This window comes from Marmota monax, unplaced genomic scaffold, assembly GCF_021218885.2.
Source record: "Marmota monax isolate L192 unplaced genomic scaffold, Marmota_monax_Labrador192_F-V1.1 WCK01_AAM20220418_F8-fsc00084, whole genome shotgun sequence".
Lineage (NCBI taxonomy): Eukaryota > Metazoa > Chordata > Mammalia > Rodentia > Sciuridae > Marmota > Marmota monax.
In genome coordinates this window covers 7,100,274-7,161,221 of record NW_026694575.1, presented here as the reverse complement: position 1 = coordinate 7,161,221, position 60,948 = coordinate 7,100,274, and the positions used below count along the sequence as shown (strand labels likewise).

General features: G+C 55.7%; 1 protein-coding gene and 1 long non-coding RNA gene across 2 annotated transcripts; one reads left to right on the top strand and one right to left on the bottom strand.

Moving 5' to 3' along the window:
* Nucleotides 1–15,635: 15,635 nt before the first annotated feature.
* On the bottom strand, nt 15,636–29,228 carry LOC124077121 (uncharacterized). The gene is made up of 3 exons (XR_006846530.2): nt 28,648–29,228; nt 24,848–28,186; nt 15,636–16,532 (listed from the first exon to the last, which is right to left on the bottom strand). It is a non-coding gene; the product is annotated as an uncharacterized LOC124077121 (long non-coding RNA).
* Nucleotides 29,229–31,190: 1,962 nt separating this feature from the next.
* Dusp1 (dual specificity phosphatase 1) lies at nt 31,191–34,212 on the top strand. Its single transcript, XM_046421363.2, has 4 exons — nt 31,191–31,804; nt 32,067–32,212; nt 32,572–32,791; nt 33,192–34,212. Exons 1-4 carry the CDS (start codon nt 31,438–31,440, stop codon nt 33,560–33,562), a joined length of 1,104 nt encoding a protein of 367 aa, XP_046277319.1. The 5' UTR covers nt 31,191–31,437; the 3' UTR covers nt 33,563–34,212.
* The last annotated feature ends 26,736 nt before the right edge of the window (nt 34,213–60,948 follow it).

Genomic DNA, 60,948 nt, shown 5'->3' with positions numbered 1-60,948 from the left:
TGTGTGTGTGTAAAATACCCCAAAATGCTGTCAGGTTTTTGCCCTTGATCAAATTGGAAGGTATGGTTCACAACCTGGCCTTTCACTCATTCTGTGAAACCCACTCCACTATATTGTAGTATACTACATATGAATGTACCAAAGACCACCTGATTCATGCTCCTGATGACATACACATGGGTGATTTCCAGGATTTTTTCCTCTTCCAAATATTCTAGCATATTTCTTAGTGTGAAAAGAAGTGTAACAGTTTTTTCCTTTTTCATCATTCCGGGGTGTACAGTTTTGGTGACATTAGGTGCATTCACATTGCAGTGTAACTGGTACCACCATCTGCCTCCAGAACATTTTCCATACTCCCAAATTAAGGCTCTGTACCAGTTAAACCATGACTCCCCCCAGCTCCACACCACCGTTCTACTTTCTCTCTCTCTATGGATTTGGCCACTCTTGGGACCTTATGTAAATGGAAAAAATCCACTCTGTTTTTTTGTGACTGGCTTATTACATTTAGCGCCATTTCTCAAGGTTCATCTATGATGTGGAATGTGTAAAAATGTCCTTCCTTTTGAGACTGAGTGCTAATCCATTGTATGTGTTTTGTCAAGTTTACTTTTATGTACTTCAAATTCTTCATTGCTAAGTTAGAGACAAACAAAGGACATTCTTATGCTAGACTTATGTCTTGAAACTCTGCTGAATTCATTTATTCTGGTAGATTTGTGTTGGCACTCAGGATTTTCGATGTAGAAATACCACGAATGAAGATCTTTTTACTTCTTTTCCCCAAAAAATAAGTATATATACTTACATATTTATAACATATATTCCATTAGATATAAAGATACTACACTGGAGTTGCAGCCTGATAAACCCCCTCATAACTTGGAAATATCACAAGTCAAATGTGCTGAATCCGTCTGAGCTAGAAAACGCCCAGGTCAGTCACAGCACACTGGAGGACCCTGTGTGCCCTGTGGGGCTGACTGGGAGTTGGGGCTGCGTGTCACTGCCCAGCATCAGGAGAGAACATCATCTGGCAGATAGCTAGCCTAGGAAAAGGTCAATATTCAAAATTCAAAGTGCAGGTTCTAACTGTGCATTGCTTCTGTGCCATCAGAAGGTTGAAAAGTGCTAGGTCCAGCCAGGGCACGTGAGGGACACCTGCACCGGGCACACTCTGTGTATTCACTCACCTGTGGTGGGTGCTTAGGCCACTTCTACCCTTGGCCTCCTGTGGATAATGCTGCTAGGAATGCAGGTGAGCAAACATCTATTCAAATCTCTGCCTCTGCTTTTAATTCTTCTAGATATACCCCAGAAGTGAATTTCGGGACATGCTGTAATTCCATTTTTTGAGAAACCTCCACACTGTTTTCCAAAGCAGCTGCGCACCTCCTGTTCCCACCAGCAGTGCGAAGGAGCCGACTTCTCCCTGGGCTCGCCAGCACTTGTTACGTCCTGGTATATGTGAGGTGGTTCTGGATTTTTAATCAGCAGCTACAGCCGTTCTTGTCCAGATATCCTGATGCATGTGTGGAAGATGTTTCTAGAAGATTAGGAATGAGATTTCTGGGAGCTAAGAGCTGTGTGTCATTGTCCAGTGTGGCAGTGCACCGAATGCTGTCACCAGGAGGAGACAGTCTTTCTAGCTGCTCCTTGTCCCAGTGCTAACTGTTGGGCACGAAGTGACACCTCATCATGATCTTATTTTGCATTCACATGAGTAAGAATGAAACTGAGCTTCTTGTTACACACACTTTGGTCACATTGCTTCCTCTTAGGTAAAACCTCTGCCCTTTGTCCCTTTTTATCTGTTGGGTTGATTGTCTTAGTCTTATGAATCTGTAAGATGTTTTTCATCTATTCTAGACTCAAATTCTTTATTAATTATATTCTACAGATATCTTCAAACTTGTGACTTCTCATTTCAACTCTTATGATGTCTTTTGTGAACAGAAATTACTTTTATTTAGTTAAACGCATCAGTCTTTTTCTGTTGGTTGTACTTTCTGTATTCTGATTAAGATGTGTCATAACGATCCCCATAAGTATAGTCTAGATTTTCTTCTAAGACTTCTAAGGTTTTTCTTTCGTATTTAAGGGCTTGATCCACCTGGAACTGATGGCATGTTGTGCTAAGGGGTGCTGGTCACCTTAACTTTATTTATGGGGTCATCAGTTCTCTCCTTACTTGAGGTCTCCTTTATTGGAAGCCAGATTTTCTAATATGTGTGCATCCACTTTGAGACCCTTTTTTCGTCCCATTCACCTATTTGTCAATTCCTATACCAGCTTCATACTATCTCAGTCATGATTATTTATCATAAATATTGATATTTGATAAATCAGTTTTCTGCCCAGAATTCTTCTTTCTTGGTTCTTTGTTCTTCCATGTGAATTGAAGATTCAGTGAATTGAATTATGGGAAAGCTGTGTTGGACTTTTGGCTGAAATAGTGTGAGGACACTTAGAGGAGATGCATCTTCTTGTCCATGGACGTGGTATGCATCTGCAGGTATTCAGGTTTTCTTTAACAGCACAGAATACAATTTTCTAATTTTCTTAGAAAAGGCTGTGACATGTTATCTCAGGTTCCTTATGTTTGTGGCTCCTTTCGTGAATAGTGTCTTATGTCTATGTATATACGTCTGCTAAAAATGTATCTGTAGTCACAATGTACATAATGGGCTTCTCCTTCTTGGATCACACCACACCGGCTTTTACTAAGGATCCTTGGAGGTTTGTAGGCAGGAGGGAACGTCCTCCTGTTACTAAACATTCTAGATTTTGCTCTAATCCCATTGGTTGTTTACTTTTCCCCTAAGAACTTGAGGTTTGAGGTCTGACAACCTTGAATGGCCATCCTTGCTCTCCTCACCATGGACCACATCCTTAACCTCTCTGTGCTGTGTAGATATTTCTAACGTGGAGGTGAGGTTGATAACTCCCCCAGGAGGTGATCGTGATCGCAGAGATAATGGACTGAAATGCCTAGTGTGGAGCCCTGTCCTTCTATTTTGCTACGTATTTGTTGTTCTAACGGAAATCAGTGTTTGAAAAATTGGAATGAAGATTTCTGTTTCCTGTTCCACTTTCTCTCTTCCATTCCTGAGGATGCTACCTCCAGGCTGCCTCCTCCTCCCCAGTCCTTCCTGAGTTCAGATCTCATGGCAGCATCCTGTGCCCTGCCTCTCTTCACTTTGCCACTTGAGCAAGACTCCCTCCACCTAGGTCCCACCATTGGATAGTGGTGCCCCTGCTTGAAGCCTTCCCTGGCTCCCTAGTTCCCTTGGATGGGGTCTAAGCTCATTTAATATGCTTTTCTAAGTCCCTCCGTCTAATTGCCACACTGACCAAACTGCTGCTCTGTGTTAGGCGTGCTCTTGGTGATTTGCATTACAAGGTTGCTTAGCAGGAATCATCTTCCACTTGACAGAGGAGAACCCTGAGGCTCAGAGAGGTGAAGTCACTCATCAGAGACAACCCCCCCAAGTTCAGAAACACAGACCCAAGTGTCCCCTCCCAGGTTGGTTTGTGTTGGCCCTCCACCTGGCCTCTGATCTAGGGATTAAAAACCTCAGTTTGATCCAGTTTTGACACACTGGTGAACCCCGGGGAAGGTTCCCATGCTGATCTAGCTCTCACACTGCTGCAGAGGTGAGCAAGAGGGTCTGAAAGGGCAGGGGACGGGTAAAGGTCAAGAGAGTTGCTGGGGAAGAAAGAGAAAGTGGGGCTGGCTGGAGCTTCCCACCCCAGGCTGAGCTGGGGCTGAGCTGGGCAGACCGAGAGGGGCCTGGTGACGCGCTGATAGGAGGGGCAGGGTGGGGACAGTGCTGAGGTAAGAGGAGGGGGAGGGATGACGCAGCCTCCCTGGTGGAGGAAGTGATTGTGACCAGGAAGTAAGCAAGCTGAAACCACCTCGGAGGACCGTCAGAACCTTCCTGGCATCAGCGCAGGTTAAAAAATAGTGACAATCACATTGAAAAATCACACTGAAAAATTGGAATGAAGATTTCGGTTTCCTGTTCCACTTCCTGTCACTCATTTGCCCAGCCACTCGATGATTCCAAAAACCTGAACCGTGGGTCTCCCTCCCGCTATTTTGCAGAGTGGAGGCTGAGGCTCAGAGAGACACAGGGATTTGCCCCAGAGCCCCTGGCCCCCAAAATGGAACCACCCAAAAAAAGACCTTGCTCAGGGCGGCCCATGCCCAGCCTCCCCTCCCTCCTGCTCCTCGCCCTGGGGCCCCTCGGCAGACACCTTGGGCCCTCCAGAATCGGCTGGATGATTGGGGGGGGCATAAACATAATGAATGTTCTGCTTGATATAAAATATCCCAATAAAATGGGAGGACATGAAGCAGAAAGCACTGGTGACCTGCCACAGGTGGACCCAGTATTGACCACAGTGCTGGCCGCCCATGCGCTGCTTCCTCAGACCTGAATGCCTGTCCTCCTCCAGGCCCCCATCAGCGTCTCCCTGTGTGACCTTACAAGACAGACCTGGGGCGGGAGGACCAGGGGCCACCGGGGCAGGAGGGAGCAGGCAGAGCACACTTGCGCAGGGTCCCCCGCTCAACCGCCCAGAAGCTGGGTCAGGGCCACAGTAGTCAGGAGCCCCCTTTGCTGTCTTTCTCTGGACCCTGCAATGTCAGGGACAGGACTGTGCCAGGGGATAATTCTATATTTTTAAAATTAATGTACAAAGATCCAAGGAAGAAACCGCTCAAAAGGGAGGAGAACAGTTAGCTGAGTCCCCCTGGCCTTCCCTGGGGGGCCGCTTCTGCTATCAGTTCTCCATGACTCCAACAGGCACTCAGAGAATCAGCGTATAGAGGGAAGGGGTTTATTTAGGCTCCCAGTTAGGGAGGTTCCAGACTATTTCTGGTTGGGCCTGTCCCTTTGGGGTCAGTGGTGGGGCAGTGCGTCCTGACTGCAACACGTGGAAAAGCAAAAGTGCTCGCTTTGTGGTGGCAAGGAAACAGAAAAGAGGAAGGGGCTGGGGTCCCAGTGTCCCCTCCAGGCTCAGGTCCCAGTGACTGGGAGACCTCCCACCAGGCCCCACTTCTTACAGTATCAGGGTGTGTGAGCAGCTTACTGCAGACCTGTGGAGCCCGGCAGCCACCAGCCTCCTCCACTCCACCCGAGGCTCCTGTGGAATCTGTCAGGGACTCTGGGCCGATCCTGCAGCCTCTTTGTTCTTTTACCTTTTAAAAATTCTGTCCTTTTAGGGCTGGGGATGTGGCTCAGTGGTAGAGCACTTGCCTAGCACGTGCGAGTCCCTGGGTTCAATCCTCAGTACCACATAAAAATAAGTGAATAAAATAAAGGTATTGTGTCAACTACAACTAAAAAAGTATTTTTTAAAAAATTCTGTCCTTTTAGATACACAGGACAGTAGAATGGGTTTACACACACACACACACACACACACACACAGGAGCTCCCGTTCTTGTGGTTGTGCGTGATGTGCTTTCACTGGTTGTGTATTCATATGTGAATAGGAAAGTGAAGTCCAGAGCGTCCCACTGTCACCCCCTTCCTGTCCCCCTTCCCTTCATTCCTCTTTGTCTAATCATATTTTTTTTTCTCCCTCAGGACTGGAGATTGAGTCCAGGCACACTCTCCCACTGAGCTAAATCCCAGCCCTTTTTATTTCTTATTTCTAAATGGTCTCACTAAGTTGCTCAGGCTGGCCTTGAACCTGTGATCCTCCTGCCTCAGCCTCCAGTGTAGCTGGGATGACAGGCGTGCACCACCATGCCTGGCTGCATGCATACTCTTTATATTGCATAATAAAGACACTTAAAATTAAGATCCACATATTTGGCAAGATTTTAGAGATTTGTGGTTTGGGGGAGATAGTCAGGCCAGGCTAAGACTGACCCCGGTTCAGAAGGAGCCAGAGAGTACCTGTTGGGTCCAGTGACCGCCACCTCCCTCCTCCTTTCTCTGCCCTTCTTTCCTCTCTCCCCCTTCCTCCCTTCCTCCCTCCCTCCTTCCCTCCCTCCTCTCTTCCCTCCTTCCCCTCCCTCCCTCTCCCCTTCTCCCATCCCTCTCTTCTCCCTTCCCTCCCTCCTCCTTCCCTCCCTCCCTTCCCCCCTCCCTCCTCTCTTCCCTTTCTCCATCCCCACCCCCTTCGTCTCCTCCCTTCCTCCTCCTTCCCTCCCTCCCTCCTCCTTCCCCCTCTCTCCCTTCTCTCCCCCTTCCCTTTCCCCTCCCTCCCTCCCTCCCTCCAGGGCTACAGGGTCCAGGACACTCCAGGGATTTTTGCCTGCGACTATTAAACCTCTGTTTCCCCTAGAAGCTGGATCCAGGAGGCACTTGAGGGTGGCTCACTAAGTACCTGCCCCGAGCTGGGCCTGGACAGCACATCTCTGCAGTGGCTGTGGAGGGCAGCTGGACCCTGAGCCCTCCACCTTGGGCTTCTCTTGTCCGAGTGGAACCTCTCTCCCCCAGCACCACTCCCCAGGCTTCCCTTGCATTTGGTAACATTTTCAGTGGAATGTCCACCACGCCACCAGAGTCCCAAACAGCTCGCTGAAAACCACGTTGACTGCGGAGCGGCACATCATCGCTCCCTGCTTCGATCCCTGCTGCGGCCTCCCCACTCAGAACCCACATAGGTGCCATCAGGGTCCTGCTGTCTCAGCTGCCAGGGGGGTGTGCCTGCCCCTCCCTGGCGCCCCTCCTCCGGCCCCTCCCCTCCGCTGCAGGGTCTCAGGGCCTCAGACCTAGGTCTGCGGAGGTCCTATCAGTGGACACACAGACATGGAGACCCGGACAATGGAAACGTGGAACGTGGTTCTAGAGGCTGCAGGTCCAGGGTGGAGGCACAGCTTTCTGGTCTCCTGGGGCCTCTACCCTCAACATGCATCCCCCCATGGTGTCCCTGTGGGCTGCTTTGGGCTTGTGCCTCATGGGTCTCCTGTGTGTCCTGATCTTTCCTTTAATTTATTTACTATTTATTATTAATTAATTGGTGCATGACCCCCTCTTCTTGTCAGGGAGCCAGTCACCTGGGATCAGGGCCTGCTAACATGCATGCATCCTCCTGCCCTGTCTTAAAGGCCTGGCGCCTCCGGCCCTCCACGAGTGTAGCAGACGCTGCCCCTCCCCCAGGCTCCTCCCTCTCCAGGCCTCTCAGGCTCCGTCCTCCCCGGCTCCTGAGGCCCTCCCTACATCCCTCCTGCAGGATGCGACACTATCCAGCCCACCCACCCGGGGACGACCAGCCTCCACAGCCCTCAGGCTCAGATTCCCTGCTCCCGCCCACAGGTGGACGCCCTCCACCGCAGGCCCTTGCCCACCCAAGAACATCCGAGGATGGAAGAGTGGCCAGCAATGACTTCTTGGGTGGATCACACTTTAGTCAACTGTGGGGACCTTTCCAAGTTGTCCTTTCAGGACCCTCATCTCTCTCCTGGCCTTTTTGCTGCCTGGTCCCCTCTCTGCCTCAAACTGGTGGTGTGCTTCAGCTGAGGTCCAGGTCCTGGAAGGCCATACCCCCTCAGGTCTCTGCCTGGGCAGCCCTGACCCAGTGACTTCCTGTGGCCACCGGAGCTCAGCTGAAAGCGCTGACCTCTGTGGGCAGCATCCCCCCACTGCCCACCAGAGGTCACCCGGCCCTGGGCTCCCCACCTTCCCCTCTGCCCCTGCCCCGTGTCTGGCTGCCTCTTCCTCTGCCTCCCAGGGGCTCCCTAGGCAGAGCCCCAGCGTCAGGCCAAGGGAGGGACCCTTACCTACAGTCCCGTTCCTTCAAAGGCTGTTCTTGCCCAGAAAGAAGGAGAGAAACTCTGTCTGTGACAGAAGGAGAGACCGGTGAGTAACGAGGCCAGGTAATAAGGAGGCCAGGTAATAATGATGAGGGAAGGGCGGGAGGGACAGGGCCCCAGGGTCTGCAGCCTGGCACAGGCGGGGCTGAGACAGTGCTTGGTGGGCAGGCGCTGTTATCTGACACTTGAGGTCACCATGCTGAGGGACAGGCCGGGTACCACCCTGCAGCCCCCTTGACTCACTGCCCCCTGAGAGGCCCTGACCTGAAGGTGAGTGGGGGTCAAGAGGGCAGTGTTGTCTTCACAGGAGGTCTTTATGGGATGGCATAAAATGTGTGCCTCACAGTGACCAGGGATCAGGAGGACAAACTGGGGTGAAGGCCAGCTCCATGTCTGGCATGGGACTCGGCATACAGTAAGCACTCATCCATGCATGAGGACACTCTGGGTGTCCTCACCTGCACCAGAGTGTCTGCTCCTAGAGGAAGGAGGGATGGATCTGTGCCCCCTGGACCCCCAGAGCCAGTAGACAGTAGCTGGCACACAGTCGGCACTCAATGCTTGCTTGCTGAAGTCCTGAGTGAATCAGTTACATAATCAGCTTCTGTAACAGCCCCGGGAAGATGGCGCTGAAGCCTGAGTGCCTGGTTCCCTGCTTGTTGCCGCAATCTGCCCTTTCCCCACTCACCCTGCGCAGCCCTGGCAGGCGGTGACCACACAGCCTGTGACGGACGCTGGGTTCCTGCTTCTCAAACAGTCCCTGGCTGGCGGAATCCCCGGGGCTGGCTCATCAGGGTGAGCTGATGACCTGGGGTGCTGCGTGGTTGACTTTCCCGTTAGCAGAGCCCTGGTCAGCAGGCTGGCTGGACCCCGAGGCTCCTTTGGGGAAGGGAACAGAACGTGCTGCCCAGGGAAGAGGGACACAGCTCAGCCCCTGTGAAACAGGAAGTGGGCCCTGGCCTGTCCCCCACGCAGTCTCTTGTTTGAAGCTCACATCTCTCCTTCCTCAGCTACCCTCATCCTGGGAGGTCCCAGGGCTCTGCCGGGAGGCTAGAAGGTCAGTGAACAGCTGGCGCCAAGTTCACGGACAATCTAACAGTAACGGGCCACAGAGTTGCCTAATGACCACCCAGGCCTCGCTCAAGAGCCCAGGCTGTGCTAGATGAATTGATTGCATGTCACGTTCTTCAAGGGACGTCACCAATGACCAATGGCCTGTAGAATCATGGGCACCCCAGCAAGAAATCATCAGTGCATGAGAGGACGAGGCCAGAAGGGAGAGAAGGAACCAATGTGTTCTGAGCCCCTCTGTGTGCCAGGCATGGCTCACGTGTTCCTCACATAAATGAAGTGGGCACTGTGATCCCTTTTATAGATGAAATGTAAAGGCTCAGAGAGGTGGAGTGACTTGCCCCGGTCCACACAGCAAGCATGTGGCAGAGCTGGGATTAGAGCTTGGGCAGGGAAGGTGGCGTGTCCCTGTATGCGAGAGGCAGAGGAGTGTGACTGCAGGACACCAGGCAGGAGAAGGGGACGAGGGCCTGGGAGCACGGTGTCCGCCTTCCAGGCATCCTGTGGCAGGGGTTCCTGGGACCCATGTCTGCTGGCCTGTGAATCTGCCCCCGGAGCCGCCAGCACGCTTGACCACTTGCCCCTGGCTTGCTCGGCTGCCTTGGGAGCTTTGCTCTTTCTAACGTGGGTCCTGCCCCCAACACTTGCCTTTCACTCTGGGCCCAGGGTTTGAATGACTGAGCCTCAGGGTTTCGCACCAGCCGGGGGCGGCTCCAGGAACCCCAGCTTCCCAGTGCCGCTGAAGCAGGGAGCTCTCCCAGTAGCCGCCTCTGCCCCCTGACTAAGGCTCTCGCTCGACAAGGCGACGTCCTATTTTTAAGGCGACCTCTTACTTTTAAGGAGCCCAGTCATTTGGTTTAGATCCTGTATTTGTTTTAACGACCTGAATCGTTCATTTTTCTACTCTGAACCGACTCACTCGTTGCCACCTCCTGGTGTGGGATCCAGCCCTCCTCTCGGGGGCCCAGCTCCAGCCACCACCTTGTCACCGTTGCCACCTTGCTCAGGGGAGAAGTGACCCCCTCCCCCTCTCCCTGCCGCCCATCGAGTGTCTACCATGTCATCATCCACACGGTCATCATGGTGATGTCCCACCAGCCAACTCATGCCACTTCCTGCAATCCCCACTGGATCTCTGAGGAACTAATTGTCATTCCCATTTCCCAGACCGTGGAACGGAGCCCCGGAGAGTTCAGTCCGTACTCGGGGTACAGGAGGTGATCAAGGTGGCCGAGGTGCTGAGCCCGCTGGCCAGCCTCCAGGGCCACTCCCTGAGGGGAGTGTGGGGTCCCTGAAGTGCCTTTGGCCCTCCTGGGGACTGAGGTTAGATATCTGTGGCTCCAGGGACCTGCGGCCCCAGGGAACGTCCTGTTCCCTGTTTGCCTAGCGCTTATCTGGAGACAAAGCGGGTGTCCTGTGGGAGGACACTGAGCGATGGCTGAGGACTCCCCGTTCCTTCCGTAGTGGGGACCTTCACACAGTTTGGTGTCTCTGCAGCGTCCAGTGCTTGGTAGTGACTGATGCTCAAGGAATGACGCAGGGCAAGGCGCGGCCTGAGGAGCCCAGGTGCTTAGTCTCTCGCTGAATCTTCTCTTCCGAAGGTTTTTTCTGGAGCTCAGGACAAACGCCCACAGACACGGGCTCCTCATTGCTTTTTTTGAGGTTGAACTGACCGAATCCTCAAGGGAAGGGCTGCATGATTCACTGGACACATATTTAAAGACCTGTGTCGCGGGCCAGGCCCGCCTCAGGGGCCAGGGCTCCGCCAGCACAGTCCTCTGGGGTCCACTCTCCCTCCCAGGCCTGCTGGGGGCGAGCTCCCTGGTGCCCCGAGGGCGGGCAAAGCTGGAGACTGGGGAAGCAGGCCAGAGACGGGTGACGGCCCCGTCTGGTCAAAGGGGACCAGGAGGGAAGACATCCACGTGTCAGCGCTCGGACAAGGGCATGGGAGCCGAGGGGAGGCCAGGACAGGGCTGGCTCGTCCCTCAGGAACAGCAGCAGACGGGCCTGTGGACCTTGAGTGACCAGAAGAGCAGCTGAGGTGGGAAAGGCCTGGGATGATGAGCACACAGTGGGGTCGGTGCGGGTGACAGTGACGTCCCTGCCGCTCTCTCTGGAGCATCTTCCCTCACTTCTGGAAAGGCCAACCCTTCATTGTTTCCTTTTTCCTGATAATCCTGAGCCCGGGACGCGTGGTCTCAGAGGGTCCTTTGTCACCAGCATCTGATTGGTTTGGGGGTTTGGTGCTGCAACGCAAGTGTTAGAAAGACCCCTGGCCGGGGAGGCAGTGAGTTCAGTGGTCAGGCCCGGCTCCCAGACCAGGCTGCCTGGGCTGCAGGGTCGACCTGGGTCAACTGGAGTTTATGGGCCCAGTCCACACCCAGCACTGCCCTTCTGGTGCCTTCCCTGAGCATGAGCAAGAGCACCCCCACTTTTGCAGGTGGGGAAATGGAGGCCCAGGATGCTGAGTCAGGTGCTCACGCCCACAGGGTACGTTGAACCGCAGAGACCCACAGGTCTGGGGCTTGGGAGCTTCTTGACTGCTGGATTGGTCCAGAGGGCAGGGAGCCCTGTCCTGCCTCTTGTCACGGGCGAGGATGAGACTCGGTCATGGTGGTGCTGGACCAATGGCAGCAGAGTCCTCTAGGCCAGAACCAGGCCCTCCCCCTCACCCTCTTTGTCCTCCTCCTTCTCAGCTTAATGATTAAGAGCATGGACCCAAAGTCAGACCGCCGAGGTGAGCCTCTCAGCTCTGCCATTTATGGGCTGTGTGGCCTTGGCAAGTTACTTTACCTCTCCGGGCCTCGGTTTCCTTACCTATCAAATAATTCTGTTAATAGCAAATGATAATTGAACCCCAGCACAGAAGAAATAGCATATGGATGCTCCTTGACTTACAAAGGGTTCGTGTTTCAATAAAGCCATCGTGAGTTGAAGACACCATTAAGCCGCAATGCACTAGTGACACTGCCCCTCCAGGTATCACGGAGTGGCCCAGCCTGTCCTGCACGGGCTCATCCACATGGCCTGCCGATCATTTGAACACGAAGCCTGCTGCCCAACAGACGCTGCACGTCTCGTGAGAGTGATGGGACTCCACACACCACACTCCCAGTGAGCAACCCAACAGCGGCCTGGGCACCTTCTGCGCCTGTTGTGAGTAGGACCCTGGTGAGTCGGGCATAGTCTGTATGGATCTCAGAAAGCCTGATGTCAACTTCCTCTTTCCTTGGATTATGAAGGGGGGGGTATACAGAGAGAAACCCCCGGGAGGGAGCATGCCGTTTCCAGAGCTGCAGGCAAGAAGGGGCTTTTCCAAGAGAGACGTCAGAGTCTGTGGTCTTTACAAACGGAGCTCAGAAAGGGCGAGTTAGTTGCCTGAAATCTCACAGCCAACAAGCAGCAGAGGGAGGATTTGAACCCGGGCCTGCCATCCCAGCTCGTGTCCTCGATCCTGATGCCATATGGCCGGTCCTGGTGGTCATGGAAAGATCTAGTGCCTGACCCTGCGTTGAAAATGGAAATATGAGTCAGCAGCTGTCCCCGGGGAGCCAGAGGGGCAGAATGTTCCGCCAGATGCCGAGGAGCAGCCGCCAGCTCCAGAGTTTCTTTCATGCCGAGGAAAGGGAGGAGGAGAAGGCCAGGAGGACGGTCCACCAGCAGAGCACAGCCTGGACCGGCTGCGGCTGGCAGGCGACGTCCCGGCTCACACATCTGGCCTCTGGAATGCCCCAGAGGACGGCTGCGTTTGTGCAGCTCCTTGCAACAGGCGGCTCCTCCAACGCAGGCCTGCCTGGCGCTTGGCTGTTTGGGACCCGCCTGGCGGGAGCCCACCCACCAGGCCTCTGGAGATAAAGCAGCAAGGGACACCAGGCGCCAGCACAGACGGCTGGGCGGCCCAGGCACTGGTGGTTTCCTCATCTTGGAGTGAGGACCTGGTCACCCCGGCAGGGCCCAAGAAGAGAGAGCGTGGCCAGTGCAGGCCGGGGGGGGGGGGGGGGGGCAGGGGGTCTGGTCGATGCTTGCTGATCCACAAAGGAACCAGTGGGCGTGAACCAGTGGGCGTGCGTTACGGTGTCCCCAGCAGCTCTGACCTGCAAGGGTGGGGGTCCATCTCCAGCCTCCACTGCACTCCAAGGGGACACGGTCCTTTCTGGCCCCTTCCCAGGGCCACGCGGAGCCTGCAGAGCAAGGGCAGCTCGGCCCCTCTGCCTCTCCTCCTATGACGGGTCCCCACCTCACTTGGGGCTCGTGGCTCTACCGGGAAAGTTGGGGGCTGGCCAGTGTGACTAAATGAGATGGGTGATTCACACCCATCCCCAGAGGAGTGAGGCCCAGGTCTCCCCGCGGCGCCCTCTGCACACGGCCCCGTCCCGGGTCAGTGTGAGTCAACGCCTTCCAGAAACCGACTCTCACTCTGCCCGGCCCTTTCCTCTGCTCCTGGAGGAACAGGTGAGCGTCAGAGGGAGGGTCAGGACGAGGTGGCATCTCCAGGTGGCCACCGGGAGGAGAGGGCCCGCCAGGCAGCCCCAGGCCTCCTCACCAGTTCTTTTTCGGCCTGGCTGAGGGCAGGGCCTGCGGCCTGCAGTCCAAATTCCTTACCCCAAAGTGGAAAAACAGCCCACAATTCCACAATCGGCGGAATTTTACAAAGTCTCCTTGATGATGTAACTTGCCTGCGACCCACACCACGCTCTCCACACGACCTCGTTTCTTTATCCGCAAAATGAAAATCTTCCTCTGGAGCTGGTGAAATTATCTCTGCAGCAGCGGAGGGCGAGGCCAGGGAGTGGACTGCCACTGGGACAAGTCCCTACACGGTCCCCACTGTCTCCATGAGGGACCCACATCAGATGGCTCAGGGACCTCTGGGACTTTGTTCCTGTAGGAGCCTCTGTTTATTTGGAAGTCAGGCCTCAGAATTCAGAAGTCCAGAGTGACCACACAGGAATTCTGAGTGGTGGCTGAGTGTCACAACCCCGAGCTCATGTCCCTGAGGCCTGGCGGAGACACAGGTAGAGAGCAGAAGCAGGATGTCCCCAGGGCTCTCATCTCCAACTGGGTGACTGACGCTGAGTCACTTCCCCTCTGTTTATCAGTAAGACAGAGACTATAATTCCTGTCTCCTGGGGCTATAGGGCCTGGGCAATGCTTAGCGGTTAGGGGCCTGGCTCCGGGTCCCTCCCCATCAGCTGCTGTCCAGCAGAATGTGGTCGCCTCACAGTGGCACCTGGTCATCCTGTGGCAAGGCAATCGCAGTCCGACCCAGAAGGTAGCTGAGGAGATCACACTGGCTCGTGGCTGGGGCATGGTGGCATTCAAGGACCCATAGGAACTGTGACAGAGTTCCCTGAGGTTGGTCTCTGGCATGCAGCAGATGCTCAATAAGCGCGAGCTGGCTGTGTGAGGACCCTGACACCATTAATGCAAAAATAGACCCACAGAGCGCTAGCCACCAAAGGGACAGTGGAGATCAGAGGCTTCTTTTAGGTCATTTTCTTATATTACCAAGGCGGGGGGGCCCAGAGGCAGAGAGGCCCAGCCTCAGGGAGGCCATGGCCAGGGGCAGGCAGGGCCAAGACTGAAGCCTCTGTTTCTCCAGTCACAGAGCTTGGCACCTGCCCTCCAGCAGATGGGTCCCTTTAGAGCGAGGATGCTCACATGTCACAAAATATGAGGGGCTTCAGACTGGTTCAAGTCATCTGAAAAGATCCGGAGGGAGTTCACAGCAGCAGGGAAATGCCAGTGCCTTCCAGAAAGCTCCTCTGTGAGTCGAGGTGACAGGTCTGCCCCGGGAAGCCTCCCCGTGTTCCGCTGGGGCCGCCTCCCCGCGCTCCGCAGCCCTGCGCGGCCCTGCGTGGCCGCTGCCCTGCGACCGCAGCACACGGAGGCATAAGAGGGGCTGAGGAACCTTCACCAGGCCCCACAGCAAAATCCCTGGTGGGGCTGGGACTTGAACCTGGACCAGGTGGCCCGGAGCCTGTGACCATGCACAGCGGCCTGCTGTCCCTTTTCCTCCTGAGAGTCACCTCCTGCTGAATCACATGGTCTTACTTCCGGGATCTCCTGGTCTGGTGCACAGCCCCGTGAGGCTCAAGGGGTCTTGCCCTGAGGCCAGCACTTAGTAGGACATCGTTTTCTCACCACATTCTGAAGCCCTCTCTGTCAGGGTCTGAGCCCACTGGACACTGCAGAGGGAGGTGGCCTAGTCCAGGCAGGAGTCACCCTGCCCTCAATCTCTCAAGTACCGGAGGTGGGCAGGGTGGCCACGTGAGGGACATGGCTGGGATAGTCAGGGATCCTGGTCCCTCTGTGCCCCCAGGGTGCCTTGGCCAGCACTGCCCCTCACTGGGCCTCAGTTTTCCTCACCAGAAGGTGGGGGTCGGGGGAGGGGGTCAGTAGTCTCCAAACAACTGCCATGTGACCTCCACTTGACAGCTGTGACTGGAGCCTTCCAGGGACCAGCGGCTCGTCTCAGGGGTAAGGAAGAGGCAAAGCGAAAATGGAGACCAGACCCAGCGTTGGACCCTGGGACCCTTGGGTCCTGCATTTCTGTGACCCTGCCCCTCTGGGTCCTGAGGAGTGGGACACACGGGGTTAACGGGTGCTGGCACCCTGGCAGAAGCCTCAGGAAGTACTGAGGGGACTTCTAAGAAAGGGGAGGCAGGAAGGGACACATTTGTCCTGGCTTCAGGGACTGGGGGCCGGAGGTCAGCCTGGCTCCCAGCCCAGCTGGCTCAGATCACATATGAAGCCTTTCAGGGCTGCGTGGCTCTCCTTCCAGATCCTTCTCTGGCCTGCCTCTCTTGGCCCACCCAGGGCAATGCCCGAGCTGAGGCCTACGGTGGGGCAGCTGTGCTGGGAGGAAGGCCCTGGGCTTCCTGGGGGACTGTCCTGTGCTCTGAGGATACCGTCGGCCTCCATGTCAGGGTCAGGGGATATGGTGCTGCCCCTTTCTTGGGAACCCTGGTCATTTGACCTAATGGCCTTGAGCCCTGGTATTCTTACCTGTGAACCAGGAAACACCGTCTGCTGCCTGGGGCAGGTGAGGCTTACCTTTCCTTGCGCCTGGCCTGGTGCAGGAACCCGCTACCCAGCTCCATGCTGCATGGGGAGCATGGCGGGGCCTGCTTGGTGCTGCTGGGGATGGCATGGGGTCACTGGAGCCTTCCTGGGCGTCACCTTCACTTCCCAGAGTCACCTTCAGACCACAGGCATTGCCTGGCCTTGCTGTGTCCACTGTGGTGGGTGGAGCCCCTGCACGCTGTGGGCTCCTGAAATTCAGGGGTCTCTGCACCTGGGACCAGAACCTGGGCCTCTGAGCCTGGCCTCCGTGTTGCCACTGGCAGTGTGAGATCCCCACACAATGCTCACGAGCACCTGTGGCCCCGCGTGGGGTCTGTCCTCGCAAAGCAGCAGTCCTCGGGAGGGCTCTCAAACAACCAGAGGAGGGCCTGGTGGCCGGGCCTCAGTTAGGTCACCAGGATGACCTGTAAGGATGACCTGTGACCCGGAGCACCAGCCAGCCACCCCCTTCTGCTGGCCCTGACCCATCCCAAGGCCTCTACAGTAACTCCCAGCTTCTTGGTCACTGTGGTCACTTTGGGGTCCAGGGACGCCTGAGGGGCTTCAGCTTCCCAGGGCTCCACCTTGGCTTTTCATTGTTGAGGCACTCAAGTGTTTCCTGCACAGGTAGAGAAGGGAGGGTCGGTGTCAGCGCAGGGGTCTTCAACAGCTGGAGACCGTTTCCGTTATTTCTGACTTGAAATGATCTGCTCCCGGGTAGCGCCAGCTCCTCCCCAGGCACCTCTGGAAGCCCCGTGTGAGGTTGCTGGGACCTTGCCAGGTCCACACATGTCCCACCCGCTCAGTGACACGCACTGAAAGCCCACTATGTGCCCAGCCCTCTGCAGATGCCCGGACTGGCCACCTCCCCTCGAGCGCAGGCTGACACTCGGATCAGGACTCCATCCCTCACTGTGCAGGGAGGACTGGGTTGTCCCCCAACCCAGGCCTCCACAGGGCGAGTTGCAGCAGAAGCTCTGGGGGGGATGCAGGCGCAGGGGTGCGCGTGTCCCAGGGCGCAGCCGCGGCTGAGCCCCTCTCTGGCTTCTCCTGGCGCTGGGAACAGGAGCGGGGCCCTACATGCAGCCTGCTGCAGGGTCCACCTCACCCGGTGGAGGTGAGGGAAAGTCAGGGACAGGTCAGGGACAGTTGAATCATCATGTCACAGCCTGGCTCTTCCTCCTGGGGTGGGTACTATGCCAGCTAGGAGAGGGCTTGAGGTCTCCCTCTGTTAGTGAAAGACACCTGTCAATCAGGGAGGTGTACACCAGGGACTCTGCAGTGTCCTGCCTGTGAAGAGCCACCTGGGGCTTCCTTGAGCAAGCCAGCCAGGGGCAGCTCTGGTGTCCACTTCCACCCAAGGAGCTCGGTGAGCTTGCACCAGATCTGGGTCCTAGGGGCAGCGGAGTGTCTACGAGTAATGCTGCCCACATGCGTGCTTGTGTGTGTCTTTGTGTCTGTGTGAGTGAGGGTGTGTCTGGCTCGTGTTGGTTGGTGCGTGTGTCCCTGTGTGTCCCTGTGTCTGGTCTGTGTTGGTGCATGTGTCCCGTGTGTCCCCATGTCTGGCCCGTGTTGGTGCGTGTGTCCCCGTGTGTCTCTGTGTCTGGCCTGTGTTGGTGTGTGTGTGTCCCTGCATGTCTCTGTGTCTGGCCTGTGTTGGTGTGTGTCCCTGTGTGTCTCTGTGGGGGGTCTGGGGAGCACTGTCTTTTTCTCCTCGTGTCCCTATTATCAGGATGATATGGCCCGTGTCAACAAGTACCTGCTCAGCAAAGGACCTGTTGGGGAGGTGGCCTCTGCAGGTCCTGTCCCTGTGTGACTGGGTGAGTCCATCCTCCAGGAGGAAGGACTCAGAGCCCAGGATGGGGCCCTCACCTGCACCATCTGCCCTCTGCCCTCAGCCCACCTGTCTGTGGGAGCCCACCCAGGGCCTGGGCTTGCTGGCCTGGGTCCCCACGGGCTGTGACCTTGGGCTGGCTGTTCCCCTCTGGACGCGCAGGTGCTCAGGGATCAAAGAGCAACCATGACACTGATCAGTGGGCTCAGGGCTGACTGTGTGTCACTGCAGAGGACTGTGCTCCGGGAGGTCATCTTCTCACACCCAGATGAAGTCAGCACAAGCCACGGCCCTGGCCAGGCCTCCCAAGCTGCCCTGCTGCCCTCAGGGAAGCCCAGTCCTACCTGAGCACTCCCTTGGCCACTCTGCCCTCTGCCTGGCCATACTGGCTCCTCCTCCTCCCCCCTCCTCCCTCCTCTCTCCTCCTCTCTCCTCCTCCCTCCTCCTCCCTCCTCCTTCCTCCTCCCTCCTCTCTCCTCCTCCCTCCTCCCTCCTCCTCCTCCCTCCTCCCTCCTCATTCCTTCCCTCTTCCTCCTCCTCCCTCCTCATTCCTCCCCACCCCCCTCCCCTCCCCTCCCTCCCCCTTCCCCCTCCCTCCCCCCTCCCCCTTTCCCCCAGAGCATGTTTTTGTCATCATCAGCTTCATCAGATTCTCCAGTGAAGGTTCCGGTTCCTACATCCTGGCCTCCTATTTCCCACCCTGCGGGGCTTTTTCAGGAGGAGCTCATCAGCTCCCTTCATTCCTTTATGCACAGGATGCCACCTCATTATATTAAACGTCCTGTGCTGTGGCGATGATATTTCTGGTTTACTCTCACGTGATCTTAGGACCCCATGGAGGCGAGAAGATGCAGTGCCCTGTGTCCTGGGGGCCCCTGGCTTTCCTTAGCTGGGCCAGCCTTGGCCAAGCCTCCCGGGCTGGACTTTGCTCTGGGATTCTGAAGGTGACGCGAGGCAGCGGGGAGCCCCTAGTCACCTGGCTGGCCTGCGTGCTGTGCCATGGTGTCAGGGCCATTCAGGCTCCATGCAGAGGGCTCCCAACTCCAGTCACAGCCTCCTGGCTCAGGTGTCACCTGAATCCCAAACAGAACCTTGAATTGTGCCCCACCCCATGACCCCCTGGGGAAAGGGAAGGACAATCTCAGGAGCCTTTGCCAGAAAGAGCCTGGTGGCTTTGTTTTTGATTGAGCTCTGGTTTGCTCTTCCACCCACATCACCTCCCAGCTATGGGTCCTCATCCCTGAATCCAGCTACCTCCTTAGGAAGAACCTGTCAGCCTCAAAAACATTAGATGGGTGCTTGGCCTGAGTCCTGGGCCCCCGTCTAGAATTGACAGAAGCAACTGTCCAATCAGCTCCCCGTACACGATCACAGGAAACTATACCAAGACCAACAACAAAGGGAGGCCCCAGAAGATGCCACTCCAGCAGGAGGAGATCCTAAACAGGGGCTTACAGCCCCAAGTCTGCACACTGAATCTTGCATGAACACGCTGACACCAAGCAAATAATTTTGACCATAATTATTTGACTCTCTTTTAAAATGAATAGCCATGATTGAGATATAAAAAATAAATAAATCAGTCTCCTAGATTGAGTGCCATTAATACCATGAATGTTCTCAGATATTCATCATTCATGGACAGGATAGAGACTCTGTGCCATAAAAAATTGAATCTTGAACTGAATCTTTCTTTCAAAACTGGCTTTAGGGCTGGGGATGTGGCTCAAGCGGTAGTGCGCTCGCCTGGCATGCGTGCGGCCCGGGTTCGATCCTCAGCACCACATACAAACAAAGATGTTGTGTCTGCCGAAAACTAAACAATAAATATTAAAAAATTAAAAAAAAAAACCCTGGCTTTATTGAGGTCCACTTCTGATATTGTCAGATTCACAGTAACCAGTATAAGTCGGGCTTTCCCACCCCAGCTCAGGGCAACCACCGGTCTCTTACCGTCCAAGTCGGCCTTTTCTGGGGCTCTCCTGCAGGCGGGAGCGTGTGACGGTGAGCCCTTGGGTCTGGCCTCTGTCTCTCATGAAGACTCTGAGGTTCCTCTGAATGGTGGCGAGTGCCAGGGGCTCGCTCATTTTCCCTGCTGGATGGTGTTCTGGTATCTGATGGGCCACACTTTGCCTGGCATGGCTGACGGACAGTTAGGTCCTTACCAGTTCCTGGCTGTCACACACAGAGCTGTTGTCCAGGCTCTGGTGGAGTGAGTTCTGGTGCCCCGACGGTTCTGTGGACTCAAGCAAGTCAATTGCTTTGCCTTCCAGAGAGCCCTGGAAGGACAGTGCATTCCGTTTCCCTGTGGAGATGAGCAGGCTCTGTGAGGCTCCTGAGGTCGTCCTTCAAGGTCACTGGCGGAGTTAGGATTTGAACTGGGCTCAGGGGCAGGGCCACACTAGTTCCCTTTAAGCTGTGAACCATTTTGCATTTTAACTTTTTAATATAACTTAAATAACACTCTACACTGTTAAATTCGCCTTGGGAGTGGTTGAATTTCACCTTCAGTTGTTATGTCCTGTTCTATTTTATTAAAATGCCTCAACTTACAGAAAGCCGCAGGTGACATTACGATGATATTTGTGTTTTAGGTTTTGTCCACAGTTCCTGGCTCTCATCTTCCTCCTCCAGGCAGCCCACAGAAACTCCGGCTTCTCTTCCCTAGGTAGGCCATGGAAACTCATCTTTCCACACCTTGCTGTCTTGGAGCTGGCTATTCAAGGCATGATCTTGTTTGATGGCATCGCTAAGACCCCCATTTTGGAAGGGGTCCTGCCCCATGCTCAGGGGGAAGGAATGCTGCCCAGGGAGGTCAGGAACACTGCACAGACAGCCCTGCTGGGCCCCCAGCCGATGACTGGCACTGGATCAAGCCTTTTTCCACAATCACATTTGGACTTGGCCATGGGTCAATCGTGCCAACGCACAATAGCATTTGAGAGCTGGAGATTTCTGGAGGGTGGAGCTCCTGGAGAGGGCTCAGAGGCCCTGTGACCCTCCCACGCCCAGCCCTGTGCGTCCCTTCTCCTGAATCCTTTGCAACATCCTTCACATCAACTGGCAGCTGTACAGGGTTCCCAGGGTTCTGGGAGCCCAAAGAAGACCATGAGAAGCCCGATGTGTACAGGTCAGTCAAAAGCACACCTGGGCTTGCAACTGGTGTCTGAAGTGTGTGGATGGGGCTGGTGGGGGCAGGCTGGGGACCTGACACTGCCTCCAGGCAGGTGTCCACTGCAGAACTGCTTGCTTGGTGTGTGGGGAGCCTGCCCCCCATATGGCATCCAAGCCGACTGTGCCACGAGGGTGGGGCAGAGACACAGCAGAGGCTGAGCTGGGCTTTCTCTGCATGCCTAGGGCCTGCCTTGCCTTTGGGTGTGGGCTGGTGCTGTAGCCTTCCCTCCAGGACATGCTTGCTTTACACTCTGAAGTCACAGAGTCCACGTCACAGGAACCAAGCATTCAGGCTCGTAATGGCTGGTGCTAACAAGACGCATCAGGAAGACCTCCATCACCCCTCTGAGTGGTTTATCAAGAAAACTTAGTGTAGTTCATTACTTTCTGGGGGTCGGAGGAGGAGCTGGGGATTGAACGCTGGGCCTTGCATTGCTAAGTGGGTCTGCTTCACCACTGGGCACGCCTGCTCCGCTTGCTCCATTACTTTCTTAACCAAAAGATAGGACAGCAGATTCCCAGGTCTAGACTCTGTTAGTGACGTCCAGGGCTGTTTTCACACTTCAGATTAAAACAGCCCAGGAGAGCAGGACGGCTCTCCAGAGCATTGGGCTTGGTACATTAGTTACTGGATTGCTGGGACCTCGGTTTCCTCATCTGTAAATGGGGACCATGGGTCAATCAATCGTGGGGGCCGTCTGAAGACTAAAGACTTGGCAGTGGAAAGAGAGCCGGCACCTACAGTAAGCACTGGGTCACGTTGACCATGACCACTGTCTCCCCAACAGCTTCCACGTCACCCTGGGACCCCGTGAGGCCATGCAGCTGGACTCCCCATTTCAGTATGAAAAACTTCAGACATAGGAAAGACTGAAAGAATCCCTCCCATGCACACCCTGCTCCACCGCAGCTTTACTGAGATATACTGAATAGAAATGGTACCTATCCACGTTGTGCAACGGGGTGTTCTGACCCAGGAGAAGCGGTCTCCACAGTCGAGCTGGCAGATCCATGGCCTCACAAGGTCATCTTTTTGTGTGTGTGTGTGATGAGAACACTGAAGACCGACTTTCTTAGGAAACTTGAAGTGTGTGTGGTCACTATGGTGTCATTAGACCCCCTCATCCTGCACACCAGGAACTTGGTGCCCTTTGACCCAGGTCTCCCTGTTCTCCCCCCTCCTGGCTCTGACCACCCCATTCCACTTCCTGGTCCTACGAGATTCCACACACGAGTGTGTGATTCCCTTTCTGAGCCTGGCTTACTTCACGTGGCTCCGTCCTCCGACTCCACCCACATGGCCACACGTGATATCTTGCTGTATTTCATTTATTTCCTGATGGCTGTATTTTCCCCCCAAACCATCCAACAGCAAATAGCCGTCAACATGCCCTCATTGCTGGACACCCCAGCGTGCAGCTCTTGAGAGCAAGGTACTGTCCCCAGCAGCCACCAGGGTCGGTGACGCTAAAAGACCACCTGTCCCCACTCAGGCTGTCTGATCCCACAGAGGACACTGTCTGGCTTCAGATGTTTTGCCAATCTGATGAGGGCAAGCTGTCTCTGCTGTGGTTGTGTAAGTCTCTCTTAGTACCACTGAGATGGAATAGCTTTTTACATGGTCAAAGAGATCGTGCTCATTTTCCCGTGAGTATCTGCTCATGGCTTTGGTCCATTTTGAAATCATATTTTTGGCTTCTTCACCTCTGCTTTTAAGAACGCCTTAATTCCTGATGAGATTAAGGAGTTAGTTACAAATTGTGAATATTTCTGTACAAATCACAAGTTACAAACGTCTTCTCCCATTTGTCTTACGGAGCTTGTAGGCATGAAAAGCTGGCTTAAAAAATGGGCTTTATTATTATGCAGCTGAACTTACAAAGCTTTTACTGGATCGGTTCTGGACTTGGAGTCCTAGACAGACTCAAAACTTTCTTGCTCCTGGTTTATAGAGGAATCCCCTCACGTTTTCTTGTAGAAGTTGTAAGATTCCATTTGAAAACCCCATCTCTGGAGCGCTTGGGGTCTCTCTGGGTTTTTGGTGGGAGGTCTGGATGCACTTTTACTGCTTTCCCAAATGGTCATCCACTGGTCCCCTCGTGGCTTAGCGACGACCCTGCTCCGGCCACTCCAGACGTGGACATTCCCCCTGTGTCCTTGGGTGCTCCTCTGGACCTCCCCTGTGCCCCCTGTTCTGCCTTCCACGTCCACTTTCCCAACAGGCTCGAGGTGTGCGTTCCTGCCTGGTGGCCGACAGGAGGCCGTGACAGCCCTTCTTTAATATTCCTGGCTATTTTTGATTGTCTGTTATTTAATATCAACTCCATAATCAACTTGTTAAATTCCAGGGAAAGAAACCAAACCAAACCAAACAGCCCACCTTCATTCTTTTCTCAAGGACTGTGCTAGACAGTCTACAGACCTGGGCCAAAGGGACATCTGAGGGCAGGCCTCAGGGCACGGAGTCTTCCAGGACAGGGGAGGCACACAGCTCCACTGTGCGTATATACGGGGTCTCTGAGGAATGGGTCCTACAATGGGTTGGATTGTGTCCCCCAAAAGATACACTCAAGTCCTAACCCAAGCTATACCTCAGTCCTACCTCAGAACCTGATCTCATTTAGAAATATGGTCTTTACAGAGGTAATCAAATCACAATGAGCGCATTAGGGTGGTCCTAATCCCAATAACTGGTGTCCTTTGGGGGAGAGGTAGTTCAGACAGACAGATATGCGTGAAGAAATAGCAATCCTAGGGTTGCTGTTTCCGGGTGTGGTGGTGCATGCCTGTCATCCCAGTGAGTCAAGAGGCTGAAGCAGGAGGATTGAAAAGTGAAGGCTGTCCTCAGCAACTAAGCAAGACCCTGTCTCAAAATAAATCCCAGAGCTCAGGAGGCTGAGGCAGGAGGATTGCGAGTTCAAATCCAGCCTCAGCAAAACCGAGGCGTTAAGCAACTCAGTGAGACCCTGTCTCTAAATAAAATACAAAATAGGGCTGGGGATGTGGCTCAGTGGGTAAACATCTCTTGGTTCAACCCCTGGTATCCCCCCAAAATAAAAAAAAAAAGATGAAGGCAGAGGTGGGGTGGCATGCCTGCAAGCTGCCAAGGAAGGCTAGAGACGGCCAGCAAGCCACCAGAAGCCTTGTGACAAGCAGGCATCAGATTGTCCCTGGAACCCGAGGAAGGAGCCAAGCCCGCCGTCCTCCTGATCTCAGGCTTCAGCCCCCAGGTCCCCGAGTCTCCGTAGCTGGACCACCCTGAACGCGGTGCTCTGCTACGGCAGCCCTGGCCGACTAACGCAGGCCCCTGGAGGCCTCTTAGGCCAGAAGTGAGCCTCGCCTCAGCTCGAGGACACCCCAGCACACTGCGCTCTCCTGTCCCTGACCTCAGGTCACCAGGCCTGTTGCCCGCCTGCTTTGCAGTTGGAAGAAGGAGGCTGTGAACACATCAGGGCACTGGAGGTGTGACCTCACTCTCCATGGGTGGCCAAACCCACTGAGGCCAAGGCCAGCGCATGAGTCACTTGTCCACTGTGGCTCAGTGGGTCAGGGGGGCCAGGCAGAAGGCCCGAGTTCGGGGGATATTTCCTTCCCCCTTTCCCTTAGAACCTAGAAACAGCCTCCTACAAGTTATCACCACAAGAAATAGTGAGATGGCAGACGCCCCTCCCTCGTGTCACGCCTGCCTGTGCCATGGTGAGATAAGGACAAGGACTTAGCGGGCAGGGACAGAGCACTCGCTGTGTGCCTTTGGACAAGCTACTGAACCTCTCTGGGCCTCGGTGCCCCCTTGTCTTCTCAAGGGGGTGAGGAGGGCCCCTACCTCACAGAGCGTGTGTCACCGTCACAGGAGGAACATTTGGTCAAGAGCCAGGTCCATAGCAACAGTCATCACTATTCCCAGGAACGGCCCCCAAATAACTTACCCAAAAAGGCAAGGTTGGCCTTCCCAGTTTGGAGTCCTCACCCATGATCCCGAGCACACTGCCCAGAGCACCGCCTCCTGCTTCCCCAGGGAAGAGGTGGAATAAAGTATGACCTCATCTGCCCCCGCCAGCGTTAATTACTGAGCGCTTTCTAATTATGAAAAGGAAATTATATCTCAATTCATACTCTGTTAAAAAAAAAAAAAAAAAAGGAAAAGAAAGAGCCCTCAGAGGCTGTCACTTCTGGGCCAGGCGTCGGCCCCCAGCCAGCAGCAGGGGTGTGGCCGGCCATGGTGGGCAGGCGCGTCCTCCGTCCAGGGCAGCAGCCTGAGTCATCAGGCCCTGCTGCAGGTCGGGCCTCCGGCTCCTGTGCTGTCCCCCTGTGTGTGTCCAGCCAACCTTGCTCTGAGTTCTGTGCTGGGGACCAAGAGGCAGAACACATGTCCCTGCTCCCTGGCCAGGGGGAGGGACACAGTCATCACGGGGCCTGGTCCCCGCGGGGAACCCTAGGGTGGCTATTTCCACACACATGGACCCTCAGCAGGGACTTCAGGGCTGTCACTGCTCCCAGTTTAGGGGAGGGAGGGGGACTGAGGCCCCACGAGACAGGAGGGAGGCGGGAGGTGACAGAGGCCCGGTGCCCAGAGCCCCTGTTCTGTGTCAGCCTGTCCCAGGCCCTTCCCTGGTCCCCCATGTTCTACCTGGGTGCTAGGTGCAAAGGGGCCTGATCCCCACGGGAGCGTCATTGGCCAGGTGACTTTCCCACCCTGGGCCTGGCTACCTTGCTGGGTTCGTGGGGCCCGGGGTGTCATTGGCTCTAGGGCTCTTTACCAGCCCACACACCACCAAGAAAGAAAAGTGCCACGGCCTGCCGTGTCACTGAGGGGTGACGTGTCCCCACTCCTAAGTCACATTCCCGCCTGGGAACAGCGTGCCTTCCATACAAGGAAACACAGCAGAAGCAGTGACTGCCTTAAACAGGGCCTCACAAGCCCCGAGTGGCTACAGGCACAAGGCTGGCCCTTCCTGATGCCACCAAACCCCTTTCCAGCCAGCTGTGGGTCTCAGCGCAGGTCAGGGGTGAGCAAACTCTGCCTTAAAGCGGCAGAGTGAGTACCTAATGCTTTTGTGAACCACAGTCTCTGTCACAATGCGTGGGCCTACGTGCCGATAAAACTTTATTTATAAGCACCCACAGTTGAATTTCCTGTGACTTTCACTTGTCACAAAATACGAGGCTTCTTTCTATTGTTTTTGCCCCCGTCATTTAAAATGTGAAAACTACCCTTGTGAGCTGTGCAGAGGCAGGGGATGCCTTGGCACAATGGGCTGGGGGCTGCTGATCCTGTCTCCGGGCTCTTCATATCGGCCCTGCAAGAGACACGCGTTTCTTATTCTCATTTTATCAACCAGGCAGTGTCATAGAAGCCACATGCCCAGCCACACACAGCTGGGAAGTGGGCGAGCTGTGTCCAACAAGCTTGGTTTGAAGAACACTGCTGCCCTAAATATGTTTGCCTTTTAACATTTTTTCCTTTTCCTCTTGGTTACCAAAATTACACATTTGAGATTTACAAGGAAGAAAAGGAAAGTAACTCCACCCTCCAGAGATAAACAGTGTTGAAGGTTTTGAAAACACGACGCACCCACACTGACTAGTTCCAATGTTCTGAACACTGTGTGACTTGGGAAGAGTTGCTTAACCTCTCTGAGTCCTTGTCTTTTACATAAGGGAGCTGGATGAGCTTTGTCAGCTCGGCAGGCTCCCAGCCCTGACTGTGGAGATGGTTTGCAAGGATTGCACAATAGCAGCTGGCTCTGTCCTAATGCTTGGGTGTGGAGGGTGAGGTCAGCCTTTGCCAGCCACTCAGGGTAGGCCTGGGTGGAGCTCAGTCAGCCTGCCTGGGGCTACACACTGAATGGCTGTGGAAAGGTGCAGGGACCCTAAGGCTCCAGCTGGGGTCCTAGGAGGCCCCAGGCTGGTTCCAGGCACTGCCCTCCCTACTCAGGGAGGAGAGTGCAGAGCCAGCTGGGAGGCTAAGGCTCTGGCCAGTGGGTGCCTGGCCTCAGCTGGAAGGACTGAGGCCTCAACAGAGCAGGGGGACATGGCTGGATGCCTGGGCCCATCTCTTGAGCCAGAGTTTGGATCTGTGTCTAATGGTGACCAGCTGTGTGACCTTGGGCAGGTCACCCCTCGGGCCTATTTCCTTCCTAAAATTTGAGGTCCATCAGCCCCCCTCAGGGTCTCCCACAAGCTCATGAAAGGCCACCTTCTAGGGCCCGGCATGAGGAAAGGCTCAATAGGCATGAGTTCCAGCCCTTTTTTTTTCTGCTATTTTTCAACATTTAAAAAATCCGACCCTCTCCCTGAACAGAGCGGGTTGCTCCATTGTGGTCCATCGAGATAAAGGAAGCTCAACCCAGTAAAGTCGCGCCACCCTTGGCCATGTGCATGGTGCCTGCCCTGTGCACGCCTTGTCCAGTTACCTGCCATTTTATACTGGACCCCTGGACTGCTCTGATGCTGAATGCCCTTCCCTGTCCATGCCCCACAAGGACTTTGGGTCACTTCCCCCAACTTTGCTCCCTTTCGGCAGGAAGCAGCTTGGAGATGTTGTCACCCGTTTTTCCACAGACATGGAAGGTAGACTGGACCGTGGGGCAATGCAGCAGTGTCCACTTTATGCTTGAGATGTAGCCCTTGCTGCTCGGCCACTGCAATTGATTTTTAAAATGGACATGTTTCTTCCCTTCCTAATCTCAGGGGAAATAGGATTACCTCTCTCCCCATCCCAGGCAGAGTTATCCGTCCTGAGGACACACCCACCATAGGAAGGAAGGAGTCCAGACTGGGGGATGGTACCAGAGGGCCTCAGAAATGACCATCTCCCCAATTAACAAGTGAATTCAACTCCAGACAGAGAACAAGGGAAATGCAGCCTTTGAATCACCTCTTTAAAAGCGCCCTGTTGCTGCTGATGTGCAGAATCATAGCCTCTGGGACAGGAGTCCCCTGTGTTTCTCTTTTGCTAGCAAAGTAATAAACCTTCCTTTTCCTTTTTCTCAAAAAATTCTACCTTTTCACATATTGTGGAACTACTGTGTGCCACCAAAGGCAACAGGTGGGGGACTTGGAGGGGAGAAGACAGTCCCGCTGTCAAGTGAGTGACTTTCACCCTTTCATCCAATCAGACATCAGGAGGAGGTCCTCCAGGCCCAGGAGGAAGATGTGGAAGACACAGGGGAGTCTCCCTGACAGCAGTTCTGGCCTCACGTCTTGTGTGGTGGAAGACCCGATGGCATACTGGCTGGACGAGGTGGGCAGAGCGAGCAAGGGCCCTGGTGGGAAAGAAGGAGAACATTCGAGGAAACCAACCCACCAGCGTCAGCCAGGAGTGGGAGCTGAGGGGGACAGCCAGCCAAGGGAGGACCCCGTGGGGCTGTGGATGGGGTGGGACACAGGGAGCCCCAAGAGGTCCCTGAGCTTGATGACCACCACATGGTGAAGGGGCTGCGGACTCTTGAGAGAGCGCGCGTGGCTGGGGCATTGTCCCCTCTCCTGTGAGCAGACCCAGATGTGGTCCACCCTGGCCCTGTCCTCCCAGTTTGTCTTTGTCCTGCGTGGGCATCATTCCCAGTTTACAGAGGGGGAAGCTGAGGCTCAGAACTGACGAGCTGCCTGCCCACAGGCACCAGGCAGACGGTGGCCAGGTCCGCTTTCTAATCGCCATTCATGGGAGTGCCCCCCCCCCCAGGAGCATGTTGCTCCCTCCCTCCTTCACAGGAAGGGGCTCACTCACCAGGTGTAGCTTCAAGGCCACACACTGAAGGTGGGGAGTCCAGGCTCCTCCTCCTCACCCCTGCAGCCACCAGGCTTATCCCCAAGCCCACTAAGAACAGGGAACCAGGTGAGAAAGGCCCAGCTCTTCCCTGGGTCTACGTCCTCCGATTCATCCTGCTTCTTCCCACGACAGCCAGGCCCACAGCTGTCTTTCTGCCCTGCCCTCGTGGACTCTGGTCTCTCGTCACCTGACTGTGCCAGCCTCTCTCTGGCTCTGTCACATTCAGGGGCAGCGTCCCCTGCTCCTGAGTCATATGGGACCTGGGTAGCTACACTTTTACCATGTCTCTGCGCAGGTGGCCCAATGACCTGTATTGTAGGGGTCAAGGACGAAACTTCCCTGAGCTGAGCTGTCCCACCCACATCTCTGAGAGTCTCCCATGAGCTGGGCCTGGCAGTGACCTGCGGATGCCAGTGCTGGGGAAACCCAACAGATTGGGCGAATCCTAAGGAGAAGGCAGCTGGACCCTGCTTGCCTATACCCACCTCCGGGGCCTCACGCCAGCCACAAGGTGGGCTGCTGTAGGCCCACCCTAAGGACGTGGCCCTGGAGGCTCAAGAGGAGCAGTGAACCAGCAGCAGGGGCTCCAGCAGCAGGGGCTCCAGCCTCCCCTCTCTGCCCTTTCCGACAAGGGGTAAAAGGCAAGCCCAGAGGGCACAGACGCCAGACTCCAGGGCAGGACCATGCTACCACCATGATATTTGTATAAAAAGCTGTCTTTCTGAAAAATTTGGGGAGGGGAAGGCATAATGAATGTTGTTGGTTAAAAAAAAAATGGGGACAAATCAAGTCGGTATGCTGTGAAAAAACCAGCAGCTGACACGGAATGAGTCAACGCAAAAAGTATGTTGAGGTCCTCAGCTGAATAAGTAGGATAAACAAATAAAGAATGTCTTCGCCTTCTTTCTCTCTTTTGAGATACCGGGAGGGCGCAGCTCTTATCTGAAGACTGCTTGGGTGTTTTCCTCGACCTATGGTCAGAGGAAGGTAGAAAATGCCCTTTAACAAAAAGTTCAGTGTCCTGAACTTCTAGAAGAACCCAGGCGGAAAGTTTGCGCCTGCGAGGGCACTTAAGTTAACGGAGGCAAATGCAGAAGTTGTTCTGATCCCCAGAGCAACGACACAGAGTGGCCAGCAAAGCCCCTCCCCCAGGGCAGGGGAGGAAACCGCAGAATGTTCCTGACTCGGCAACCCCAGCGCGGGTGGCGCAATGTTTATGTTTGTGTATCTACTACGTCCATGTCACCGCCGCGGGCTCGGCTGCCCAGGGGCCTGGGGTTGGGGGGAAGGTCCCGCAGGGGGTCTTGCCTGGCGTTTCGGTGCAGGTCCTGGCGACCCGCCCAGAGCGCCGCGGGATGGGGTTCCGAGTTCGGCCTGTGCAGATGGCAGGGGTCAGGGAGTGGCAGGCGGGCCGGCCGGCTCGTGTGGGGGTTGTTCCCAGAGCCAAACAAAGCCAGTGGCATGACCCCAGAGACAGGAACCCGACGCACAGTAGGCGCTCTATCAGCGCATATTTGTGGAGTGAGGAAAGAGATGGAGAAGCGTGTCTGGCTGCCCCTCGGGGGCGCTGTCGAGCTGCGCGGTGGGTCGCCCGGGTTCCCCCACATGTTGAACCCCCGGAATCCGCAGTCAGCCTCGAGGGCCGTCCGATTCCCGGCCCCCGATTCGCCCTTGGCTCACCTCTTCCGGGGACCACCTGAGCAGGCAGGATAGTTTTTCACTAGGGGCATTTTCCTTGCCCGTAGTTAGAAAAGAAAAGAAAAAGAAGGAAGGAAGGAAGAAAGAAAGAAAGAAAAGAAAGAAAGAAATTAAAGCTACAGTATAAACTGGGAAACAGGAAGACGTTTCCCGAACCTCTCCGGCCCGGGGCACTCTGGCCGTCCTAAGTTCACATGTAAGTGGGGACAAAGTCATCAGTCTTCTCTAACCCTCATCTCGGGGTCCTTTCTGCTACCCCCACCCCACCCACCCGGAAGCGTGATGCTGGGCAAGTTGGTCACTTCTCCTTGGGAACCCCAGTTTCCCCACCCCTCGGCGGGAAGACAATGAGAGCAAGGGGCCCGTATTATGCAAAATCGCAGGCAGCCCCTTTCCGCGGGGGTCGAGAAGGAGGTCTCCGAGGCCGGGGAGGGCAGCGGGCACCCGCAGGTGGCACGGGACGCGCCCTCCTAGCCGCTGGCGACCCGATCAGCCCTAGCCTGGCAGCGCGCCGCCTTCTCCCGCGGGCTCGGGAGAGCGCGGCTGGCCGGGCCTGGGGGACGCGGGCGGCTGGGAGGGCGCAGCCGGACAGCAGGGCGGGGGCCGGGGCGCGAGCCAGCGCGCCGCAGCGGACCGGTTTAGAGGCCGATGACGTCTTTGCCTCTGGCTGTGCGGCGCCCGGCCCGAGCGGGGGGGTGACGTCACCGCTCACCACGTGATCACCATTCAAACAAACAAACCCTCCCCCCCGCCGGCCCGTCCGCCCCGCCCCGCCACAGGCCGCTTATAAACGCGCCGCCCCCGGCCGAGCGCAGTGCGAAGGACAAGACGACAGCCGGGCGCCGTGGGCCGATCGCAGGGCAGACGGGATAGCAGAGAGCAAGCGAGGCCCGGAGTCCCGCTAGCACCCCTTGCTAGGTCCGAGAGCAGGTTCTGTTTCGGCGCAGAGACCCAGGGTCGGGCTTTTCTTCGAAAGCCGCCGCCCTGCCCTTGACTTCCGAGGACAAAGAGCAGAGAGGACCGGGCACGCTGGGGGCGCTGGGGCCGGCCATGGTCATGGAGGTGGGCACGCTGGACGCCGGAGGCCTGCGGGCGCTGCTGCGGGAGCGCGCGGCGCAGTGCCTGCTGCTGGACTGCCGCTCCTTCTTCGCGTTCAATGCCGGCCACATCGCCGGCTCCGTCAACGTGCGCTTTAGCACCATCGTGCGGCGCCGTGCCAAGGGCGCCATGGGCCTGGAACACATCGTGCCCAACGCCGAGCTTCGCGGCCGCCTGCTGGCTGGCTCCTACCACGCCGTGGTTCTGCTGGACGAACGCAGTGTCGCCCTGGACGGCGCCAAGCGCGACAGCACCTTGGCCCTGGCCGCTGGAGCGCTCTGTCGCGAGGCGCGGGCCGCGCAAGTCTTCTTCCTCAAAGGTACGCCCTTGGGGAGCGCCTCGCCGACCTCGTACACGGACCCCTGGCCCTCGGCTCCTGGCGGGGGGCGGCCCCACCTGCGGCGCTGGGCGCCCACGTCCTGTCTCTGGGGTCATGCCACTGGCTTTGTTTGGCTCTAGGAACAAAGACTTGCCTGAGCCTCTTGGATGTAAACTCCCAGCCCCTGGTGGGTGGGGGAGTTGTCTCAAGGTGCTCCCTTCCCGTGGTTCTAATGGAAAAAAAAATGTCTTTGTCTTCCCAGGAGGGTATGAAGCTTTTTCAGCTTCCTGTCCGGAGCTCTGTAGCAAACAGTCGACCCCCATGGGGCTCAGCCTTCCCCTGAGTACTAGTGTCCCTGACAGCACAGAATCTGGATGCAGTTCCTGCAGCACCCCACTTTACGACCAGGTTAGTAGGGGCCCAAGCCAGAAGGAAGAAGTAAGAGCTGGCCAAGGCCTGGGACATGGGTGCCAGTGAGAATGTAGAAAGTGACTGCGGCTTTATAACAGGAACAACGTGAGGTCTTATTGTTCCCCTGTTGAGGGGTCTGATGAAGCCGAGTCCCTTATTGCTGGCATTGCAGAAGTTGACGCGCTGGCCCTGTCCAGGCACATGGGCTTCTGCTCTCTTTATTTATACTCCATCAGTAGAGCCTGGAAGGGCCCCCGGAATCTGGAACTCACTTTCTGGCAGGGAGTTTTGTAGGTGTGGGCACTGGTGCTTACTTGGAACAGGCTTGATGAGTGCTGGATTTTTCTGGATTTCAGGGTGGCCCAGTGGAGATCCTGCCCTTCTTGTACCTGGGCAGTGCCTACCATGCTTCCCGAAAGGACATGCTGGATGCCTTGGGCATCACTGCCCTGATCAATGTTTCAGCCAATTGCCCCAACCACTTTGAGGGCCACTACCAGTACAAGAGCATTCCTGTGGAGGACAACCACAAGGCGGACATCAGCTCCTGGTTCAACGAGGCCATAGACTTCATAGGTGAGCAAGGCCACCTGGGCCATTTCTGCCCCTCCCCATTTGGGTGACAGCACAGCCCCTTTGGCAAGGATTAAGTTGAATGATCCCTATCTGAGCCTTTCAGACATTAGATACTAATCTGGTGTCACAGCGTCCCTGCAAAATATGGAAGTTGATGTCCCACTTCACAGAGGCTCAGAAAGGTGGATCAATTTGTTGAAGATCCATCTGCTAAGTGGGCACCTATCTGGGTTTAAATCCCTTGCTGTCCTTTGCCTAACGCCCATGTTCCCTCCATGAATAGTGCCCAGTGGCTGCGTGAGGTGATGCTGACCCCCTGGCTAGGACAAGCATGACATTTTGCACATCCCACCCTTGGCTCGGGTTCTCCTCCTGAGCTCCGGCTTCCTTTGTCTTCCAGATTCCATCAAGAATGCAGGGGGAAGGGTGTTTGTCCACTGCCAGGCGGGCATTTCCCGGTCAGCCACCATCTGCCTCGCTTACCTCATGAGGACTAACCGGGTGAAGCTGGATGAGGCCTTTGAGTTCGTGAAGCAGAGGCGAAGCATCATCTCCCCCAATTTCAGCTTCATGGGCCAGCTGCTGCAGTTCGAGTCCCAGGTGCTGGCCCCGCACTGCTCGGCTGAGGCCGGGAGCCCTGCCATGGCTGTGCTGGACCGAGGCACCTCCACCACCACTGTCTTCAACTTCCCCGTCTCCATCCCTGTCCACTCCACGAACAGTGCCCTCAGCTACCTTCAGAGCCCCATCACCACCTCCCCCAGCTGCTGAAAGGCCCTGGAGGAGCTTCCGTTCCTCCAGGACCGCAGGCTCTTTCTCCAGAGGAGAGGCAGTAACTCCAGAGATGGGCTTGTGGGTGCTGGTCCTTATTTATTTAATTTCACCCAAGTTCCCTGGGTTCTGAGCAGTTGCCATGGTGACAGCGTCAAGACGTTTGCTGAACTCAGCACGTTGCGGACCAATATACAGTGGGTACATCAAGTCCCTCTGACAAAACGGGGCAGAAGAGAAAGGACTCTGTGTGTGAGCTGCTTTCTCTTCACTTGCCTCCGTTTTTTTCTAGAAACTTGATGCTTGACATACCTACCAGTATTACCATTCCCGATGACATATATGTATGAGAATATACCTTATTTATTTTCCCGTAGGCGGTCTGCCTTCACAAATGTGTCTACTCCTAGAAGAACCAAATACCTCAATTTTTGTGTTCAGTACTGTACTATCTTGTAAATAGATCTGAGCAGGTCTGTTCTCACCACTGGTGGAAAACACCAGTGTTGGTTTATTTAGTTGCCAACAGTTGTGTGTTTGCTGGTTATTTATGACCTGAAATAATATATTCCTTCTTCTAAGAAGACATTTTGTTATATAAGGATGAATTTTTTTATACAACAGAATAAATTATGTGATTTCTATGAAAATCTCAATGCTTGTTTCTTTGGCAACCCTGCCTGATCCCTGGTCTGCTCGTGAGAGAAGCATTTGGACCAGTGCCTGAAGAATCTGATCCTGCACTCCTTGGTGGCCCCTGGGTCCCATGAGATGACTGGGTCGCCAGGGAATGTGCTAGGGTAAGACACCAGTGCTAAGGCAGAATGCTTGTACAGGGTCAAAGTGTCCCCTCATCCCCTGCCATGTCCTTGTCAGCAGCCTGGTAACCTATTATGTCACCCAGGGAGTCCAAGTGTCCAGAGCAAGGAAGAAAAGGCTATCTGCCTGGGTTCCCTTTGGCTTCATGCCTTCCACCTTCCTCTGGTTAATATCATGTCCCCACCCCCAGCTATGCTGGAGTTATGGAAATTGTGTTTTTCCAGAACATGACATAAATGTGCTCCTCTGTGCAAGGCTGTGGGTGCTGTGGCGTCAGGAAACCCTAACCAGGTCTTCTGCATCTTTATCTGCAAAAGAAGATGTTGGGACCCCCGCACAGCTGCGAGGCAGGGGTGGGCAGTTGGAACCTGTTTTTTTTTTTTTGTTTTAATTTCTATGTGCTTTGCATTTTATCACCTGCCAGTCTCTTTTTGCTTTTGAAAAAAGGCTTTACTTCTGCAAAACAAATATATCCAATGGCATATGAGCAGGCCCAATCCAGAGAAAGCTCTGTAAGACCTCACCCCCACCCCCCACCAACCAGTGTGACATTGGGGACCTCCACGCCAACCTCTGCAGACAGAAACAACATTGTGTCTGCTGCCTCCTTTGGGTCTCTTGCTACTCTGATTTGGTAATTTCAATGAAGATAGGCAATTAAGTCTGACTTGCTACAGGGCAGTATTCTGAATTTTTACCCTCCTGCCAAGCACGCTAAGAAGGAGGTGGCATAATTGACTACCAACCCACAACCCAGTGCACAATGGTGAATTAAAGAACTGCAGAGCTCTTGGGCGGCCGGGCCCTGGGTGCCTGCTGCCCCGTGCTTGTTTCTGGACGCAGAAAAGAAAACATTCCACGGACCTAGGAGCACCCTGAGCCACGGTCCTCATTCAGCCCCGACTTTCAAGGGCTTTCACAATTGGTGTCCTTGACTTCTCCCTGTTGGTCCACCTCTGGCACTTGACCTGCAGGCCCTGAAAGATCCCTGTGTTCTAAGATGTGAGAGCTTCCTGGGGCCTGGCAAGCTCATTTCCTTGGCTGGGTTTCCGGCTCATGGCAAGTGTGTTCCTGCTTTTCAAAACAAACTGTACCCACTGTTTTTATCCAACCCTAGAAATTACTATTGCAAACATCTCCCTTCGTGGAAATGTACCAGCGACGTCGTCGGTGGTAGATGTCATGGCTGACTTCCCCGTGGGCCTGGGCCTTCACTTTTGACTTGGCAGGAGTGAGCCAAAATTAATCTCCAGTGGGATCCACTCAGTGGAAAAATACAGCAGCTGCCTTAGGGAGCCGCCAGTGAAAACAGCCGGCGCTTTCCACAGCTCAACCCCTGCAACTCAGGACAGGTCCATATGCTGGATCGCAACATCCAGGCCTCCAGGAAACATCCCATTGGACCTGACACTGGTTTTTTTGGGGGGGGGGAAATCAGTACCTCCCGATGAAAAGAAGTACTTTCACTCTATTAAACTGTTTGACAGAGACAGCCTGAAATAGAGACAACTTCATCACCTGATACTGAGAATGAGAGAGTGACAGCTGTCACTTTTAGAGTTAGCACCATGAGTCAGGCACAGCCTAAGGGCTGTGCACATTCACATGCAACCGCAACACCCATTTTCCAGAAGAAGAAACTGAGGCTCAGAGAGGTGAAGTAACATGTCCACGGTCATCCAACAACTACACAGTTTTGCAGAGATGGGTGGCCAGGCCTAAAAGAAGATGGGACTAAGAGTCCAGCTCAGTGCAAAGAACAGCTGGAAGAAAGAGTGGGGAAAGCCAAGGTCGGCTGCCAACCAAACTGCACCATGGTTTCACTGTGGAATTTGGGGTGGATAATCTATTCCTTCCTTAGGGCCTCACTTTTCTTGTCTGAAATGAGGAAAATAGAATCTGCTTCATTTGTGGGAAGAAATGGGCCCATGAAGCCAGGTGTGGTGGCACAAGCCTGTAATTTCAGCAGCTCAGGAGGCTGAGGCAGGAGGATTGCAAGTTCAAAGCCAGCCTTGGCAACTTAGAGAGGCACTAAGCAACTTAGCAAGACTCTGACTCAAAATGAAAAATAAAAAGGGCTGGGGATGTGGCTCAGTGAACCCCTGGGTTCAATCCCTGGTATAAAAAAAAACAACAACAACGAAAGAAAGAAAGAAATGGACCCCTGAATGTAAAGTACCTGGCATTTCCATCCCCTTGCCCTGGTCCCAATAACCCTGGCAATCCACCACTAAGATGACCAGAGCACTGGCTCTGAGGGGCAGGGTCCTCCCCACTCTCTATTTCTAGATGTGGTGAAGGCATCGGCACAATCCTCATGATTTCCTGTGGTCTCCAGGCATCCATTATTGGACTAGGATTCTTCCAGCCTCCACGCCTCCACCCCCACCGCATCCTCTCCTTTCCTTGGAATCTTGTCGTCCTGCTCATTTGCTTTGGTTCGAAGCCTCTGGCATCCGCCCCCTCCCTCCTGGCCATCGGGGATGACATCATGTGCCTACACCTTTAAGATTATATAAATCTGTGATCCTAGAGTGGCCTCCGTCCCCATGGTAACGCGGAGGAGTTTCCCTTTTGTGAGGAAAGCTGTCATGTCACTTCCTGCTGCTGACAAATCAGTTTAGGAGATTAAACTAAGGGGGGCAGGGTGCCACTGCTGCGAGGTGCTGCCTGGTGGTTTCGCTGCCTCCACAGGCAACAGCCCCCCCCCCCCTGCTGGCAGCCCATCCTGCACCTCACCTCCTCCCTCACCGGCTGCTTTCCTGTGCAGGTTGCTGCCTCCTGACAGCAGGACGAGGGCTCTGCCACCTCTGGGCCCAGACAGGCCTCTCTCCTGTGCCAGCCCAGGACAGCTGTTTCGTCCTGTGGAAAACCAAGGGTCCCCTGGCCCTGACACAACTGTGCTCTGCTACGGAGGACACCTTGCGACCGCTCCCTCCGTGGTGGCCTGCCCCCTACTCACCAAGGACAGTCAGCAGACAGGCATCCTTCTCTAGACCCAGGGGACCCTGGTGCCAGGCAAGCCGCCTATAGCCAAGTAGCCCTGTGGCAGAGGGTCCAGAGATGAGCTGAGCGAGGGGGGGGGGGGTGCTGGGAAGGGGGAGAGGGGGAAGGTGTTACTTAGACTTGGGGGTGGCTGGCGACACTGGGGCCACAGTAATGTCGCTTTAGGGTTTAGCTGGGAGAAGGCTCCAGGTCAGGAGGGCAGCGGAACTCTGTGGCCTGATGACCAGAGCACTCGACTTGGAGGCAGCTGGACGGGTGTTCCTGACCCAGTTCTGCTGCCCAGCCGTTCTGTGTGAGTGACCAGAGCCCTGGACCTCAGTCTCCCTAAGCAATCCGGTCCAGAAAGGTCCTTTATGGATTAAATGAAAGGTAGTCACTTCAGGCTCATCAGACAGGCTTGGGAAAGGCTCTTTTGTCCTCTTGTGACTCAGCAGGTCCCCATTCTGTCACTGAGCAGCACTGCCCGTCCCCAGCGCCCTGGCAAAGGGAAACAGAGAAGTGACTGTCCTGCCAGTGTCATGAGTTGGCTTGCATGCGGATGATGCTGTCTGGAGCAGCCGCCGTGCTATGAGGTCACCAGCCCTGTCCCACTGACCTGGGCAAGGCACCCTCCTTTCTGAGCCTCAGTTTCCTCTTCTGTAAGTAGCAAATGACGTGCACTCCACCCAGCCCCCTTCCTGCCCATCCTGGGCTCAGCCCCCCATGCTCCAGCTGGGAAGGCTCTGGAATCCCTGGGGTTACTTGGAAGGGCTCTGGAAGACTTAAAAGGAGCAGAAAACAGACACCTTCTGGGGAGGGGCAGCCAGAGGTCCTTGACCTCTGGCAGGTGAGCTGGTATTATGGAGACCTGACTGGTCCTTGTGGGAATGAGGGCCCCTTGCAGGGTCTGTGGGAGCATCATGTGCTCTTGGACCCCTTGGCTCACATTCCTCTTCCAAGCCGGGCAGCACAGTGAAGACTGGTCTGAAGATTTCCACCATGATTGACACCAGTCATTCATTCATTCGGTAAACAGGTACTAAGTACCAAGTACTGATTTAACAATCAGTAGATGTTAGAGTAAGACCAGCAGAGGAAATGCTGAGCCTTGGCCCCAAATGGCTGTTGACAGAACTGATGGGTCACCCAGTGTCTGGGTTATTTGCCCCCCCAAAGCCTCAGTTTGCACATCTGTAAAAAGGCGTGATGAGCGTTCGCTCACACAGTACATGTCGAGATTAAATGAAATAGCACATGTGACATCGCTCACAGTGCTCAACATGCCAGAGTGAAGTCTGAGCTATTTTAACCACCACAGTCATCACCAGCCTTGTTCTGAGGGAAAGATGGAAAAAGGAAACGAATACGTATTGACAGCGCTCCGATTTTACCCTCTGGTCTAGACTTTCACCAATTGCGATCTTGAATATCAGTCGGTTCCTGGGCACATGCCTTTGTTTGTCAAACAGACTCCCACGCTTGGCAATTCCCAAAGCCGACCTTGGACTTGCCCACACCAGCTCCTGCTGGGTGCCGCCTTCCTGAAAGACAAGTTGACTTCTGCAGGAGCTCAGGCCCAAAACTGGAGACGCCCTGACTGCTCGCGTTTCTCATAACCCAAATTTTAATTCAGCAGCAAAATGAGATAGTGTCATTTTCAAAACATATCCATTTCCAAAATATACCTACTTCTCATCCCTTTATTTATTTATTTATTTGGTACTGGGGATTGAACTCAAGGGCACTTAACCACTGAACCACATATCCCCAACCCTTTTTTGTATTTTATTTAGAGACAGGGTCTCACTGAGTTGCTCAGGGCTTTGTTAAATTGCTGAGGCTGGCTTTGAACTCATGCTCCTCCCGTCTCAGCCTCCCAAGCTGCTGGGTTTACAGGTGGGCAACTTCTCATCACATTTGAGACCACCTCTCTGGCCTGGACACCATCACATCCTGCCTATGCTCTTGCAGTGACCTCTCGACTGGTCTCCTGGCCTCTGAACTATCCCTCCCTGTTCTTGACCGCAGCAAGAGCAATCCCTTCAGTAATGCATTTAGTACATATCTTCTGACGACAAATCCAGTTTCTGCTTTCCTACAAATGTTTTTCTTTATCTTCATTATGGAAGAATGTTTCCACTGGGCAAAGAATTCTATTTTTTGACTTTTTTTTTTTTTTAATGGTACTGGGGACTGAAGCCAGGGGCACTTTACCACTGTGTTACATCCCTAATCCTTTCTATTTTGAGATAGGGTCTCTCTAAATTGCTTTGGGCCTCACTAAACTCTGGAGGCTGACCTGGAATTTGCAATCCTCCTGCCTCAGATTCCTTAATTGCTGGGATTAGAGATGTACGTCACTGTGCGCTTGACCTTACTTCTTTAATCACATTAAAGATCCATCCCATTGTCTTCAGAGTTTTGTCATGTTTGTTGCAAGTCTTATAATTACTTATTGTTGTCCCCTGAGGATAGTTTGTGTTTTTCCTCTGGCTGCTTCAGGAATTTCTCTTTGTGTTTATCATAATGTAGCTCTGTGGTTTTCCTCCTATGTATACTGCTTGTGATTTGTGGTGCTTTTGGATCTGTGGCTTGATGCCTTTCATTAGCCTTGGAAACTTTTCAGTTATTATTTTTCTATTTGCATTTTTAGCATACTAACATGTTATATAATCTGTGATCCATTACTTTCTGAATCATATTGTGTTTCTTTCTTTTTTCTTCTTCTTCCTCTTCTTCCTCTTCTCCTCCTTCTCCTCCTCCTCCTCCTCCTTCTTCTTCTACTGAGGATTTAACTCAGGGACAATTTACCACTGAATTACATCCCCCGATGTTTTTAGTTTTCATTTAAGTTGTTCAGGGCCTTGCTAAATTGCTGAGGCTGGCCTTGAACTTGCAGTCCTCCTGTCTCAGCCTCCCTGAGATTACAAACATGTGCCACACTTCCAGCTCTTGTATTTATTTCTATCATCAACTATTTTCTTTTGATATTGATCATTTTCCTTGCCTTAAATTCTGGGTTATTTTTGACTGAATGTCAGGCACTGTATGTGAGAATTCTTGGAAGTTGTTTGAGGCTTAAGGCGATGTTATCTCCCTCTAATGAGGGTTTACTTTATCTCAGGTCTTAGAGAGCTCAGGAATCCAAGATAGCTTTAATCCGATCAGAGGCTGCTGATGACTTGGGGTGGCTGGAAGCTGGGTTTTAGACCCTGTGATGATGGCTCATTCCTAGTTGGAGGGTATTTCAGCTGACAGCCTGGGAGATTCACCGGGTCTCTGGTTGGCACTCTGAACTCCGATTAGACTTTCCTATTAGACTCAGGAGTCTTTGAAAAGCTCTGGCTCAGCTCTTAGCCTTTCATTGTTTAAATATCAAAATTGGCAATTCCTGTTTTGGGGAGAAGGGGTCCCTGGTACTCCATCATCCTCTGGGTTTAATTCTTCCAGATCCTGATCTCATGATCCCTCTCTGCCCGTTTAGTGTTCTAATATCTTCACACGGAAGTATTCTAGGATATTTTGATGTGTTTCTTGTTCTCAGTGGTGGGTTTTCCTGAACTATGTCGCCTCCAGGCCTGGGAGGGAGTCAGACTTAAACATTCCGCGAGGGGACGGGTTGGTGAGTACTAAGAGGTGGTACGAGGGGAGTAAGCAGGAAGTCCTGGGGCGCAACAGCACTGAATGACGATGAGAGAAAACCCCCATGTTCTGTGCACCCTGAGAGCTCCAGGAAGGGGTCTGGAACACCCTCTCCATGACTGGCAACTGGGGATACAGACGTTTGACCTTAATTCAATATCATATGCTGTATACAATGTATCAAAACACTGCCCCTGACCATAAGTACATACACTTTTAATGTTTTATCAGTTAAAATACACCCACTTTACGTTTAAATAAAAATTCAGAGTGAAACTTTGAACACATCAGATCATTTTTCTCCACTAGAAACCCTCCGGCGGCTTCCATCTCACTTAACGTCACAGGCCTAGAGTCACAAAGGCCAGCTCTGGCTCCCGCCTCCTCTTCTGCCCCTGCAGCCTCACCCAGGCTGCAGACACCAGCCCCAACCCTCTTCTCGCAAAGGCCAAGTTCCCTGTGGCCGGAGGTAGCTGCTCCACCTGGGCTGACCTTCCTCCTACCTGCCAGGCCACCCCTACCTTTCTTCAGCTCTGTTCAATAGCCAACCACCAGATGGGCCATTCCCTGGCCATCGCCCACTGAAACCATTGGTCACTTTTCGGAAGCCCAGGAAGCCCCTTCTGGGCTCTTCCTCTCCCAGGGCTTGTTGCCGCCCAGGGCTGCTCACTGGCTTCTGGGCCTCTTCTGCTTGCTCACCGCCAGGCTCCCTGGCCCTGGAGCAACGTGGCCTCGGGTGCCCCAGGCTGGTGATGATTGAGCGCAGGACGTCAAGGCTGGGGCTGATTCCCTTCCTCCCGCTGCTCCTGGGCCCCAGAGGGGGAGGCCATTGTTTTCTGCTCAAGCAGTTTCCCTTGCACTTGAGGCAACTTCCCCTGGAGGCTTTCCCGACTCACCCGGTGAGTGGAGCCTCGAAGAGCAGGAAACCTGGAGGCTTCTGCCCCCAGGCCGGCCAGCCCCAGCTCAGCTGCTACCCTCCGGCTGTGGTTCTGGAAAGGACCCGGTGGGAAATCTGCCCCAGCCTCTGCTCGGAGGCCCTTCCTCCCACCACTTCCCCCACGGCCTCCTCTGGTCGGAGGAGAATTCCCCAGGCCTGCGCCTGGACCAGGGGCACAGGGCTGGGGTGATTCACGGGGAAGTCTGCGGGGCCGTTCGCAGTGACTCAGCTGCTCATCTGTAGGAAGACTGCCTTCCACGACCGCACTGCATCTCCTGGCAATGTGCCTTGTCCCCTGGCCACTGGGGATCCTCCTCGGGACCCCCACAGACTCTCAACCGCCAGCTTCCTGGCACTCTGTCCAGCTCTGTCTGTCGCCCAATCAAGAAGGGCAGAGATAGGGAGAGGACCTCTGCTGCTGCCTCCAGACCTGCCCCTGGGGTCAGGGTCATGGCCTTCGTGCTTCTGTGTCCCCAAAGGCTCTTCAAGGCTTGGAGCAATGATGGAGCGGTGAATGGTTGAATTCAGGAAGAAGCATTCTGGGGCTCCAGACCCGACTCTAGGGCATTTCCAGCCTGGTAGAGGCTCAGGCCTGGGAATCTTAAGGTGATGGGGTCCTGAGCAGGCAGAGGCGGAGCCTCAGGCTCTAGCCACGCCCACCCCAGTCCTAAACCAACCGCTGAGCTCCTCGCGACATTGGGCGTGGGGGTGACGTGGGGAGGGCACTGCGCCAGACACAGCACCCAGAGATGGGGAGGACACACCCCCTGGCCTCAGGCTTTCTGTGCCAACGGTCAGGCAGCTGCTGACACGCTGACCCATGGTTTTAGCAGAGAAGCTGGGACCTGTGGAGGAGGTGTGGCTGGGAAGGGGGGTGGGGACACGCAGGGAGGAGCATGCACAGGGGAGGACTGGCAGCAAGGCCTCATGCAGGAGGTGGCCCACAAGCCCCGGAAGGTGGGGACGAGCCCCACGGGACTCCTGATTCTAGAGTGTTGAGGATGGACCCTCGGTGTCCTGGGAAGGCGGTTGTGTGTTCCTGTGTCCCCAGCATTCAGTGACTCAGACGATTGCTAAACTGACCAGGCAGAGCAGAGAGGCTGGTGGGCCACTATTTTTCCTTAATAATAGTTTTAACTAACTATATACCCTTCATTTCCCAGCTTCCCTTGCAACCAAGCAGAGCCATTTGAAGCCCAAGTCATAGGCAACTTGCAAAGAGTGTCCTTCAGGAGAGAGGGAATGCTTTTCTTACCCCTTTGGTCCTTGCTGTTGTCTGGGACACAGAGTGAGAGCCGGAGGGGAGGCAGACTTTTTGAATGGCCTTCAAAATGCTGGGAATGCTGACAGGGCACCAGGCTGCAGCCTGGGCTCCTGAGGACTGCATCTTGTGATATCTCTTGCCTGGAACCATCTTTTCAAGGACGTTTTCATGGCAAGTAGCCTGATAGAACTGAGATATTATTTCTCTCTCTGGAGCAAAAGACATATTTGTTTCCTGAACAGGAGAATGCAGATGATGCCTTTTTCCAGGGCAATTGTTGGCTGGTTTTGCTAGTGGCCTCTTATAAGACCTGGAGGTTCCTAAGCTCAGTACATTATTGCCTTTTTATATGGAAGGACTTACATTCTAAGACTCTCTCCAGTGGATGCCTGATTGCCAAACTCTGTATGTACTATTTATCCTTTACATACGTACCTATGATAAATGTTCACCTTTCACTTGCAGGAAATACTTTACAGCTTCTCTTTGATATATCTGAATTGCCAGCATAACTACTCTTGGGCTTTGGGGTCATTATCAAATAAGATAAGGGTTACTTGGGCACAAGCACTGTAATATCATGATAGTTGATCTGGTAACTCAGACAGCTACTGAGTAACTAACGGTTGGGTAGCATATATAATGTGGATACACTTGATGAAGGGATGATTAACACCCCTTCATAAATGTATCTGCAAGATATCATCCCACTAATCAGAACAGTGTGCAATTCAAAATCTATCAATTGTTTCTGAAATTTTCCATTTAATATTATGGGACCACAGTTGAAACTGAAACCATGGAAACAGAGCTGCAGATAAGCAGGGACTGTTGCATATGTCGGCTGGCTCACACTATGTGCCCCGCACCTGGCTCAGTCTTCATTGGCTCCTGGATCTCTGAGGGCAAAGGGAACCAGTGTAGAGATGAAACCTGTACTGCCTGTCACTCTGCCATTGTCTCTGACTCATGAGTCTCCTGTCTTCTGCCAGATCAGTGACGATGAGGGAGGCTCAGGCATGAATTTGTAAGTAGCAAAAAACAAAACAAAACAAAACAAAAAAACCCTCACAGCCTTCATGTTTCTGACATAAGGATCCCTGTCATTAGCCTTGGTGGGGTTTTCCCCTGCTTTTTCTAACCACGTTGAGATAAAACATGTCTCAATAAATGCATCTAGTTTAAGGTTAACTAGATGCATTTTGACAAATGCACAGTAGGGTATATATTTTGAGAAATGCGGCCTGTGTTATACCTATCAACACGTTCAAAATAGTGTGTTCATCAAGAATTTCCTGTGCCCTGTGCCCTTCCCAGTCACTGTCCCCTCCCCAGCCAGGCCCAGGCTCCGTCACTGCAGATAATCTGTGACCCCTGGAGCAGCACATGGGATTCTTTCTGCGGTTTCTGGCTGTTTCCATCAACATCTTCTTTAGATTAATCCATGTGTTTTCTTCCAGTAGATTTTCTAAAGTCTCTGTTTCAATTGATTTCTTTAGAGCAGCTTTAGGTTCACAGCTAAATCGAGAGGAAAGTAGGCAGATGTCCCACCTGCACGGTCTCCCCCATCGTCCGTGTCCCACACCAGAGTGGCCCATGGTGGCAAACCGTGAGCCTACATGAAGGCAGCATATCACCCAACACCTACGGTTTCCCGTGAAGGCTCTGGGTGTCCTACGCTCTGTGGGTGTGGACAACATAATGAATGAGTGTCCATCACTGTAGGACCAAGCAGAGCAGTTTCAGTTCTGTCCCCTGTTTTTCCCCAGGGACCCAGCTGTGGCCTCTGCTCCGAGGTGGGCTGGCTCTGGAACTCCCCTCCTCCTCTGTCTCTCTTCAGGCTAAGGGGCCTCGGGCCGCAGTGCTGGGAGATGCCATCTGCTCCAACAGGTGAGGGTGACTCCCGGGGCACCGGCCTCCCAGCCCTGGCCGCCCCGTGGGCAGAGCATTCCCTGGCTGCTCCCAGCTATTCCAGGGCCTCAAGTGCTGGCCGCAGGCTGGGCAGGGAACCTGGAGCCCTAGGGGCCCTCTCTCGGGGTCTCACCCACTCGATGAAGACAGTGAGTAGACTGGGAGCAGCAGGCCGTTCACAACCACTTGACAAGGCACCCTCAGCCTTCTTTTCCTTAAACCCCAATCGCAACAGCGATTTTAATAAAAATCCTGGGGGTAAGGTGGGAACTGTGAAGGGACAGAAGCAAAGGTAGGAAGACGTGGAGCAGCCGGGAGCAGCGGGCACACACTCCTCAGGAGGCCGAGGCGGGAGGATCTCAAGTTTGAGGGCAGCTTGGGCAGTGAGACACCCTGTCTTAATAAAGAAGGGAAGCTGGGTGCAGTGGCACATGCCTGTGATCCCAGAAGCTGGGAAGGCTGAAGCAGGAGGATCGTGAGTTCAAAGCCAGCCTCAGCAACTTAGTGAGACCCTATCTCAAAAAGATAGAAAGGTCTGGGGATGTGGCTCAGTGGTTAGGCACCCCTGGGTTCAATCTCTGGAGAGAGAGAGAGAGAGAGAGAGAGAGAGAGAGAGAGAGAGAGAGAGAGAGAGAGAGAGAGAGAGAGAGATCCATACCCAGGAGACCCTGCAGGAGTCTGGAGGGGGTCAGTGGCAGAGTAAAGCCTAGCATGTACGAGGCCCTGGGTCTGGTCCCCAGTGCTCCCCACCCCAGGACATGGAGGCACAGTCTTGGGAAGCAGAGCGGGACCATGACCTTTGAGCGGGAAGCCAGATGGCTGTTGTGCGTAGGCGTGAGAGGTGGTTTTGTGCGTGTGGAGTGTGGCAGTCCCTGTGGTGGGCGGGGCAGGCGGGAGGATGAGGCTGAGGCTGGGCTAGTCAGGTGTGGACACTTTCAACCGCCCAGCACTTGCTGGGAAGGTGGGAAGGCGTGCCTGGGGTGGAAGAGGTGTGTTTGGGTGGGAGGCCTGGGTGGTCCCCACCTGGCCGCTGGCCTGAGGAAGCTGAGAGGACACGGGTCTCCTCTTTGTCCTCAATGGGCCAGCAGTGCTTGTGGTCATTTAAGGTGCTGGCCAGGGCAGGCGGCTTGCTAGGTGGCAGGCCATCTGGGGCCGACATGGTACAGGCCTTCCGGGGGGCCATGGGAGCTATTTTTAGTGGCCTGGGCTAACTCCCAATCCTGCTGACTATTTCTGGTACCAGAAGATTGCCCTGAAGGACGCGGAAAATTCCATGTGGAGAGTGACCGTCTCCCTCTGGCTCTGCAAGGGCAGAGGGCACAGCCCAGGACCAAGGCCGGAGGCCCGAGGGCTTCTGGGAAAGTCCACCAGCTCAGAGAGCATAAAGCAGCCCTCTTCCTGACCTTCTGAGGGCAGTGGACTTCAGGACATCGGCTTCATCAGGAGTGACCATCCAGCCTGGTGTGTCTTGGACCGTCCGGTTTGGCACCTGGGAAACCCTTCAGGGTGGTCTGTGGCCCAGAACCTTTCCAGTCCCCTTGAGTCTAAGAGCTAAACTATAATAGCTGTAAACGAAGCTACCTGTATCGCCTTCTAGAATGTACACAATAAAGCAATGCGAAGGGCGCTGTTATCATCTCTGTTTTACACAAGAGGAAACTGAGGCACAGAACGTGCTGCAACTTTTCTTTCATTTTTTTAAAAAATCTGTTACTGGGGATTGAACCCAGAGGTGTCTATTTTCTGTTTTGAGACTGGGTCTTACTAAGTTTCTGAGGGTCTCCCTAAATTGCCCAGGTTGACCTTGAACTTGTGTTCTCCTGCCTCAGCCTCCCCGTCGCTGGGGATACAGGCCTGGGCCAGCACTTGGGCCTGGAGCCAGCATTTAGATCTGGTTCTGGTGCCAGAGTCCTGCATTATATTCTACGGGTAAACAGTGCATTTGGCCCCAGGAGAACCTGGATTCAAAGTTCCTCTCCAGGCCTGGGACCTGGGAAGGATCGCGACTCTGTGACCAAGTTGTCAAGAGGCTCAGGCCAGAAGGTGTCATGGTGTGGATGGTGCTCAGGAGGTGGTGGCTTGGTCCCCACTCTTGGCTCTTTGGGAGATGGTGGGAGCCTGGCTGTGCAGACTGTAAAGCTTACCTGGTGGGAAGGCCCCTGGTTGCTGCCCTCTCCACCCCAACCCCAGCACCTGGCAGACAGAGGGAGGGAAGAGGGAGGCCGGGAGTCCCCATCCTGTACCCCATTTACCCCGGGCTCCACTTTCCTTGGCTCAGTGGGGGGGCTGGTGGGCAGCCTCACAGGCCTTGGGAGGGCTCAAGGGGTCGGGAGGGCACGTGGTGTCGCTCCGCTTCCTTCACCTGTGTTCTCTGTCCCCAAGCCACTGGGAACCCCAATAGCATCCGCAGCAGTGGGGGGCTGAGCTGGGAGGGTGTGGGAGGTGCGGACGTGCGCGCCACTGGCCAGGGCATGAATGGAATGCGTCCTGTCCCTGGGGACCCTGTTCCTTCCCAGGCCTCGCGTCAGAGCGGGGCAGGAAGGGCAGGGCCGCCCGAGTTCCCAGCGCCTGCTTCGGCCTGGGGAAGTGGCCAAACAATGGGCCACCAGGCTGGCTGGCTGCCTGCCGGGGCTGAGCAGAGGGTGTGTGTGTGTGTGTGTGTGTGTGAGAGAGAGAGAGAGAGAGAGAGAGAGAGAGGAACGAGCGAGCTCTGGGAGGCCCAGCTTCTGGTCCAGGGCCAGGGGGCTGTGAGGTGGGGGCTGCCTTATCTCACTCACTGCCCCTGTGACCTGGGCGGGCTGCTGTGGCTTCGCCACTCGGAGTGGCCTCTGCCAGCAGTAGGTTTGGACTGAGGGTGGGTGGGGAGGCTGAGAGCCAGCTGCCGACCGTGGAGAGCACAGATCTACCCAGAGCTTCTGATGAGCGAGTGCTCCAACCCTAACCCTAACCCTAACCCTTGCCCTAACCCTAACCCTAACCCTAACCCTGGCTCTAACCCTAACCCTGACCCTGATCTGACCCTAACCCTAACCCTGACCCTGACTCTGGCCCTAACCCTAACCCTAACCCTGGCTTCCTGGGCAGGGATTGGGTGGCGCTGGACAGCATGTCCATTTTACAGGTGGGGAGACAAAGGCTCTGAGAATAGGCTGTGCATACAGAAAGCACCTATTAATGTTCCGAGAAGGATTTAAACTCTCAAACAGAAAAGTCACAGTTCAATGCCTTTCCTGGGGGGATGAGGGGAGTTTCTACTTACAGAATTATTCCTGCTTCAAAATGCAAAAGGGGTGACAGGATCCGTGGCTCCTTGAGCCACTTCTAATAAAGGAACAGAACTTGGCCTTGGGTGGCTCTGGCTGCTGGCCTCAAAGACACCCAAGTAGGCAATCTGAGCCCCGGAGGGAAGAACACAGCGCCACTCAGGAAATAGTCTTGTAGGATCTCAAACTTGCTCCAGCCCTAAGTTCCACCCACATTTCACAGGAGTCTAGGGGACAGAGGAACGTGTCCAGTGGCACCACAGGGCTGTTCTGTAGCCAGCAAAGTTTAGATATGGGACACAATGTGGGTAAATGCAGCTAAACAGCCGGTGTCTCCTACAGATGGGGGGTGGCGGGGGAGAAACGGTATATGAACAGGGTCTGAAGGGCGAAGGGGACTTAGAGACACCTCAGCCAATTATCAGAGGACACCTTCTTAGGATTTTGATTGAGACAAATCAAACAAATGAAAGCCACTATAAAATAATCAGGAAGTTAGACAGAGCCCCAAGAATGGCCTGTCCAGGGTCTGGTGGTGGACTGTGAACTCCTCCAGGTGGGACTCTGGGATCAGGTGACTTTGTTGACTTAGCCCCTCTGGAGCCTGCTGCCTGCTGCCCCTGGCAGAGGCAGTGTGGGGTGAGGAGAGGTGTCTGCTCTGGCTCTTCCTGGCACTCAGGGTCATCTTTTTTTAGCATGTGCGTCTTGCAGCAGCCAGGCTGTGACCTGCCGTCCTGTCTGCCAGACCCAGGGTTTAAAACGAGCCCCCTGAGCCGGGCCTGCTGCAGCTGCTGCCTGGGAAAAGGTATCAACATGAGGCTCCTGTTGCCGGGACACAGAGTGTGTGTCCAAATCTAGGTGGCTGGGTACTGCTGACGTGCCACCCGGGACGAGCAACACGCTGTGGGTTGGCCCCGGGAGGCTCTGCATGGCCTGCTGGGCCCGGCCTTGGCCTGCCCTGGGTGCTCTCTGACCTGAGCCCCTGTTTCAGGCTGACCTTTCCATTTCAGCGGTGGGCAGAGCGCCCTGCCCGAGGTCAGGCGGCGAGTTAGTGTCGCCTCCTGCCGCCAGCATTAGACGCCTCTTGTTTAAAATGGGCTGCTTTCGTCTCAGCAGGTTGACTCATGCCTGTGGCCAAAGATTCAAAAGTACTCCAGGGTCTGCCTGTGGCCAGCGCTTCTTCCCGTCTCTTCCCCGTCTCCGTCCAGGGAACCGTCGTGACCGGTTTCTCACGTGTGCCTCCAGCGAGGCTCTGGCCAGCCTCTCCCGGGGTTCAGCAGGAGACCCAGTGCCCCAGAACTCCACAGCGCATGGTGTAAGGAGCAGGCAGCTCTCTGCTGCGTCCAGGGAGGGGCCTTCACATTGCTTCTGGGGCCAACTGAGATCTTGGGCAAATGTCATTTCCTGTGGTCTGTGCCTGGGTCCCCAGCTGCTCCACTAACCAAACTGTTTCAGAGCTTTCTTTTTTCTCTGTTTTACCTTGGGACGATGGTGAGAAGGTGGGCAGCCGGGATTGGGTTGGGACCCCTGAGAGCCTGCAGTGCCCACCTGCTGCTCCGGTCTCTTCCCCGTCCACAGTGCCCCAGTGCATGGTCTCACGCAGGCAGACACGGGCACTATGAGAAAAGTCCCCAAGGAGCAGGTACTGACTCTACGTCTGTGTCGGAGCTGGTCCTGGGGACCAGATTTTGTAGCCATTCTGGATCACAGTGCCCTAGCACTCGCTTTGTGAGGCCATGCCTGGCAACCCCATCAGGTGCCACACTCTACTCCTGACAGTCATCACTGCCCTTGAGAGCGTGCGGCAAGCAAGCAGTTGATTGACGAGTTGTCATGTGTTCACTAAAGAAATTGTCAGTGGACAGAAACTGCCAAGGCCTGCCTGTCTCCTCCTTCCTGTGCTCTCAGACCTTGCGCCTGCGTACCTGTGCTCACGGAGGAGGATGACACAGCTCCTTGGACTGTGGGTCAGGGCAGGCTTCCTGGAGGAGGCAGCAATACGCTGGGCCCTGCGGGGTGGGCAGGAGAGCACTGGGAGTAGCTGAGCAGGGTCAAGGGAGGGCACTTGGGCAGAGAGAACAGCACAAGGGGCCAGGAATGACCCAGGCTGAGCCATGAGGATCTGCAGGGGGTGCTAGGCGATGGTCAGGGGCGTGGGAGGCAGAGGGGCTGGGCTGGTGGGGGCCTACGACAGGCTCAGCACAGACTGGACCCGTGCCCTGCAGGCCAGGGGAGCTCCGGGCTCGGCCTATGCTTAGCTCCTGCTTCTGACTGTGTGACCTCGAGCAAGTCCTTGTGCAGCAGCTGGGGGTCAGCTCAGTGCTCCTTTCTGGGGACCCTGTGCAAGGCCCAAGCACCCAGGTCACCATCTGTGCCCAGTAGGGCACACATACCTGACTTGCCGTGACCTCCCATCTGAGGTGGCCAGGCCCAGCTGGTCACCTGGGAACTGCCTGGGTGTGGACGGGGGCACAGTGGGGCCAGGGCCAGGCAGGCTGGCTCAGCAGGTCTGGCTACTGCTGGGCGGGCGTGCAGACTGCTGGGAGTCTCCTTCCCGCCATCACTGGGTGGCAAGGCCCACCCCACAGGGCTGTGGAGGTGAGGCAGGGACAGCAGGCACCAGGGCTTGGGCCTGGTCTGAGTGCCTCCCGAGGGTGCCTGTGCTTCCTCTAGCTCCCAGGGGCCTTCTCCCATCCCAGGGGAGGAGAACCAGACCCGCTGGCCCAGGGAGTCGAGGTTCCAAGCCCAGGGCCGCCTGCTCCGAGTCGTCCTTGCTGCCCTTCGTCTCTACTTCTGGTTCACAAGAACGCGGAGGCAGGGGCCTGGGGGTCTGGGTCCTGGGGCCTGTGGTCTGGGTCCTGGGGTCCTAGGGTCCTGGGGTCTTTGTCCTGGGTCCTGGGATCTGGAGTCTGTGTCCTGGGTCCTGGGTCTGGGTCCTGGGGCCTGGGGTCTGGGGCCTGGGGCCTGGGGTCTGTGTCCTGGGTCCTGGATCTGGGGTCTGGGGCCTGGGGTCTGTGTCCTGGGGTCCTGTATCCCCAGACCCCTGTGCTGGGGGCACTGGAGCATGCCTTCCAGGTCCCCTGCCTGCACCACAGCCCAGGGTCTGGGGTCTGGGGTCTGGGTCCTGGGGTCTGGGTCCTGGGTCCTGGGTCTTAGGGGCCTGGGGGCCTGGGGACCTGGGGGCCTGGGGGCCTGTGTCCTGGGTCCTGGGGTCTGGGGCTTGGGGCCTTGGGGTCCTGGGGTCCTGGAGTCTGTGTCCTGAGTCCTGGGTCCTGGGTCTTGGGTCTGTGTCCTGGGGGTCTGTGTCCTGGGGGCCTGGGGTCTGGGTCCTGGGGGCCTGGGTTCTGGGGTCCTGGGGCCTGGGGCCTGGGCTTGACCCACCTCGAGCCACTGCTGGCCCCTTCCAGGCCTGGGCTGGGGGCACTGGAGTATGCCCTCCAGGTCCTCTGCCTGCACCGCAGCCCCTGCTGGTGGCCTGCTTCAGGCCTCCATACCGCTGCTGTGTGTTCCCTCTGCCTGGAGTGTCCCCCGACCCTCTCCAGTCACCTGGAAAACTCCTGGGTACCCCTCAGAACCAAAGCGGAGCAGAAGCCGCCTACGGTTTGCCCTGGGCAGACCACCCTCCTCCCTCTGGCCCACTCTCCGCCCACTATGGCCCTCTTCACAGTGAGAAGGCCGGGGGTGGGTGTCTGTCCCCCACTAGAGGACCAGCAGCTAGGGGAGGGGCTGTTCCTGATTGTGTCTAGAACCTCGGCCCTGCACAGGGCCCAGCCAGAGAGGTGCCCAGGAGCCTGGTGGGACTCACTGCCACGTGGTTATTCACAGACCCACGACGCTGGCTGGGCCAGGACTCGGTGGGCTCTGGTTAAACACATGTTGCACATTCAGTTTTCACACCACTCGTTGCACATTCAGATTGTCACCATCCCCACCTCCCTGAAAAGCTCAGAGAGGTGAAATAACCAGTGTGAGGTCACACAGCCAGGAAGTAGCAAAGTCAGTAACTTGTATTGCTGGTCCCTGAAACCACGGGAGGACATTCAAACAGGCACTTGGATCAAATGCTTTTTTTTTTTTTTAATATTTATCTTTTAGTTGTACACAATACCTTTATTTTGTTTATTTATTTTTATGTGGTGCTGAGGATCGAACCCAGGGCCTTGCACATGCTAGGTGAGCGCTCTACTGCTGAGCCACAGCCTCAGCCCAGATCAAATGCTTTTTTTTTTTTTTTTTTTTAAATCAAGTATTTACTAGGAACTGGAAAAAATAATTAATGCATTACTCTCAAGTTCCTGGTAAACTTTTATACTTAAAGTTTCACTATTCATCTTTAGTCTTAAGATTATGTTTACGTGTTAATTTTAAAACTTCGTAAACAGTTGTCACTGACATTGTGGACTAGCAAAAAGACGAAAAATTTGTTCATCAAACCATGACCTTTGGTTTATTTAAACCAAAGACCTTTACGTTATTTAAATTGAAATAATAGCAACTGATTTAAATGAAGATTTCGGGGGCAATAGAGGTGTTGAGATGGCCGCCGGCTCTCCTGGAACCAGGGGCCGCCCCTGGGCCTGTTGGCCTCCTGTGGACAGGAAAGAAGTTCAGGGCTTAGGCCCAGGTGGGACTGAAGGCTGGGACTGGTCCCCTCGCCTGTCCATTCCCCACCCACAGCCAGAGTGGCCCTTAGGAAATGAAAGCCAGATCCTGTTCTCCTGTGAGCCTCCGTGGCTTCCCGCGGCCCCTGGAAAGCAGAGAGAGAGGCCCTGGGACACCCAGGAAAGGCCCTGGGACACCGGCCTGCTGCCACCCCAGTCTTGCTGGCGTCCTTGCTCCGTGGCCGAGAGGAGGGCAACTGGTCTGGGCGTCCTTCCCTCATCTTTCCACAGGGCTCTCCTCAGCCACCTCCCAGAGAGGCTGCCTCCTCGCCAACCGGGCCACCCCACCCAGTGTGCAGCCTGTCTAAGTCCAGCTGTGCCCTGTTGTCCCCAGGGTGTCAAGCCCCTTCCGTGAGAGGCCTGTTTCTGCCTAGAACCTGCACATCCTCCGTGCACTCCCATCCCCTCCCGTGCCCAGTGCAGGCCGCGCTGTGTAAACAGTTGTCACACGGAATCATTTAGGGATGATGGCAAGAAAAGCCAGTCTGTGCAGGTTTAGTACAGATGTGATTTAAAAAATTTTTTTTTGCCCCATAGTTAGTTGCCCATGGACAGGGAACCACGGACACTGGACACGGAGGCCCAGTGGCCCGAGGCCGGTGTCTGATGGCACCGGGGTATCGGGACACCCCCCTGCCTGAGGCTCTTTTCCGTCTTTCCTTCCCATTGCAGTTTTTGTTATTCTGTTAAAGCAAGAACCCGTGTCCTCGTGATGGCGGGCAGCACACAGCCGGGCCCAGCAGAGGCTTGCTGGACACTCGTGTGTCCGGAGTGGCCGAGAGGCCTTCAGGACGGGCCAGAGCTCAGGCATTGACAACTGGGAGGAGGTGACCTCTCTGAGGTCCTTCAGCTGAACAGCTCAGGCAGCTGAAACCAAAAATGCAGATGGGATTAGTCACCCTCGGAGCCTGGCAACGCTGGCACCAAACCACTCCTCATCCAAACACATCACAACATTGTGGCCAGCGTGGCCAGGGCCCCAAGGTGGCAGCTCTGGCATCCGGGAGCTGGCAGCAGCTGAGCATGTGGGCACAGGAGGGGGAAGCCTGGGCGTGGAGCAGGGAGGGCTGAGGGTCACAGATATGGTCACTCGAGTGGGGACAGGCAGTGGGAGGCAAGCAGAGGCTTCTGAGGGCAGAGTGGACCTTGAGGTGATCAAGCTCAAAGCTGTTGAACATAAAAATGTCCCTCGGAAACCCAAGCAGACCCTTGGTTGCGAAATTCATTTCAGAACACTTGGGCTGTTGAGAGGGGAGATGCTCTTCTTTCTGGCTGGGGACAGCGGTTTTGTTGAAATGCACTCCACAGAGCATGGAGTCACTCAGGTGAAGGCACCAGGCGGTGGTTTTCCATGTAGCCCCATAATCGATTGGTTTGAGGACCTTTCATCACCCCCAAAAGAAGCTCCCCAGCCAGCACGGGCACAGGCCTGCCCCAGCGCCCGGCCCTGAGTCTGCCCCATGTCGGCAGAGCGCCTGCCCTGGACATCTCACACCTGGTGGTGCTCTGAGACACCTGTGCGGTGTCTCAGGGTCCCCGAGTTGTGGCACGGATGGGCACCTCGCTGGCTCTTCATACCAAAGCACGCTCTGCGGCAGGTTGGCCCGTGCCTTCCGCCACTGGGACCCATGGCATTTGAGCCGTCTCCTCTCTGTGGCTCTGGTGAGGACCCTGCCCGCGCCTTCATGCTCACATTTTTGGATGCGTGTTTCCGTCTCTCTTGGCTGTTTATCTAGAAGTGCGTCTTCTCTCATTCAGAAGGGGAAAAAATAGTCCCCAAGTGAAAATCAGGAGTGGATTTGAAACGGCAGCCCAGCTACGCTAGAAGCCGGGGACTTCCTGAGCAGGAGCCCACAGCTGTGCCTGGAACCTATTAGAAACAAACCCAAATGCTTGCTCATTTCGGGTTCACCAGTGAAAAGGCCCAGAGTGGACATGTGGCAAGATGGTCCTTTCCCACTCAGTCTAGAGCAAGCACTGCGTGCTGGAGTCGGGCCCCAGGACAGGGCTGCAGCAGGAGGAGTCGCGGCTGCAGGACCTTGGTCCCCTAGAGGGCTGTCCTCGAGAGCCCTGCTCTGCCTTTCTGTCTGCTGCTGGGGACCGGACCTGGGCTTCCTGGAATACAACCGTGTGGCCTCTGGTCAACGGTCCTGCGCTGGCCTTGGGCTCTGAGAGGAACCAAGACGAGGGCGTCTGTGTCCACTCCCACTGGCCGGCCAGAGGGGGCCAGCAGCACCGGGAGGGGTGAAAGTAGTCCCCGTGCAGCTGCCCTGGAGCCCCTTGCCCCGCCCCTGACAGAGGACACGCCCCGCCCTCAGGTGTCCGCAGCTCTCTGCTTGGTTTTAGTGGCTCCTTCATTTTTAAAGATATTCCCCAGTTTATCCTGAAGCACTGTCGATGCCTGCCGTGGGCCAGGTCCTCAGAGGGACACGGGGCAGGTCACACTTTACCTGGGCCTTCGAGTGCCTCCTCGTCCCCAGACTGGAAGACAGGCGAGTGGCAGTGAGTCCGGCCAGAGCTGAAGGGGGCCACACGGGAGACATGGACGCCTCCCCTGCCCCACAGGGGACTTCTGGCTTGGACAGATGCCTGCTGTCCTCCGTCGAGGATATATACATATATTTGTGGAGGCTGGTACCAGGGGCGCTCTACCTCGGAGCTACATCCCAGCCCTCATTTCGAAGCAGGGTCTCACTGGGTTGCCGAGGTGGCCCTGAACCTGATGTCCCCTGCCTCGGCCTCCTGAGTTGCTGGGCCGACAGGCGTGGGCCCCGGCACCCAGCTCCGCGGTACATTATGTCAAGTCCCTCCGCTCCCCTGTTCCGTCTGTGGGGGACTCTTATAGGCTGTTCTTGCTTTTCAGCGTCACACTTGATACTTTCTACATCTGAAAACGGATACCCTATTTCTTTCTGAGCTTCTTTTTCACAAATGTCTCCTCTTTCTTAAAAGGTGCTTTTTTTCCTTGTGGTTTTAATAGTCGTTACGACATCTTCAACAGAGAACCTTCAGAAGATACAGAAAGGAAGCCCCCAGGAACTGCCCACCTGCTGGGCCTGCTCTGGTCCTGCCCCTCTAGGGGGTCAGGACGGCCATCCTCCTGATGAGTTGCCATGAGGGTGAGTCTTCATCCCCACCTTCCCTCCCTGCTCTCCTCCCCTCTGGGTCACTAGCTGGCCTCACAGCTGCTCCCTGCAGGGCCCGGGCACACCTGGCCAGTCGCTGGCAGGAGGGCTGCTGGAAGCGGCTGGGTTCTGGGCCCTGAGTCCAAGGTCAGGGTCTGCCTGGCTGCAGAGCCCTGGCTCCCCACCTGGGGATTACCACAGGGAGGAAAGGGGGTCAGCCTCAGCTCAGAGCAAGGCTCAAAATCAGGGCCCCGGATCTGCTGCATCCAGTGACGGCTGAGAATCCGTGCTGTCCCTCGTCCTCCACCAGTGACTGGGTGGGGTGTTGGTGGGGGTGCAAGACAGCCCAGACCCACCACCCGACCTTCGGCAGCCCTTCTTCCCTAGCCTTTCAGAGACTCAAAGGGACTTCTCAGAAAAGCAAAACCCGGGCACCCGAGGCCTCAGCCAGTGTGAGAAGCAGAAGCCCTGGGTTTCTTCCCGGGGCGGTGGAACAGCGGCTGTTCCCCAAGGTGGAAGGGAAAGAATAACACTCAGAAGGTGGGTGCTGGAATGTTCTCATGGGACTCTCTGGAAAGTTCTAGGAGAGAGGGAGTCACGTCCCCATCACAGTGAGGCAGTAACGGAAGCCAGGAGTGTGAGGAGACTTGTCCACGGTCACCCAGAGTTGGGACACCCCTGGGACAGGCCGTTCACCCCGATGCTTAGCTTCCCGGCAGCCTCCGGCCAGGCTGTGTGTCAATATTTATCCAGCAAATGGGTAAACACAGAAGGGAGGCCGGCACACAGTGCTCTGTGTGTGTGTGCGTGTGCGTGTGTGTGTGGTGTGTATGTGCATGTGTGATGTGTGTCGTGTGTGTGTGTGTGTGTGTGGTGTATATGTGCGTGTGTGTGTCATATGTGTGGTGTGTGTGTGGTGTGTGTGGCCAGGCCTCCCGCTCAGCCTCCGCAGGGCCTTTGCACTGCTGTGCTGTGCTCCAGGGCCAGTGCTCCCCTTGCAGGTCTTTGCCCAAATGTCACCACTTTAGCAGCCTGCCCCACCTCCCACCCCACACCCATACCACCCACACCCACACCCAGACACCCAGACACCCACACTCACACACACATACACACACACACACACACCCCAAGGCCCATAGACACGCTCCTCTCTCCTCTTTGTCCTTTTCTCCCCTTGGTGTCTGTGCCATTTCCACCTGAAATCATACCGTGATCTGGTTTTTGAAACGTCTAAATTGATTAGGTGTGAAACACACAGCGTGGTCTTTCTCTTTGGAGCAGGAAGGAGGGAGGGGAGAGGCCTGCAGGGAGGAGGGGGACGGAGCAAAAGGTCAGATCCGGCTGGGAGGAGATGCAGGGGAAGAGGTGACCCCTGGTCCTGGGAGAGCTGGGGACGTCTAGTCTGGCTGGCTCAGGGACAGGCAGCCCTTGGTGGGGCAGGAAGCTGGGGTGACTTTTGGAACAGAGTGTGGAGAAGGTGCTGCGGAACCAAGAAGCAGAATTTGGAATCAACCCCAGAGACTGTTTCCTCCCACTGGAAGGGAAGTCAGCTTCTAGAAAGTTCTGCAGATTCCTGAGGGCGCAGGCCTGTGACTCTGCTCGGCAGCTGGGGAGGGTGTGGACTCGCAGGGCCCAGGAGCAGCGCCAGCCCGCGTAACTCGCTCTGGAATGCTGGGGCTGCAGTGGACTCACTCCAGATCCGCGGGTTCCCGTCAGAACACGAAACCCAGGGGGAAAAACCCAGGCCTGGGCGGCAGAGCAGGCCACAGCACCGCCCTGCAGGCTCAGCAGAGCCATCTGCGCCCCATGTGCTTTCCAGGGGCCCCGGGCCAGGAACCTGCCCTCTGGTGGCTGCAGGGCCACCTCTCTGGGAGCAGCCCTCTCTGGCCACCCCACTGGTGGCACCGGAGGTGGAGCCAGCAGGCCACCCGCAAGGGCTGGACCCCGCTCCCCACGAGTGCCCTGGAGCGGGGGGGCTGTCTTGGTCTGCTCTGCCGAAGGTTGGGACTTCCAGACCCCCGGCCTCGCCGGCTGCCCACAGGGACGGGGCCTGAGTGTCAGTAGGTCCAGACCACTGGGCATTGCTGGGCCAGCCTCGGCTCCCCTTCTCCACCGTCACATCTGGATGGCCAGGAGGAGCCGCGCCTGACCCTGTTCCCAGCCCTGCTCCCCTTCTCCTCCCAGTCTTGCACTCCCTGGGCCAGCGTGACTGTCACCAAATGTCTGAAGCCTATGGAAAAGTCCAGCCCCTGGTCCCTGTCCCTCCAGTGCTGTCCCATCTGGTGGGTTCAGAGAGAAGAGCCACGTCCAGGCTGGGTACCTCCAAGGGCTGCTGAGGACAAGACCCCACTGGAGGACAGGGACCTCGAGGGAAGTGGTTGGATGCTCTCGTGCAGCCATTTGCAGGACTCGAGGCCAGGTCGGGGGTCCTCGGACCCGGGGTCCTCGGGCCGGGGTTCCTGGGCTGACGTGAGCCCCCCTCCATCAGCAGCACTGCTGGGTCAGCTCAACTGCTGGAGTCCTGCCAGGGACCCGGAGTCGGGCAGATGTTCGCTTCTTCCACCTTTGGAGGCCAGGAACGGGCAGTGCCCATCTGTTGGCCTCAGCTGGTGAGGGCCAGAGCAGCCTGCTCTTAGTGTGGCCTGGCTCACTGTCCCCCTGCCTGGGGGCTGGAGGGGGCAGTGCCTGGATCAGCCGGCCCTGCTGGAGGCTGCTTAGGAGGTGCCCTCTCACCGGCTCAGGGTCCTGCCACGTGTGTGCGAGGGGAACAGCGCGGAGCACTAGGTGACCAGCAGGGCTTCCTGGCGGGCACGTGCCAGGCAGCCTGGTTCCCTCCCCACTGCCAGGTTCTACAGAATCGGTTCTCCGATTCTGGTCCCCGCACATCCCACCTGGAACCTGTCAGAAGTGAGACCCCCCTGCCTGCCCTGGCCGGCTGAGTGGGTGCTCTGGGGCTGGGGTGCTGGGCTCTGCGTGCAACCGGGGATTGGAAGGTGCGCCAGGACCAAGGTGTCCACCTCTCTTTCGAGGCATCCATCTCACTGTCCTGCTTCTCAGCTCTGAAGCCTTGCATGGCTCCCCTTGATGTCTGGATAAAGCCCAAAGACCCCAGCAGCATCCGAAGCCTCTCCTGCTGGCCCAGGCTGAGGGGTGCCGCCGTGTTCAGTCAGGCCAGAGCTGCTGGGGGGCAGCGCCTGGACTCCTGCCGTGGACCTGGGAGCTGGACCGTGGCAGCCTGGCAGACAGCAGAGAGAGCAGGAGAAATGATGGCCTTTGCTGTCCGTGTGTGGCCCCAGGTAACCGTCCGAGGTTCAGGCTCCACCCTCACCCTACGAACTGCTGGGAGCCTCGGATCCTCACCCCCCGCCCTCCAGGTGACACTGCGTCTGTGCCTTGGTCACTGAGAGGGTGGAGTAAGACCACCAGATCTCAGTGCCCTGCCCGATGCCCTCACACGGCAGGAGCCCTAGAATGCCCGGGCCTGGAGTCCACGTCCCAGGCCCTCAGGGCACTCTAGGGCAGAGGTTCCAGAAGTCTGAGTGTCCTAGGTTCGAGAAAGGGAGACAAACTACTTACCACCGCGCACCAGTGAGGGGCTTCTCCATGAACACACTGACGCCTCTCCACCCACGTGTGTAAATACTTCAAAGTGGAAAAAATAAAGACACCAGTCAGGAGCTTCCCGTCAGCTTGGTCACGTGAGGCTTTTGGCCTCCACGCAGGAGGCCACAGGGAGCCATGGGAGGTCGTGGAGGAGGGAAGCGACGCAGTAGGGTGGAGGCCTTCGAGAGCACGCATCAGGACCTCCTGGGGCACTGGGGACCTCGTGGCAGTGGGTGAGGACAGTATCGTCCCACTTTACAGATGTCAGAACTAGGCTCGGAAGGTTGAAATTACTTGCCACGACCTCAGGGCTAGTAAGTAGGGGGCTGGGACTTGCCAAATGAGCTTTGGGGACAAATCTATGAGAACCTCGGGGGTTTCAAGGCTTGGGAGTCACGGATGGGGATCGTGAGCCCAGTGGACAATCCTTACGCTGGGCGCAGGCAGAGGCCAGTGACGGCAAAGGGCAGCGGCTTGGAGGTGCCAGGCCCGGCCCTGCCTCTCCTCCTAGCTTGGCCTGCACAGGCACGCGGCCTCCTGCCACAGATTAAGACTGGTGGCCACTCCTCGGAGGGTCGGGAAGGAGGCGCAGAGGTGTGCATGCTGGGCACCCTGCTCTCCCAGGCTGCGTGGAGCCTCGGAGTCCCCAGGCCCCGCCCCCACCTGCCCACAACGTGCCCAGGCCTGGGCTGGGGTGAGGCGGAGCCCCACCAGCTCTGTTGCCCAGATACCGTGGAGGCCATGCGTGTGGCCCCTCTCCATGGCAACAGCACCCGCAGCCGCGTGGGGGCAGGGGAGCCTCCATGCCATGCCTAAAGGGGCTGTCCCCATCCCTGGGACCCAGCGGGAGACAGCTGGAGGAGGCCAAAGCCCTCCAAGCCACAGGCAGCTGGGCCTCAGCACCTCAGTACAACACCAGCCTCCCTGGGAGTCTGTCTGGCAAACAGGCTGAGGCCCCGCACTCGACCATGGGTGGGGAGGGGGGGAGGGAGAAGGGATGTGCATGGCTGAAGGCCCCCTGCGTGCCCTCTCTGGACAGCCTGGGTGGGGCAAAGCAGCTGTTAGCACCCAGGGCCTATTTGATTCTGGTTCAAATCCCAGCACTGTGGGTTTTTTAGCTGTGGGCCTGTCTGACCATCAGGTTCTCTTCATCAGGGAAACAGGGATAACAGC

Excerpts from the sequence above, each read along its gene's own strand:
- Dusp1 (XM_046421363.2), top strand. The coding sequence starts at position 31,438 with ATGGTCATGGAGGTGGGCACGCTGGACGCCGGAGGCCTGCGGGCGCTG. Across the intron at positions 31,805-32,066 it reads GCAAGTCTTCTTCCTCAAAG|GAGGGTATGAAGCTTTTTCA; the intron begins GTACGCCCTTGG and ends TTGTCTTCCCAG. Across the intron at positions 32,792-33,191 it reads CGAGGCCATAGACTTCATAG|ATTCCATCAAGAATGCAGGG; the intron begins GTGAGCAAGGCC and ends TTTGTCTTCCAG.